We start from the raw sequence: 61,765 nt of genomic DNA on the forward strand, positions 1-61,765 counted from the left end.
GGCCAGGTGGGACACTTTGACTGGCCAGGTGTGTAGTCAGGACATATTTACCTGTGACACCGGGCAGCAGTAAAACCTTTCCCCTCGCAGCCCGCCGAGACGCCAGGTGTTTCTTCTCATGACGATGTGAGTAACTTTCCTCTGAAAAACTTGGTTTCAATCATATACGTTGTCATGGTTACTGGCTCGCAGCACAGTACAACTGTCTTCAGGACGCTGTTGTGGGCGGGGTTGTAATCAGTATGCACGAGCCAGCGTTGAGCAGGTATTGTTTTATTATTGACATCGTGATTCATTTTGATTGAACAGTATGAGAGCAGTAACCAGGCAACCAGACTCAGGCCTGTGTGTGAAGTGTTTGTGATCAGAGCACCGTACCCAGGGGAGTGTGTATTTATGTAAATGTGTTTCATCTCTTTTTTATTTGTTAGAATAATTAAGTGGATCATTTAAGTTATATTCATTCCTGTTAGAAAACTTGTCATGTGGGTCTTTGTTTGTAGTTGGTTCATTTTGAACTTAGTTGCTTTGTGACGTCACTGTGCTTATTTATTCTGAACAAAGCATTACTGCACTTCATAGCTCTGGTACCAAAGTGTGTGTCAGCTGAATATCCAGTTTGTCTCCTTTTGTGATTTCTATTCTTGTGTTGTATAGAACAACTAATAAAATATTATTTTTATATATAACTTTACAGGCTGACTGCTTGTTATTTCAGGTAGGTTACATTATTATTATTGTTGTTATTTTATATGACTTTAATTAATTTTACTTTAAACAATTATGCTATTTATATACACTATAGTAGACCACTCAACTATATATTAATATTTCTTGTTGTAATTTACGTTATTTAGCAGGGGCTTTGAACACACTCTCATCAGGCCTGTGCTGACTAGTAACTTAGGTATGTAATTGATTCCTAAGAGTTGGTCTAGTTTTGATTAGTGTGCTTATCAGATTGATACCATCTATGTGGTAGATTATAAACTTTATTTTATGTGTTCAGCATCAAACTGCTGCTCCAGGAGTCAAAAAGTTGATTAGTCATTACCTTTGATCCTAAATTTCTATGGGGGTCCTTTTGGGAATCAGTAGCTGTTTCACTAAATGAATAAATGAATGTGTGTGTGTGTGTGTGTGTGTGTGTGTGTGTGTGTGTGTGTGTGTGTGTGTGTGTGTGTGTGTGTGAGCTGGTGGTGATGCGCGGTCAGATCTCCGGTCAGGTGAACGTGCAGGTCGACGCCGCTCCAGCAGAAGACCTCACCAGGGTCATGGCTGAAATCAGAGAACACTACGAGTCCATCACAGCCAAGAAACAGAGAGAACTGGAGGCCTGGTTCACCACCAAGGAATAGACTCTTGAACCTTATGATGTTGCTCATTATGACTGAGGTGAAGAAAAGAAGGAGACCAGTCAGTGCCTGCTAGTCTACACACTGTCCAGTAGATGGCAGCAATGCACCTACCTGTTCCCAGACCAGCAGAGACATGTAATCCCTCCAGTGTGTTCTGGGTCTCCTCTCAGCTGGACCTACCTGGAACCAGGGTTATTATAGTTTTACCATTTTCTTTAGTTTTTATTTTTATTTAGATTTTCAGTTTGCTTTTTTATTTCAGTTTAGTTTTAGTGAGTTTAACAAGTGATGACGTAGTTTTAGTTGAGTTTTTATGTAGTTTGAGTGTTTCAGGTATTAGAAAAAGCCTTGATCAGTAGAAGCCAGCTGTGTGCACAGATAGACACTAGGTGGTGCTATAGCACCTGCCCTTTGCCCTCTGGACCAGGCAAGTCAACTTTTGAAAGTTCGTTTTTTGTTTTTTGTTTAGTTTTTGATTTTTTTAACAGTGTACTGTATGTGGCCCATCTGTATGTGGCCCGTGTCCGGTGACATCACTTCTCGGCGTGAGAAACGTCAGGTGTGACGTGTGAGCGTGAGAGCAGCTTGTAATGTATGTGTCTTACAGCCAAAGCCTGAGACTTGAGAGGTCTGAAATGTATTTGGTATCCATGACGACAACAACAGACTTGTCTGTAACAATTTGATTGTCAAAGGAGGTTAAAGGTTGTACATTCAGATATTTTTTGGGTTGTATGCATTTACTTAATACAGATATGAAAATGCAGATTTCCTCTGAAGACATCATCATATAACTGCTGCTGCTGCAAAGACTCGAACCCTTGTCTCCTGCATTGACTGACACGCTGCACATTACATCACCGCTTCTGTCCTACATAGAGATGTGACAGCTCAATATGTTTGTTAATATGGAAGATAGACTGGCGACAAATAATTTCTAACTGACAAACTGATGCTAGTATGCATTAACTGAGGAAAGATTATGAAAATATAATAACTTTCTAATACGTTACCCCCCCCCCCCCCCCCCCCCATAGCCTATATTTTGCATTGTTTATTCAAATTAGGCTACTAAACTGTCTGTTGATCAATAACAGACTTCCAGATGTGTTAGAAGTGGATCAGGATCAGAGTTGATTTATTGTCCAGATGGAAATAAAGATCTCTCATTAAGACTTTTTAAAGTGAAGCAACTAAAGCAGCATAAAGCTGCTGCTGTGTTTCACATTCAGAGGTTTGAGGCTGAGCTGCAGGTTGAGTGGAGGTGTGTGGGGAAGTTTATTAGTGCTGTTGAACGTAACCGCTGTGAAACTATCAGGAAATAACGTTTTATTGACCTGATTCACCGACTCTCTTACTGTCAGTGCTCCCTCTCTTCATTCACTCTCTAGCTCGCTCGACCGCAGCGTCACTTGATCCGGTGTTTCGGTTTAACTGGTGACCGTGTTAACTGGTGACTGTCTCACATTACAAGATACGTTACGAGACGTGAATGAGTCATCTGAACACAATTTAACTTTAGTGTAACTTAGATAGTAAACACAGATGAGTATCTATTTAAAGAGGATTAAACTACTAAAAGCTTTTAAGAGAACACCTAGAAAGTCACCATTTAACACGGTAACCAATGAAAGCGAAACACCGGCTCTGTGACTACCTCTGTATCGCTTAGTGACGGAGCAGCTCTGTCCCTGTTCAGTGTCCAGACCTTTAACACAGAACAGTGAGGATGAATAAAGTAATAACTGAGGTTAAATAGAAAATAGAAATGACAACATACAATAACAGAGGTTAACATTAGCCTCTGCTCTGTGTCAGCGGGGAGGAGCTGATCCTCCATCAGACGCAGGTGGATTACAGACTGTGAGCCGCCTCAGTTTATATAATTAATGCGAAACACTAATTATTTATTTTTAGGGGTGCTGAGATCAAATTTAGGGTCAAATAGCGCTTTTCCACTACAAAGTTCCAGCACTACTCGGCTCGCCTCGGCTCGGTACCAGGAACCTTTTCCATTACAAAGAAGTATCTAGGCTACTAAACATGGGCGGGGTTGTCATAACAATGCTGCGTTAAACTGCCCTGACTTCGTTTTCTAGGCGACACAAACACACAAACAATGGAGGACATGGAGGTGACGGTGTACCTGCTGCTGTATGTCTCTTTCTGTCACACTTCCTTCCTTCCTACCTTCCTTCCTTCCTTCCTGCTGCTCTACGTGTCTTTCTGTCACACACAAAGCAAGAAAATTGAGCCGTATGGCTGTAACGCTGTTGCCGGTATTTAAAAATGGCGGGTTTGATTCTTGTGTGGGACGGCTCATGACTCTTCAAGTCACACACACACACACACACACACACACACACACACACACACCATCCATCCAATTGTATTCACATTACTGATTTATTGTATTGTATTTGGGTTTTTTTTTTCAAACAAACATTTCTGTTATTCTTCCTATAGCTTTGGCAATACGGTATTCAAACTGTCATGCTAATAAAGTACTTTGAATTTGAAGGGGGGTGGCAGAGAGAGAGAGAGAGCGAGAGAGAGGGAGGGAGACAGAGAGAGAGAGGCAGAGAGAGAGAGAGCGAGAGACAGAGAGAGAGAGACAGAGAGAGAGAGATAGGGAAGTGGTTATAAACTGGACATGCTGCAGCTGCTGCAGTTTGAATACGTTACCTGTTAACTGGTTAGTGATTTTCCTAGGAAGGAAAGGTGTGCTTGAAGACGAGGAGGGGGAGGTGGTGTGTGTGTGTGTGTGTGTGTGTGTGTGGGTGGGTGGGTGTGTGTGTGTAAACATGCATGTAGGTGTTTGTGCAGCTGATTTACTGTGTTTTACTTTTCAAAGATTCTTTGTGATGATGATAAAGTTCATTCAGTAAATTACTGCCATCAGTCCACAATGTCAAACAGCACTCCCCCAAAATATGATGTCATTACTGTTACCCACAATTCCTGAATATGATGGTCTGACTGGGTTTCACCATATTCATCATAGTTCATATGTTTATAGTCTTTGTGAAACTCCTGATGAGTTTTAACTGTTTTTATTTCTTTTTATTTCTAAGTCTAACTCTTCTCAGCAGTTCTAGTAGCTGTAGTAAGATAAGGACAGTAGTAGTATTCTAAGGAACTCATTTACATGTGACTTTATGATGAGCTCTGAACGTCTCTGTGAGAAACTTATCTTGTTGAAATGTCAGTTCAGTCATTGTTCATGCTGGACTCCTTCAACTGTTTATTTAAATATGGTCATAAGGTTTTATTACTGAACAGAGGGACTGTGCAGAACAGAGAAGGCTAAAGAGGACAGAGAGACTGTTCTTCATCTTATTCATATTAAAGATTCCCTCCAGACATTTTTTCACACATAAAAACACTTAAATACTCCTCGTCCTTCATGTAAAAAGCAGAATGCTGTTATTAGTCTTTGTTTCAGCTTCTAAACAAACGAACGTGACTGAACTCTTCATGAAGAAGGATCATGTGACCCGGTGCAGCTCTGTGACTCACTGACATCTTTTAATCAAATATATCAGCTGTGATACTCACACACTACTTGTTAGTAGATCAGTTCATTGTTGGTTTGGATCCAAACATGACAAAGTGTTTATGGAGCTTTATAGTTTCAGTTCATTGTTTAGCTGTAACTTTACTGTTGTGGTTCATGCTCATCGTTCTCATAGCGTCGTTTTCTGAGAGAAAGCTGTAAAAAGTCACTGTTCTCTACCTGCTCAGCACCAAACACTCAGATATCTGGAGACTAGCTGCTGAACATAGTGCAGCATTTAGATATGTCCCTCAGGAGCTGGTAGAGAGTAAATACAGAGCTAACAGAGAATATTAGACTTTATATTCAGCAGATGAACAGAAACATGATGAACTAATGAATGATGATGGTGGTCAGTAACTGCTGGATGTGGAAATAAAACAGCTGATTGATCACAAGTTCAACTTAAAGCTGATGATGAGTCAGAGTTGAGCAGCTTAACATCTGTTACTTACAGGTTAAACAATAATTGGGTGTTATTTTATTTCCCTTTATAATGTTTACTGTCTACAGTACATACCAGTGTTACTGCAGGATGTGTAATGGAGCCTTTAGAGTGTCTCAATACATCTTTAATAAAACTCTTTGTGATGATGATGATGAAGTTCATTCAGTAAATTACTGCCATCAGTCCACAATGTCAAACAGCACTCCCCCAAAATATGATGTCATCACTGTTACCCACAATTCCTGAATATGATGGTCTGACTGGGTTTCACCATATTCATCATAGTTCATATGTTTATACTCTTTGTGAAACTCCTGATGAGTTTTAACTGTTTTTTATTTCTTTTTATTTCTAAGTCTAACTCTTCTCAGCAGTTCTAGTAGCTGTAGTAAGATAAGGACAGTAGTAGTATTCTAAGGAACTCATTTACATGTGACTTTATGATGAGCTCTGAACGTCTCTGTGAGAAACTTATCTTCATCATGAAATGTCAGTTAAGTCATTGTTCATGCTGGACTCCTTCAACTGTTTATTTAAATATGGTCATAAGGTTTTATTACTGAACAGATGGACTGTGCAGAACAGAGAAGGCTAAAGAGGACAGAGAGACTGTTCTTCATCTTATTCATATTAAAGATTCCCTCCAGACATTTTTTCACACATAAAAACACTTAAATACTCCTTGTCCTTCATGTAAAAAGCAGAATGCTGTTATTAGTCTTTGTTTCAGCTTCTAAACAAACGAACGTGACTGAACTCTTCATAAAGAAGGATCATGTGACCCGGTGCACCTCTGTGACTCACTGACATCTTTTAATCAAATATATCAGCTGTGATACTCACACACTACTTGTTAGTAGATCAGTTCATTGTTGGTTTGGATCCAAACATGACAAAGTGTTTATGGAGCTTTATAGTTTCAGTTCATTGTTTAGCTGTAACTTTACTGTTCTGGTTCATGCTCATTGTTCTCATAGCGTCGTTTTCTGAGAGAAAGCTGTAAAAAGTCACTGTTCTCTACCTGCTCAGCACCAAACACTCAGATATCTGGAGACTACCTGCTGAACATAGTGCAGCATTTAGATATGTCCCTCAGGAGCTGGTAGAGAGTAAATACAGAGCTAACAGAGAATATTAGACTTGATATTCAGCAGATGAACAGAAACACGATGAACTAATGAATGATGATGGTGGTCAGTAACTGCTGGATGTGGAAATAAAACAGCTGATTGATCACAAGTTCAACAGATCAACTTAAAGCTGATGATGAGTCAGAGTTGAGCAGCTTAACATCTGTTACTTACAGGTTTAAACAATAATTGGGTGTTATTTTATTTCCCTTTATAATGTTTACTGTGTACAGTACATAACAGTGTTACTGCAGGATGTGTAATGGAGCCTTTAGAGTGTCTCAATACATCTTTAATAAAACTCTTTGTTTCTGGATTCAAAGCGAGTGAACAGGCAGGATGTTATCAGCTCGTCCTTTTCTTACTTGACCATAAAAGGCAGAGACCTTTCTCCCCAGTTCAGCCTTCCTAAAGAGAACATCATTTGACTATGGAGGAGGTGTGGCCAATCAGCTTCTAATAAAAGTCACCTGTAGCTCGCTCTGAAAACCATCCTGCAGGCTGACTTCAGTGACCCACCAACAACCAGCCCGTCCTCCAACAACCAGCCCATCCTCCAACCGGAGCAGACCACCAGCCCGTCCTCCAACAACCAGCCCATCCTCCAACAACCAGCCCATCCTCCAACAACCAGCCCGTCCACCAACCGGAGCAGACCACCAGCCCGTCCACCAACCGGAGCAGACCACCAGCCCGTCCACCAACCGTAGCAGACCACCAGCCCGTCCACCAACCGGAGCAGACCACCAACCCGTCCACCAACCACCAGCCCGTCCTCCAACCACCAGCCCGTCCACCAACCGGAGCAGACCACCAGCCCGTCCACCAACCGGAGCAGACCACCAGCCCGTCCACCAACCGGAGCAGACCACCAGCCCGTCCACCAACCGGAGCAGACAGACCCTCTCCAGGCCGGTCTCCAGCTCTCAGCATCTCTCCAGGTCAGCAGCCTCCACCTGCTTTATTCAATCATTTTTACCAACTGAATGTGAAGTGTTAGTCAAACTGAGGCCAGAGACATGGAGCCCATTACTGTGGTACCATGTTTTAATACTGACTGTTAACAATGAACTGTCTTCTCTCAGTGTGTTACACATCATTTCTTCTTCTTCTATATTTATTATGTAGAACTACTAACATATGACTCACATATGAGCGGCTCTGACACTGTTTCATGTGTTTCATCATTTCTTTAATAAATGATTAGAAACACTTTAGTCTGAACTTGTGCAACAGTTCATTGTTAATGTCACTATTAAAAAGGACACTTGTGTTACTGCTCCTCACTTTTATAATTCATATCAGAGCTAATTAGTTTGATTTTAACAAATGATTTGCAGCACACAGTAAATAATAATGAAACTGAACAGCAGATTATATTCAGACTGAGAACTTCCAGTTTGTCTCATTAACTCAGAAACACTGGTGTATAAGCTGCAGTCTGTTCTGGGAGGTGTCATACTGAGAAAAACACTTTTCTATTAAAGACTGGTTTATATGAATGCACCAATAATTATTCATTTATAAACACATATGTGCAAAAACATCTCAATTTACTTTAATTTAAAACACAATAAAACATATAATATCTGAACCAGTGAGTCTACAGTAACTTTATATATTTAATATAATAACTTTATATATGTAATATAATAACTTTATATATTTAATATAATAACTTTATATATTTAATACAGTAACTTTATATATTTAATATAATAACTTTATATATCACAGCAACTAGTGTCTGAAACACTTCTGATCAACACACTGAATCATTTTTCTCTTTTTGTCATCAATAGTCTATTTTCATTATCTGCAGAAACAGCTGTTTATAGGACGTTATAGTTCATAGTGTGGACGCTCACATGGTTATCTTTATAGTTATTGTTCTTAGTGCGGAGCCTTTTACAGACCTATGATCACATCCAGATCCAACCTCTGTCTGTATTTTACTGGTGAATAGGAAACACCGACACTTTTAAATGAAAACATATTATGTTAAAGTTGTGTCTTATACAGCAGTTATTATGGTATGGCAGGTGATACTTTATCCTGTTCAAACTAATTATTAATATAATATGTTTGCACAAAATCATTTACTATAAATTCATGTGCTTCTCTAACATGCAGCCTGCCAGCTGCCTGAGCTAAATGATGTCATCATCTGAAATGATGTAGTGATGTCATCATCTGAAATGATGTAGTGATGTCATCTCATCTGAAATGATGTAGTGATGTCATCTCATCTGAAGTGATGTAGTGATGTCATCTCATCTGAAATGATGTAGTGATGTCATCTCATCTGAAATGATGTAGTGATGTCATCTCATCTGAAATGATGTAGTGATGTCATCTCATCTGAAATGATGTAGTGATGTCATCTCATCTGAAATGATGTAGTGATATAGTTAAGGTCATGTTTGTGTTGCAGTCATGGCGTCTCCTGGCCTGCTGTTCCTGCTCATGGTGTCGTCCACCCTTCTTCTCTCCGGCCTGAGCGCTCCTTCATCCTCCAAGCAGCTGCAGACCCACGCTCTACACAAGAGAGCCAATGAAAAAAGAGGTTTTATGCCTGCTGCAAAGTACTCAGCAAAGATCTTATCTGTTATTGCTCCTTTCATGAGCATCATACCAGTTCATGGGACGCTGATAAGGGCCATTGTAAGTTTAGGTTCAACAGCATTGGCAGAGATAGGTGGAATGGGACCAGATGCAACACAAGCTCTCATCAAGAGTGAATTTGAAAATCTAAATATTAAGATTGACCAATATCACAAGGAGCAGAAATGGAACACCTGGGCAAGTAAATATGCAAAATATGAAATTAATATTGAGACAAAGTGGAAACATTTTATAAAGCTAGTTAAAGTTTTAGGAAAAGGAGAAAAAACTGAGGTGGCCAAGAAAAAAATGTATCAATTTAGAGACGAATACAAACCAAATGATATTCAAAATTTGGAAACTGTACTGACTAAAGAAAACGCTGTTTTCATCACTGATTTTCCAAAACTAATCTCTGAACATGTTAACTGTCATGAAAAAGATGTCAAAGTCCTCACTAAGGCAATTAATACTCTCATCTATCAGGGCGTGACCATGAGTCATTTCTATTACAAACTCAAGGAAATGAACGAAATAGATAAACTAGCTGACATAGCATATAAAGTTTCATCATCTATGTTCCAAATCCACAAGAAATGCATTATTAACAGTATGAAGTTTGTTCAAGAGGAAGTGAGGAACCTTATTAATGAATCTGACAAGCAAAAGTCCCAACAAGCAAAGAAGATCAGGGCTTTCTTAGAAAAGGAGTATGACAGGTATGACTGGACAGTTGTTGTGTTTAACACTAAAAAGCCAGTAGGATCATCTGGCAGTCACTTCTTTTTAGAATTCGCTGAGGTGCCAAGAGGGAAACTTACTGCAGCTGTAGCCAGACAGCTGAAAGGGAAACACACCAAGGTACGCAGCGTTACAGAGGACATTAAAAACTGTGTCAAAGACTCAGATCAGTGTAAAGATGTAATAAAGAAACTTAAGGAATGTAAAGCTATAACTAATCATTACTCAGCAATTCATGTCTTTAAAGATAAAAGTAACAGACATGATAGCTTAGGTGATACTCCTAACTTTTATGAAGGAAAGTGTGGTCGAACACCGAAAGGAGGGTTCATAGTTTTTATTAAAAGTGATGATGAGATAGACAAGAAAGATCCCTGCAGCACAATGAAATGTGGTGATAAGACAAAAGGCAAATGTGTTGTTCTGAAAGACACTCTGATACCAGTGTGTGAGTGTAAGGAGTCTTACTATGGAGAGAACTGTGAGGAGAGCTTAGATGAGTACAAGAAAAAAATGAATGCAGAACTGCCAAAAAGTCAGAGCCCGAAGATTCAAGTTAAGGACTCTCGTCGGAGAGGCCGTAAAATGAATCTGTAGTATTAAAAGCAGACATTTTATGAATGGTCTGAACTCTGACAGCTCAGGTCCATTGTTCTACAGATTGTTAGATAACTGCAAGTTCTCCCCCTGCTGGAGCCCATCTGACTAAACACTTTGCTCCTAATTGTCCAAACATACAATCCAGTTTAGTTATTATACACAGAAAATATACATGAACGGCTGGAGCACGTAGACTCCGCCCCAACCTGACCTTAAAAAGCAGCGTGAGCTCCTCGTTTAATGATGGAGGAACCTCGTCTGATTATTCCCACAAACAACTAAACCCACTGTCAGAGTTCACATTCATTTCATTTTGGCTGCTGTTGCTTCTTCTGACTGTTCACAATGCAACCAATGATGTATAAAGAGCAGCTCCTCCATGCATCATACACAGCTGGATTTACAAGCTTTACACAAACTAGAAAATTGGTTTAATCTTGGAAAATGTTTCATTTTATAAAATAACCATAACCAGCCATAATTATATCTAAAATATCACTAAGCTGGTTATTGCAGTTTGTAGCTGTTGTACTAAGATAAAGAGCTAACATTTAACACATCTTAAATGTTTAGAGACATGATGACAGTCTGATGTTATGATCTGTCAGTTTATGCATCATCGGTTGCTAGGCAACGAGTTCAGCTGTAACGCAAACTGCAAAGTAAAGAGCGCCTCTGTCCACAGACAGGAGACATCCGACTGGATTCAGATGAATTGATCTCTGTTAGAAGAAGATACAGTCACTGGAAATACTCATGCTAAATATCAGCCTCCATTTATACATTCACATACACTTTATTACCATTATTACTGTGTGAACAATGTACAATTGTCATCAGTTTGATCTTTAGTGATGTCATCACTTCCTGTATGACCTGTCGTGATGTGATAACCAATCATTACCTCCTGCCTGTCCATGTGATCAGATTGGATGGAGTTTAAACCAATGAGATGCTTTTCTTGCTTCCAGCTTCTATCCTCACTTTGTTGAAATCAATAAAAATATAACATTTAAGTCATTGTTGCACGTGAGTTTTATTTAAAATAAATATTAAGAGTTAGATCAATGTTATAGTCTACTAGCCAGCAATGTGAACCTGAAATGTTGAGTAGCCCAAAGTGTCATGCTAGAAATGTACAGTAGGGGTCACCAGCATTTAGAAACTACTGGATGATAACTTACATCAATAACTTGCAATAATTAATTAACTGGTGCTAATCATGCTAACTACACTAATTGCCCAACATATGCAAGTTAGCATCCAAGTTTCTAAATTGTGGGAACCCATACTGAACATTTGTGGGTTCATACTACGAGTCTGACTGTGAAACTGTGACAATAAAACGATGTCACACATACAGTCATTTGATTCAGTGTTTATATGAAGCTTTATATTCACATAAACAAGTATAAGTAGTAAAATAAAGGACAAAACACCACGAGTGAGTGATGTAGTATGCAGTATTATAGTAAAATATATAAAACTAGCTAGTTTAGTCCCCCAACCTAGGGGTGGGGGTGGGGCCCTCTTGTCTTGATGATCAGTAGTTTATATGAGTGTATATGAGACGATGAGACTGAGATTTACAGCTTCATCTATCTGCTCTGCCTCAGGCCACCTGTCAAACCTCCTGCTGTTACGTAACTCTGTCAGCTACCAACTGTAAATCTGATCCACAGTTCGCCTTCAGCAAATTCTCCACTGACATTAGAGTAGAACTTATTTAATGTCACCGCACATCGTCTTATAGAAGATTCATTCACAGAGTCAGTACACAGTAACTGATCTGTTTTATTGTTCATGTTATTTCATGCACCTAATGTATAATTCACAAATGAAATGACTTTGTAATGCATATTATTTTCCACATAGAGCAAGTCGAGGCCGTGTTCTGTCCTGATGCTCCCTTCATAGTCTTTAAACCACACAGATAACGCTGTAGCTGAGCCATGGGCAGATCTAACACATCTACAGCATACAGAGTTTATTCTACTGGTCTACAGATGAGAACAGTATCTAAACGCAGCTCAGCACCTTCGTAGAATACAACAGAATAGGAAGCTTTACTGTCATATCTAACATATAATGAGATTACAGCTGCCACTAAAAAACAAGACAACCTGATAAAAACAAGACAACCTGATAATAACAAGACACGCAGCTTAAAAAGATGACATAGTAGGAAGTTATTGCACTTAATAAGATTAAAAGAATCAGAATCAGAATCAAATGTATTATCATTATACAGGTAGTACAATGAAATTAGAGGCAATGCCTTAAAGTGCACATGAACATACATATAACCGCATTCAGTCCATTCACACATAAAAAGAATTAAATAGAATAAATAAAAGAATAAATAGAAGCAAGCAGCGGTCAAGATCATTGTTTGTTTCTAGTTCTTATTGTCCAGGGAAAGAAACTGGTGGTGAGTCTGGAGGTGCTTTCATTAAGCTGCAGCTCCTCCTAGTGGCCACCAGGTGGAACAGCTGATGTGCTGCTGGGATCTGGACCTTCTGAAGCAGCGGTCTTCGTCCTCCATCCTTCACATGATCCAACCTCTGACTACACTACCTACTACACTACCTCTACTCTGTTCAGAGAGACGCATCTCTGTCCTTGGCTGCTATAGCAACAATATCAGCGTGCCTCCTGTTTTCTCACAGGGAAGATTTGGTGCAGCCTTGCGATGACCAGCCTAGTTTAACTCTGTGCTTTAACCATGTGTGTGCTGCTGATGTCCTCTGGGAGGCGCTACAGGTCGGCCAAGACTCACACCTCCACATTCAAAGACAGTTTTCCACCCCAAAGCAATTATTTATATGTCTTTTACGATATGATGGAAAAATAAAAATAAATTAGCTTATTACTGTGGCCAGGTGGGACACTTTGACTGGCCAGGTGTGTAGTCAGGACATATTTACCTGTGACACCGGGCAGCAGTAAAACCTTTCCCCTCGCAGCCCGCCGAGACGCCAGGTGTTTCTTCTCATGACGATGTGAGTAACTTTCCTCTGAAAAACTTGGTTTCAATCATATACGTTGTCATGGTTACTGGCTCGCAGCACAGTACAACTGTCTTCAGGACGCTGTTGTGGGCGGGGTTGTAATCAGTATGCACGAGCCAGCGTTGAGCAGGTATTGTTTTATTATTGACATCGTGATTCATTTTGATTGAACAGTATGAGAGCAGTAACCAGGCAACCAGACTCAGGCCTGTGTGTGAAGTGTTTGTGATCAGAGCACCGTACCCAGGGGAGTGTGTATTTATGTAAATGTGTTTCATCTCTTTTTTATTTGTTAGAATAATTAAGTGGATCATTTAAGTTATATTCATTCCTGTTAGAAAACTTGTCATGTGGGTCTTTGTTTGTAGTTGGTTCATTTTGAACTTAGTTGCTTTGTGACGTCACTGTGCTTATTTATTCTGAACAAAGCATTACTGCACTTCATAGCTCTGGTACCAAAGTGTGTGTCAGCTGAATATCCAGTTTGTCTCCTTTTGTGATTTCTATTCTTGTGTTGTATAGAACAACTAATAAAATATTATTTTTATATATAACTTTACAGGCTGACTGCTTGTTATTTCAGGTAGGTTACATTATTATTATTGTTGTTATTTTATATGACTTTAATTAATTTTACTTTAAACAATTATGCTATTTATATACACTATAGTAGACCACTCAACTATATATTAATATTTCTTGTTGTAATTTACGTTATTTAGCAGGGGCTTTGAACACACTCTCATCAGGCCTGTGCTGACTAGTAACTTAGGTATGTAATTGATTCCTAAGAGTTGGTCTAGTTTTGATTAGTGTGCTTATCAGATTGATACCATCTATGTGGTAGATTATAAACTTTATTTTATGTGTTCAGCATCAAACTGCTGCTCCAGGAGTCAAAAAGTTGATTAGTCATTACCTTTGATCCTAAATTTCTATGGGGGTCCTTTTGGGAATCAGTAGCTGTTTCACTAAATGAATAAATGAATGTGTGTGTGTGTGTGTGTGTGTGTGTGTGTGTGTGTGTGTGTGTGTGTGTGTGTGTGTGTGTGTGTGAGCTGGTGGTGATGCGCGGTCAGATCTCCGGTCAGGTGAACGTGCAGGTCGACGCCGCTCCAGCAGAAGACCTCACCAGGGTCATGGCTGAAATCAGAGAACACTACGAGTCCATCACAGCCAAGAAACAGAGAGAACTGGAGGCCTGGTTCACCACCAAGGAATAGACTCTTGAACCTTATGATGTTGCTCATTATGACTGAGGTGAAGAAAAGAAGGAGACCAGTCAGTGCCTGCTAGTCTACACACTGTCCAGTAGATGGCAGCAATGCACCTACCTGTTCCCAGACCAGCAGAGACATGTAATCCCTCCAGTGTGTTCTGGGTCTCCTCTCAGCTGGACCTACCTGGAACCAGGGTTATTATAGTTTTACCATTTTCTTTAGTTTTTATTTTTATTTAGATTTTCAGTTTGCTTTTTTATTTCAGTTTAGTTTTAGTGAGTTTAACAAGTGATGACGTAGTTTTAGTTGAGTTTTTATGTAGTTTGAGTGTTTCAGGTATTAGAAAAAGCCTTGATCAGTAGAAGCCAGCTGTGTGCACAGATAGACACTAGGTGGTGCTATAGCACCTGCCCTTTGCCCTCTGGACCAGGCAAGTCAACTTTTGAAAGTTCGTTTTTTGTTTTTTGTTTAGTTTTTGATTTTTTTAACAGTGTACTGTATGTGGCCCATCTGTATGTGGCCCGTGTCCGGTGACATCACTTCTCGGCGTGAGAAACGTCAGGTGTGACGTGTGAGCGTGAGAGCAGCTTGTAATGTATGTGTCTTACAGCCAAAGCCTGAGACTTGAGAGGTCTGAAATGTATTTGGTATCCATGACGACAACAACAGACTTGTCTGTAACAATTTGATTGTCAAAGGAGGTTAAAGGTTGTACATTCAGATATTTTTTGGGTTGTATGCATTTACTTAATACAGATATGAAAATGCAGATTTCCTCTGAAGACATCATCATATAACTGCTGCTGCTGCAAAGACTCGAACCCTTGTCTCCTGCAGTGACTGACACGCTGCACATTACATCACCGCTTCTGTCCTACATAGAGATGTGACAGCTCAATATGTTTGTTAATATGGAAGATAGACTGGCGACAAATAATTTCTAACTGACAAACTGATGCTAGTATGCATTAACTGAGGAAAGATTATGAAAATATAATAACTTTCTAATACGTTACCCCCCCCCCCCCCCCCCCCCCCCCATAGCCTATATTTTGCATTGTTTATTCAAATTAGGCTACTAAACTGTCTGTTGATCAATAACAGACTTCCAGATGTGTTAGAAGTGGATCAGGATCAGAGTTGATTTATTGTCCAGATGGAAATAAAGAAGATCTCTCATTAAGACTTTTTAAAGTGAAGCAACTAAAGCAGCATAAAGCTGCTGCTGTGTTTCACATTCAGAGGTTTGAGGCTGAGCTGCAGGTTGAGTGGAGGTGTGTGGGGAAGTTTATTAGTGCTGTTGAACGTAACCGCTGTGAAACTATCAGAAAATAATGTTTTATTGACCTGATTCACCGACTATCTTACTGTCAGCGCTCCCTCTCTTCATTCACTCTCTAGCTCGCTCGACCGCAGCGTCACTTGATCCGGTGTTTCGGTTTAACTGGTGACCGTGTTAACTGGTGACTGTCTCACATTACAAGATACGTTACGAGACGTGAATGAGTCATCTGAACACAATTTAACTTTAGTGTAACTTAGATAGTAAACACAGATGAGTATCTATTTAAAGAGGATTAAACTACTAAAAGCTTTTAAGAGAACACCTAGAAAGTCACCATTTAACACGGTAACCAATGAAAGCGAAACACCGGCTCTGTGACTACCTCTGTATCGCTTAGTGACGGAGCAGCTCTGTCCCTGTTCAGTGTCCAGACCTTTAACACAGAACAGTGAGGATGAATAAAGTAATAACTGAGGTTAAATAGAAAATAGAAATGACAACATACAATAACAGAGGTTAACATTAGCCTCTGCTCTGTGTCAGCGGGGAGGAGCTGATCCTCCATCAGACGCAGGTGGATTACAGACTGTGAGCCGCCTCAGTTTATATAATTAATGCGAAACACTAATTATTTATTTTTAGGGGTGCTGAGATCAAATTTAGGGTCAAATAGCGCTTTTCCACTACAAAGTTCCAGCACTACTCGGCTCGCCTCGGCTCGGTACCAGGAACCTTTTCCATTACAAAGAAGTATCTAGGCTACTAAACATGGGCGGGGTTGTCATAACAATGCTGCGTTAAACTGCCGTGACTTCGTTTTCTAGGCGACACAAACACACAAACAATGGAGGACATGGAGGTGACGGTGTACCTGCTGCTGTATGTCTCTTTCTGTCACACTTCCTTCCTTCCTACCTTCCTTCCTTCCTGCTGCTCTACGTGTCTTTCTGTCACACACAAAGCAAGAAAATTGAGCCGTATGGCTGTAACGCTGTTGCCGGTATTTAAAAATGGCGGGTTTGATTCTTGTGTGGGACGGCTCATGACTCTTCAAGTCACACACACACACACACACACACACACACACACACACACACACACACACACACACCATCCATCCAATTGTATTCACATTACTGATTTATTGTATTGTATTTGGGTTTTTTTTTTCAAACAAACATTTCTGTTATTCTTCCTATAGCTTTGGCAATACGGTATTCAAACTGTCATGCTAATAAAGTACTTTGAATTTGAAGGGGGGTGGCAGAGAGAGAGAGAGAGCGAGAGAGAGGGAGGGAGACAGAGAGAGAGAGGCAGAGAGAGAGAGAGAGAGAGAGAGCGAGAGACAGAGAGACAGAGAGAGAGAGACAGAGAGAGAGAGATAGGGAAGTGGTTATAAACTGGACATGCTGCAGCTGCTGCAGTTTGAATACGTTACCTGTTAACTGGTTAGTGATTTTCCTAGGAAGGAAAGGTGTGCTTGAAGACGAGGAGGGGGAGGTGGTGTGTGTGTGTGTGTGTGTGTGTGTGTGTGTGTGTGTGTGTGTGGGTGGGTGGGTGTGTGTGTGTAAACATGCATGTAGGTGTTTGTGCAGCTGATTTACTGTGTTTTACTTTTCAAAGATTCTTTGTGATGATGATAAAGTTCATTCAGTAAATTACTGCCATCAGTCCACAATGTCAAACAGCACTCCCCCAAAATATGATGTCATTACTGTTACCCACAATTCCTGAATATGATGGTCTGACTGGGTTTCACCATATTCATCATAGTTCATATGTTTATACTCTTTGTGAAACTCCTGATGAGTTTTAACTGTTTTTATTTCTTTTTATTTCTAAGTCTAACTCTTCTCAGCAGTTCTAGTAGCTGTAGTAAGATAAGGACAGTAGTAGTATTCTAAGGAACTCATTTACATGTGACTTTATGATGAGCTCTGAACGTCTCTGTGAGAAACTTATCTTGTTGAAATGTCAGTTCAGTCATTGTTCATGCTGGACTCCTTCAACTGTTTATTTAAATATGGTCATAAGGTTTTATTACTGAACAGAGGGACTGTGCAGAACAGAGAAGGCTAAAGAGGACAGAGAGACTGTTCTTCATCTTATTCATATTAAAGATTCCCTCCAGACATTTTTTCACACATAAAAACACTTAAATACTCCTCGTCCTTCATGTAAAAAGCAGAATGCTGTTATTAGTCTTTGTTTCAGCTTCTAAACAAACGAACGTGACTGAACTCTTCATGAAGAAGGATCATGTGACCCGGTGCAGCTCTGTGACTCACTGACATCTTTTAATCAAATATATCAGCTGTGATACTCACACACTACTTGTTAGTAGATCAGTTCATTGTTGGTTTGGATCCAAACATGACAAAGTGTTTATGGAGCTTTATAGTTTCAGTTCATTGTTTAGCTGTAACTTTACTGTTGTGGTTCATGCTCATCGTTCTCATAGCGTCGTTTTCTGAGAGAAAGCTGTAAAAAGTCACTGTTCTCTACCTGCTCAGCACCAAACACTCAGATATCTGGAGACTAGCTGCTGAACATAGTGCAGCATTTAGATATGTCCCTCAGGAGCTGGTAGAGAGTAAATACAGAGCTAAGAGAGAATATTAGACTTTATATTCAGCAGATGAACAGAAACATGATGAACTAATGAATGATGATGGTGGTCAGTAACTGCTGGATGTGGAAATAAAACAGCTGATTGATCACAAGTTCAACAGATCAACTTAAAGCTGATGATGAGTCAGAGTTGAGCAGCTTAACATCTGTTACTTACAGGTTTAAACAATAATTGGGTGTTATTTTATTTCCCTTTATAATGTTTACTGTCTACAGTACATAACAGTGTTACTGCAGGATGTGTAATGGAGCCTTTAGAGTGTCTCAATACATCTTTAATAAAACTCTTTGTGATGATGATAAAGTTCATTCAGTAAATTACTGCCATCAGTCCACAATGTCAAACAGCACTCCCCCAAAATATGATGTCATCACTGTTACCCACAATTCCTGAATATGATGGTCTGACTGGGTTTCACCATATTCATCATAGTTCATATGTTTATACTCTTTGTGAAACTCCTGATGAGTTTTAACTGTTTTTATTTCTTTTTATTTCTAAGTCTAACTCTTCTCAGCAGTTCTAGTAGCTGTAGTAAGATAAGGACAGTAGTAGTATTCTAAGGAACTCATTTACATGTGACTTTATGATGAGCTCTGAACGTCTCTGTGAGAAACTTATCTTCATCATGAAATGTCAGTTAAGTCATTGTTCATGCTGGACTCCTTCAACTGTTTATTTAAATATGGTCATAAGGTTTTATTACTGAACAGATGGACTGTGCAGAACAGAGAAGGCTAAAGAGGACAGAGAGACTGTTCTTCATCTTATTCATATTAAAGATTCCCTCCAGACATTTTTTCACACATAAAAACACTTAAATACTCCTCGTCCTTCATGTAAAAAGCAGAATGCTGTTATTAGTCTTTGTTTCAGCTTCTAAACAAACGAACGTGACTGAACTCTTCATGAAGAAGGATCATGTGACCCGGTGCAGCTCTGTGACTCACTGACATCTTTTAATCAAATATATCAGCTGTGATACTCACACACTACTTGTTAGTAGATCAGTTCATTGTTGGTTTGGATCCAAACATGACAAAGTGTTTATGGAGCTTTATAGTTTCAGTTCATTGTTTAGCTGTAACTTTACTGTTGTGGTTCATGCTCATCGTTCTCATAGCGTCGTTTTCTGAGAGAAAGCTGTAAAAAGTCACTATTCTCTACCTGCTCAGCACCAAACACTCAGATATCTGGAGACTAGCTGCTGAACATAGTGCAGCATTTAGATATGTCCCTCAGGAGCTGGTAGAGAGTAAATACAGAGCTAACAGAGAATATTAGACTTTATATTCAGCAGATGAACAGAAACATGATGAACTAATGAATGATGATGTTGGTCAGTAACTGCTGGATGTGGAAATAAAACAGCTGATTGATCACAAGTTCAACAGATCAACTTAAAGCTGATGATGAGTCAGAGTTGAGCAGCTTAACATCTGTTACTTACAGGTTTAAACAATAATTGGATGTTATTTTATTTCCCTTTATAATGTTTACTGTCTACAGTACATAACAGTGTTACTGCAGGATGTGTAATGGAGCCTTTAGAGTGTCTCAATACATCTTTAATAAAACTCTTTGTTTCTGGATTCAAAGCGAGTGAACAGGCAGGATGTTATCAGCTCGTCCTTTTCTTACTTGACCATAAAAGGCAGAGACCTTTCTCCCCAGTTCAGCCTTCCTAAAGAGGACATCATTTAACTATGGAGGAGGTGTGGCCAATCAGCTTCTAATAAAAGTCACCTGTAACTCGCTCTGAAAACCATCCTGCAGGCTGACTTCAGTGACCCACCAACAACCAGCCCGTCCTCCAACAACCAGCCCGTCCTCCAACCGGAGCAGACCACCAGCCCGTCCACCAACCGGAGCAGACCACCAGCCCGTCCACCAACCGGAGCAGACCACCAGCCCGTCCACCAACCGGAGCAGACCACCAGCCCGTCCACCAACCGGAGCAGACCACCAGCCCGTCCTCCAACAACCAGCCCGTCCTCCAACAACCAGCCCGTCCTCCAACAACCAGCCCATCCTCCAACCGGAGCAGACAGACCCTCTCCAGGCCGGTCTCCAGCTCTCAGCATCTCTCCAGGTCAGCAGCCTCCACCTGCTTTATTCAATCATTTTTACCAACTGAATGTGAAGTGTTAGTCAAACTGAGGCCAGAGACATGGAGCCCATTACTGTGGTACCATGTTTTAATACTGACTGTTAACAATGAACTGTCTTCTCTCAGTGTGTTACACATCATTTCTTCTTCTTCTATATTTATTATGTAGAACTACTAACATATGACTCACATATGAGCGGCTCTGACACTGTTTCATGTGTTTCATCATTTCTTTAATAAATGATTAGAAACACTTTAGTCTGAACTTGTGCAACAGTTCATTGTTAATGTCACTATTAAAAAGGACACTTGTGTTACTGCTCCTCACTTTTATAATTCATATCAGAGCTAATTAGTTTGATTTTAACAAATGATTTGCAGCACACAGTAAATAATAATGAAGCTGAACAGCAGATTATATTCAGACTGAGAACTTCCAGTTTGTCTCATTAACTCAGAAACACTGGTGTATAAGCTGCAGTCTGTTCTGGGAGGTGTCATACTGAGAAAAACACTTTTCTATTAAAGACTGGTTTATATGAATGCACCAATAATTATTCATTTATAAACACATATGTGCAAAAACATCTCAATTTACTTTTATTTAAAACACAATAAAACATATTATATCTGAACCAGTGAGTCTACAGTAACTTTATATATTTAATATAATAACTTTATATATTTAATATAATAACTTTATATATTTAATATAATAACTTTATATATTTAATACAGTAACTTTATATATTTAATACAGTAACTTTATATATTTAATATAATAACTTGATATATTTAATATAATAACTTTATATATTTAATACAGTAACTTTATATATTTAATATAATAACTTTATATATTTAATAACTTTATATATTTAATACAGTAACTTTATATATTTAATATAATAACTTTATATATTTAATATAATAACTTTATATATTTAATACAGTAACTTTATATATTTAATATAATAACTTTATATATTTAATATAATAACTTTATATATTTAATAACTTTATATATTTAATACAGTAACTTTATATATTTAATATAATAACTTTATATATTTAATACAGTAACTTTATATATTTAATATAATAACTTTATATATCACAGCAACTAGTGTCTGAAACACTTCTGATTAACACACTGAATCATTTTTCTCTTTTTGTCATCAATAGTCTATTTTCATTATCTGCAGAAACAGCTGTTTATAGGACGTTATAGTTCATAGTGTGGACGCTCACATGGTTATCTTTATAGTTATTGTTCTTAGTGCGGAGCCTTTTACAGACCTATGATCACATCCAGATCCAACCTCTGTCTGTATTTTACTGGTGAATAGGAAACACCGACACTTTTAAATGAAAACATATTATGTTAAAGTTGCGTCTCATACAGCAGTTATTATGGTATGTGATACTTTATCCTGTTCAAACTCATTATTTTAATGTTTGCACAAAATCATTTACTATAAATTCATGTGCTTCTCTAACATGCAGCCTGCCAGCTGCCTGAGCTAAATGATGTCATCTCATCTGAAATGATGTAGTGATGTCATCATCTGAAATGATGTAGTGATGTCATCTCATCTGAAATGATGTAGTGATGTCATCTCATCTGAAGTGATGTAGTGATGTCATCTCATCTGAAGTGATGTAGTGATGTCATCTCATCTGAAATGATGTAGTGATGTCATCTCATCTGAAATGATGTAGTGATGTCATCTCATCTGAAATGATGTAGTGATGTCATCTCATCTGAAATGATGTAGTGATGTCATCTCATCTGAAATGATGTAGTGATATAGTTAAGGTCATGTTTGTGTTGCAGTCATGGCGTCTCCTGGCCTGCTGTTCCTGCTCATGGTGTCGTCCTCCCTTCTTCTCTCCGGCCTGAGCGCTCCTTCATCCTCCAAGCAGCTGCAGACCCACGCTCTACACAAGAGAGCCAATGAAAAAAGAGGTTTTATGCCTGCTGCAAAGTACTCAGCAAAGATCTTATCTGTTATTGCTCCTTTCATGAGCATCATACCAGTTCATGGGACGCTGATAAGGGCCATTGTAAGTTTAGGTTCAACAGCATTGGCAGAGATAGGTGGAATGGGACCAGATGCAACACAAGCTCTCATCAAGAGTGAATTTGAAAATCTAAATATTAAGATTGACCAATATCACAAGGAGCAGAAATGGAACACCTGGGCAAGTAAATATGCAAAATATGAAATTAATATTGAGACAAAGTGGAAACATTTTATAAAGCTAGTTAAAGTTTTAGGAAAAGGAGAAAAAACTGAGGTGGCCAAGAAAAAAATGTATCAATTTAGAGACGAATACAAACCAAATGATATTCAAAATTTGGAAACTGTACTGACTAAAGAAAACGCTGTTTTCATCACTGATTTTCCAAAACTAATCTCTGAACATGTTAACTGTCATGAAAAAGATGTCAAAGTCCTCACTAAGGCAATTAATACTCTCATCTATCAGGGCGTGACCATGAGTCATTTCTATTACAAACTCAAGGAAATGAACGAAATAGATAAACTAGCTGACATAGCATATAAAGTTTCATCATCTATGTTCCAAATCCACAAGAAATGCATTATTAACAGTATGAAGTTTGTTCAAGAGGAAGTGAGGAACCTTATTAATGAATCTGACAAGCAAAAGTCCCAACAAGCAAAGAAGATCAGGGCTTTCTTAGAAAAGGTGTATGACAGGTATGACTGGACAGTTGTTGTGTTTAACACTAAAAAGCCAGTAGGATCATCTGGCAGTCACTTCTTTTTAGAATTCGCTGAGGTGCCAAGAGGGAAACTTACTGCAGCTGTAGCCAGACAGCTGAAAGGGAAACACACCAAGGTACGCAGCGTTACAGAGGACATTAAAAACTGTGTCAAAGACTCAGATCAGTGTAAAGATGTAATAAAGAAACTTAAGGAATGTAAAGCTATAACTAATCATTACTCAGCAATTCATGTCTTTAAAGATAAAAGTAACAGACATGATAGCTTAGGTGATACTCCTAACTTTTATGAAGGAAAGTGTGGTCGAACACCGAAAGGAGGGTTCATAGTTTTTATTAAAAGTGATGATGAGATAGACAAGAAAGATCCCTGCAGCACAATGAAATGTGGTGATAAGACAAAAGGCAAATGTGTTGTTCTGAAAGACACTCTGATACCAGTGTGTGAGTGTAAGGAGTCTTACTATGGAGAGAACTGTGAGGAGAGCTTAGATGAGTACAAGAAAAAAATGAATGCAGAACTGCCAAAAAGTCAGAGCCCGAAGATTCAAGTTAAGGACTCTCGTCGGAGAGGCCGTAAAATGAATCTGTAGTATTAAAAGCAGACATTTTATGAATGGTCTGAACTCTGACAGCTCAGGTCCATTGTTCTACAGATTGTTAGATAACTGCAAGTTCTCCCCCTGCTGGAGCCCATCTGACTAAACACTTTGCTCCTAATTGTCCAAACATACAATCCAGTTTAGTTATTATACACAGAAAATATACATGAACGGCTGGAGCACGTAGACTCCGCCCCAACCTGACCTTAAAAAGCAGCGTGAGCTCCTCGTTTAATGATGGAGGAACCTCGTCTGATTATTCCCACAAACAACTAAACCCACTGTCAGAGTTCACATTCATTTCATTTTGGCTGCTGTTGCTTCTTCTGACTGTTCACAATGCAACCAATGATGTATAAAGAGCAGCTCCTCCATGCATCATACACAGCTGGATTTACAAGCTTTACACAAACTAGAAAATTGGTTTAATCTTGGAAAATGTTTCATTTAATAAAATAACCATAACCGGCCATAATTATATCTAAAATATCACTAAGCTGGTTATTGCAGTTTGTAGCTGTTGTACTAAGATAAAGAGCTAACATTTAACACATCTTAAATGTTTAGAGACATGATGACAGTCTGATGTTATGATCTGTCAGTTTATGCATCATCGGTTGCTAGGCAACGAGTTCAGCTGTAACGCAAACTGCAAAGTAAAGAGCGCCTCTGTCCACAGACAGGAGACATCCGACTGGATTCAGATGAATTGATCTCTGTTAGAAGAAGATACAGTCACTGGAAATACTCATGCTAAATATCAGCCTCCATTTATACATTCACATACACTTTATTACCATTATTACTGTGTGAACAATGTACAATTGTCATCAGTTTGATCTTTAGTGATGTCATAACTTCCTGTATGACCTGTCGTGATGTGATAACCAATCATTACCTCCTGCCTGTCCATGTGATCAGATTGGATGGAGTTTAAACCAATGAGATGCTTTTCTTGCTTCCAGCTTCTATCCTCACTTTGTTGAAATCAATAAAAATATAACATTTAAGTCATTGTTGCAAATGTGTTTATTTTTAAATAAATATTAAGAGTTAGATCAATGTTATAGTCTACTAGCCAGCAATGTGAACCTGCAATGTTGAGTAGCCCAAAGTGTCATGCTAGAAATGTACAGTAGGGGTCACCAGCATTTAGAAACTACTGGATGATAACTTACATCAATAACTTGCAATAATTAATTAACTGGTGCTAATCATGCTAACTACACTAATTGCCCAACATATGCAAGTTAGCATCCAAGTTTCTAAATTGTGGGAACCCATACTGGACATTTGTGGGTTCATACTACGAGTCTGACTGTGAAACTGTGACAATAAAACGATGTCACACATACAGTCATTTGATTCAGTGTTTATATGAAGCTTTATATTCACATAAACAAGTATAAGTAGTAAAATAAAGGACAAAACACCACGAGTGAGTGATGTAGTATGCAGTATTATAGTAAAATATATAAAACTAGCTAGTTTAGTCCCCCAACCTAGGGGTGGGGGTGGGGCCCTCTTGTCTTGATGATCAGTAGTTTATATGAGTGTATATGAGACGATGAGACTGAGATTTACAGCTTCATCTATCTGCTCTGCCTCAGGCCACCTGTCAAACCTCCTGCTGTTACGTAACTCTGTCAGCTACCTACTGTAAATCTGATCCACAGTTCGCCTTCAGCAAATTCTCCACTGACATTAGAGTAGAAATTATTTAATGTCACCGCACATCGTCTTATAGAAGATTCATTCACAGAGTCAGTACACAGTAACTGATCTGTTTTATTGTTCATGTTATTTTATGTACCTAATGTATAATTCACAAATGAAATGACTTTGTAATGCATATTATTTTCCACATAGAGCAAGTCGAGGCCGTGTTCTGTCCTGATGCTCCCTTCATAGTCTTTAAACCACACAGGTAACGCTGTAGCTGAGCCATGGGCAGATCTAACACATCTACAGCATATAGAGTTTATTCTACTGGTCTACAGATGAGAACAGTATCTAAACGCAGCTCAGCACCTTCGTAGAATACAACAGAATAGGAAGCTTTACTGTCATATTTAACATATAATGAGATTAAAGCAGACACTAAAAAACAAGACAACCTGATAAAAACAAGACAACCTGATAAAAACAAGACACACATAGCTTAAAAAGATGACATAGTAGGAAGTTATAGCACTTAATAAGATCAAAAGAATCAGAATCATTGTCATTATACAGGTAGTACAATGAAATTAGAGGCAGTGCCTTAAAGTGCACATGAACATACATATAACCGCATTCAGTCCATTCACACATAAAAAGAATTAAATAGAATAAATAAAAGAATAAATAGAAGCAAGCAGCAGTCAAGATCACTGTTTGTTTATAGTTCTTATTGTCCAGGGAAAGAAACTGGTGGTGAGTCTGGAGGTGCTTTCATTGAGCTGCAGCTCCACCTACTGGCCACCAGGTGGAACAGCTGATGTGCTGCTGGGATCTGGACCTTCTGAAGCAGCGGCCTTCGTCCTCCATCCTTCACATGATCCAACCTCTGACTACACTTTACCTCTACTCTGTTCAGACAGACGCATCTCTGTCCTTGGCTGCTATAGCAACAATATCAGCGTGCCTCCTGTTTTCTCACAGGGAAGATTTGGTGCAGCCTCGCGATGACCAGCCTAGTTTAACCCCGTGCTTTAACCATGTGTTTGCTGCTGAGGTCCTCTGGGAGGCGCTACAGGTCGGCCAAGACTCACACCTCCACATTCAAAGACAGTTTTCCACCCCAAAGCAATTATTTATATGTATTTTACGATATGATGAAAAATAAAAATAAATTAGCCTATTATTGTGGCCAGGTGGGACACTTTGACTGGCCAGCTGTGTAGTCAGGACATATTTACCTGTGACACCGGGCAGCAGTAAAACCTTTCCCCTCGCAGCCCGCCGAGACGCCAGGCGTTTCTTCTCATGACGACGTGAGTAACTTTCCTCTGAAAAACTTGGTTTCAATCATATACGTTGTCATGGTTACTGGCTCGCAGCACAGTACAACTGTCTTCAGGACGCTGTTGTGGGCGGGGTTGTAACAAGTATGCACGAGCCAGCGTTGAGCAGGTATTGTGTTATTATTGACATCGTGATTCATTTTAATTGAACAGTATGAGAGCAGTAACCAGGCAACCAGACTCAGGCCCGTGTGTGAAGTGATCAGAGCACCGTACCCAGGGGAGTGTGTATTATTTATGTAAATGTGTTTCATCTCTTTTTTATTTGTTAGAATAATTAAGTGGATCATTTAAGTTATATTCATTCCTGTTAGAAAACTTGTCATGTGGGTCTTTGTTTGTAGTTGGTTCATTTTGAACTTAGTTGCTTTGTGACGTCACTGTGCTTATTTATTCTGAACAAAGCATTACTGCACTTCATAGCTCTGGTACAAAAGTGTGTTTGTCAGCTGAATATCCAGTTTGTCTCCTTTTGTGATTTCTATTCTTGTGTTGTATAGAACAACTAATAAGATATTATTTTTATATATAACTTTACAGGCTGACTGCTTGTTATTTCAAGTAGGTTACATTATTATTATTGTTGTTATTTTATATGACTTTAATTAATTTAACTTTAAACAATTATGCTATTTATATACACTATAGTAGACCACTCAACTATATATTAATATTTCTTGTTGTAATTTACGTTATTTAGCAGGGGCTTTGAACACACTCTCATCAGGCCTCTAAAGGTCTGACCCTACAGTCACCACTGATATTATTTATTCTGTTTTATGTTTTATTCATAGATAGATTTATTTGACATAAGCAATACATAAGATTTAAAAAGCAAATACATATGTCAGCACTTGTCAGGGATATTTTTATTTCCATGGTTGTTTCTGTTGTAGCAGCTGAGTGGTGACTGGTGCTTTGACAGATTACAAGTAGTCTACAAACTAGGAACTATAATAAATACTAAAACAGCAGTTTAAGATACATAGCTTATAAAAGTAGATCACTGAACAGCAATTTTTAAATGTTTGTTTTGAAGAATACTACACTTTATATGTCTATTATGGAGAGTGGTAGATGTCTCAGTCTCTAACCCACAGCTCCAGCACAGATAAACTCCTCCTGTCTTTGTGTGAAGTGAGCTATATTTCCCCGGCTAGCTCTTGTATTGCGTCCGTGTGCTATTCTCTGTATGTTTTTATGTTCACACCATACAGTAGCAGTTTCTAATTCGGTTGTTGTCCATACTTACTATCTAAGATTAAAGATTCAACTCAATGTGTGAAGTGAACCGTGTGCAAGTCACTGAACTCAAAGTAACACAACTGAAGTTACACAACATCAAACAGATGCCTGAAGGCAGCAGAGAGCAGGTTTGTACCCGATCAAAACCTTTACATCAGCCTGAGGCGACATCGCAGCGCCTCATTCACGCGGCTTCATAGTGGAGCTGAATGCAGTCGGCTTTAAAGGTTCAGCTCGTGTGTTTTAAATTTAACTCCACAAACAAAACAAACCAAAAAACAAGAACAATGACATCAACGGTCGGTTTGTGTTGTGACTTGATGATAAGAGGAAACGTTGATCCGCGTCGTTGGAGATTGACAGATGGTTTATAGAGTGAGCTGAGGCGTGTCATTGGACGAGAGCCAATCAGCACCTGCCAGCGTCCCCATGAGCAAGGCAGTAGCACACACTCGTACTAAATTTAGCCTTTGGAATAAAGCTCTCAGAGTTAAAATCAACCAAATTTGAGTGTACATGCATGACCATCGAATAGACTCCAAAGCAAAGTTAATGTAAGTGTAGACTGCAGACTGGACAATCAGCACTGCTCCCAGTAAACCCCCCCCACCCACACACACACACACACACACACACACACACACACACACTGCACTTTTATGCCCAATGCAATAACAATATCATCTCTGGTACATTACTACTCAATAAATAATGTCTCAATCATTACTATATTTATTATATACTCTACTTCTCTTCTATATTGTCCACTTGCTGCTGTACTAATGCAAACTGTGTGACTAATAAAGGAATATCTTATCTTAACTATTTACTGGGAGTTGATGTTTTAAGTCTTTTCAGGAGTTAAAACATGAATCCCTTTTTAGAGTAAAAGCATCTCATACTCAGAGTTTATGGTCATGTGATGTTACTCGTGGGAGTTAAGACACTACTCTCATTTAGAGTTAATTCATGGTAATGTTCACTCTTATATAGTTTTAATGGTCAACACATTCCAGTTCACATTTTTTAACTTAATATTTACATTACTGCAAAAAACTCAATAGTGATAACTTTAAATGAGTTTCTTTTATTTTTAGAACCACACGGTGCAAACGTTTAAAACAAGCGGCTAAAGACTCAAGCTGAGTTGTCTAATCAAAATGAACTCTCTGAAATATGATACAGTGCATAAACTCCTCAGAGAAAAGTGAATTATATACAAACGGTAAATATGTGTGCAGTGTTTCAAGGTCTGAAATGACACACATGAAGAATACGGCTGAAATATGGCTTTACTTTACTTTACAGGCCTGTTTTAATGTGGCAAAGGTTTGAACACACAAACTCATTCAAGGGTTTTCTACAAACATAGATGAAATATGTAAAAAAAAACTAAATCTCTTTCACACAGAGTCCTCGGAGTGGCCACCAATGATTTCCGGTAAGAGCACAATGGCCGTGTTCGACACTAAGCTGTCTACATTTGTGCACTACACACGTAAGTACATAGTGTACTCACTGAAGTATGTGATTATGGAACAAATTACATTTTGACCAGATGGTGGCGCTAGATGAAAAGTAAGGAAATCAAAGTTATTGTAATTCATCCTGAGAGGAGCATGAATGTGAACAGTCAGTATAAAGTGAGTTTGATTGACAGCTAAACCTAACCAGAGTCTAACCACAGTGCTTCCACATCCTAAAACATAATTATTGTTTAATATGTGACACTATCAAACCACAGATCTTTAACATGTGGGATTTACAATCCACAGAGTCATGCTGCTAACAACAGGATGCATAAACAGGACATCAGTGCTTTCTACAGAGGAAACCCTGAACCTCTTTCTGCTGATGTGTCAGTTGGAGCTTTGAGCTAAAAAAACAGCAACAAAAATTATACCTGAGTCGACATGTAATGAGTATGACCTTATATAATGTTATATACGTTGGTACCTACATACCTGCACACACATGCATGCAGACACATGCAGCCACATATCATTCCCATTACTCAGGCTTAAGGGCTTCATTGGCTGCATGGTTGGCAGATCAGTGCTCATCAATCAGCTTCTTATCTTTCATTCCACGGATCAGAAGTCTCTCTGCTGCCAGAACAGATCAACCCTTAACACGCCACCCAACCTGTTAGCATCAACAAGCACACAGTTAAGACTCAGCCTGACTTACACTGGGACTCTCTGTATGCCAATAGTTATGTAAACACTCTGTCATAAATAAAGTTTCTCATGATGGATGACCTCATTAGGAATTATTTGGCGATGAAAGGAAGAACGGGTGGATTTCAGCCAGGAAACGTGATGCTATCACTATGATAACAGGTTAAATGTCAGCAGATTGCTTTGTCACCTCACTGCTCAGAATCAAACATGAGGGTTTAACTCAGATTTGTAAGTCAGGAAGTCAAGTTTGTGCTTTACGTTATATATTCAAGGTAAAACTTTCAAGGGATCATTTTGACCCAAACCTCAATCGTTCCCCAACTCTAACCAGACTTTAGCCTCGGTGCTGTCTGCTGTCATCATAAAACACCACACTCATCGTTATGGGAGTCATCAGAAATAGATCTGTTCTGTCGTTTCGGTACGAGGACGTGTTGGAAATATCAGGTTCTTTAGCTGCTAAATACTCTACTATGTTCAGCAGCTAGTCTACAGATAGCTGTGTGTGTTTGCTGTTTGGTGCTGAGCAGGAAGTGAACAGTGGAAACGACGCTATGAGAGCAGCTGAGAGTGAAGCAGAACAGTAAAGCTGCAGCTAAACAATGAGCTGAAACTCAACTAGAAAGCTCTGTAAAGCTGAGAGGAAGCTGCAGAGTCTCTGATCATTCTCTGTCAGTTCATTACCACGTTTATAGGTATTTAAGCATATACATTACAGCTGCTTTAAAGATAAGTTAGGTAGAGAATGATGTTGACTGTCTGATAACCTCCGTCGGTCAAAACATCATTTAACATGAGTTCTGAGCTTCCAGAGCAATGCTGACCCAATCTGACCACATTTGATTGTATGTTGATAACTGTGTGAACAAACAGTTATATAGTGTAACTCACTTGCAGGTTGAAAATATCAATATGTGCCTGACTGGCTGAGACTTGTAGTGACTCTTAGAGAAGCCTGTAAATGATGCAGGTCACCATGACGATACAATAAACCAACTGTATCTGCCAGCTGGAGGCGTCTTCCCACAGCGCACACCTGAAGAAGAACGCTGTCAGGCAGGTGAGCGCTGAGTGACAGGAGGCGTTTCAGCTTCTATGGACTCTTTGTGCTGAGAGGAAAAGTGCACTGACAGCAGTAAGTAGATATAGTGTGCAAGGATTTACTGGGGGTTATATCACACAGCCTGCAGCGGTGTGCAGTGTGCAGGTGTGGAAGAAATACTTACATTAGTTACTTAAATCAAAGTAAAATTACAAAAATGTAAAAGGTTCATGAGATGATTAATGGCAGAGGAAAGAAGAAAAAAAAAACTACTCAGATTTAAACTAAAAGGTTGGAAACTCTGCTTTAATCTTTAACAATGTTTTAATGTAAAATCCAATTCAAACTGTAACTTTCTCCAATTGTGATGCAGCAAATATGAAATGTTTTATAATAGATGTATTAAGTGTCATTAATATGGAAATACACATATGTCAAGATTACACTGAAGGACTCGAGAAACTTGATTTACGTTCCACCTGAGGAGGTGTGGTGAACTGCCCCCCCACCCCTCCACCACCCCCGCCCCTCCCTGCCACCACCCCTCCACAAGCCCAACCAACCCCTCCCCAAGCCCAACCAACCCCTCCCCACCACCACCCCTCCCCAAGCCCAACCAACCCCTCCCCAAGCCCAACCAACCCCTCCCCACCACCACCCCTCCACAAGCCCAACCAACCCCTCCTGACCACCACCCCTCCCCAAGCCCAACCAACCCCTCCCCACCACCACCCCTCCACAAGCCCAACCAACCCCTCCCCACCACCACCCCTCCACAAGCCCAACCAACCCCTCCCCACCTGAGCGCCTTTAAAAGGAGCAAACAGAGCTGTGCCTCCTCACTTCTCTCCTCTCCAGCTCTCTCCAGTCAGAGAAGACAGACAAATACCTCCTCTTCACCATGGCCACCATGATGTACTCACGTAGCTCTATGACCGGCGGTGGTCTGGGGCGATCATCCTTCGGTGGAGGCATGAGCTCGTTCAGCATGGCGGGAGGAGCAGGAGGTGCTGGTGTGAGGGTCTCTCAGGCTAGCAGGAGCTTCTCTTCTGGAGCCAGCAGCGGCTTTGGCTTTGGCAGTGGAGCAGGTGCAGGTGCAGGTGCAGGTGCAGGTTTCGGCGCAGGATTCGGCGCAGGATTCGGAGCTGGCTTCGGTGGAGGAGCAGCGATGGAAGAAAGCGTCATCGGCAACGAGAAGTTCACCATGCAGAACCTGAACGACCGCCTGGCCTCCTACCTGGCCAAGGTGTCTGCGCTGGAGACGGCCAACGCAGAGCTGGAGATGAAGATCAGGCAGTTTGTGGAGAGCAGGGTCGGCCCCACCACCAGAGAGTACTCTGCCTCCCTGTCCACCATCACAGAGATGCAGGGAAAGGTGAGGAAGAGGGGCAGCATGGGAAATGATGTTCAGAGATGTTTGTAGTTTTATCTGTGGTCCAGAGTCTCTTATTCAACTTTTCCAAAATCTAACCACTAAAAAGATGCAATAAATAGGGAAAAACTGATGAGACAGTTAAAGGTTTCTATCTTTTGAATTTGTGATGAAGTCATCCTGTTTTGTGATGTGATGTTTGATGCTGTTTCAGATGCAGGACTGATGTCTTGTGTCTGATCTGGTTATAAAATCTTGATTGTTTCTGTTTTCAGATCCAGGACGTCATCGTCGCCAAAGGTACCATCATACTGAGCATCGACAACGCCAGGCTGGCTCAGGACGACTTCAGAATGAAGTCAGTAACTCTTTATTTCTTTCTTCTTTTCTTTTAAGTGAGATGTAAAAAGTATGATTATAAAATGAACGCCAAGTAGACTCTATTGTCTGCTCTTTTATTTTTGTTGTTGAAACAGTAGTAAAACATGAAACTGAAATTAATTAATAAAGCACTTTTATACTTTAACTACTGCATGTATACAGAATGCACAAACTTATACTCCAAACCTCTCATCCCTCTTTCCAAAATAAGAGAAACATTTAAATGTTCCTTTACATCTGTGTTTAAAAAGCTTAATAAATGGATCTTAAAGCTCTCTTTAAGATCTTTTAAGATAAAACATGGACATGTATTTTTCTTTCTGCTAAAGAAAAGCAGAGTTGACCTTTAACCCCACAGCAGCAGGAGAGTCAGGCTTTCAATCAGCAGCTCCCCCTGCTGGCAGCTGACGGGACTGCAGGAAAAAAACACCTCAAGCAGAAACATGATTACATAATTAGACTGATGTCAAATAAATACGGGCTCAGAGTAGGTTCTAAATGAGTTTCATTTTGTTAAATTATATTCAGAAATTATTTCAAATATTTCAGTTGTACGTGTGAAAAGTTAAATTTCATACAAGGACAACACAGAATTAATATTTGTGAATATCTATCAAACATCTGTAGTCCTGCTTCAGTCATTCTTACCAATAAAACAAACATAACTGATTAAAGTAAAGTAATATTACACTTCCTGCCAGAATATTGGACGTTCAACATAAAACCAACAGGAGTACTGCACATTTACATACACACATATTATAAAGTCCACTGTGAAACTCTAATTCCGTCCTGTGACTTCCATGCAGGTATGAGAACGAGCTGTCCATGCGTCAGGGTGTGGAGGCCGACATCGCCGGCCTGAAGACGCTGCTGGGAGACCTCGGCATGGCCAAGACTGACCTGAACATGCAGATGGAGAGCCTGAAGGAGGAGCTGGTGTCCACGAAGGCGAACCACGAGGAGGTACGCTGACGTTCTCATTACAGGAACACTGATCTCTGAGTTTATCTTGATGGTCTAGTTTGGTGACCGAGTGCTGCCTCCCTCCTCCTGCAGGACCTGGTTGCCATGAGAAGTCAGATGACCGGCCAGGTGAACGTGGAGGTGGACGCTGCTCCTCAGAGCGACCTCACCGTGGTCATGGAGAACATCAGAGAACACTACCAGGCCGTCGCTGCCAAGAACAGCAGAGAGCTGGAGTCTTGGTTCCAGGCAAAGGTGAGAAACGAAACCGTCTGCGTCCACAGATCAGTTTGTCTTTCGTGAGCTTTGGTGACTCCTCTTCCTCCTCTTCCTCCTCTCAGTCAGAGGTGCTCAACAAGGAAGTGGTGACCACAGAGATGACACTGAAGTCGTCAACCTTGGAGGTGAAGGAGGTGAAGTCACAGTTTCAGGCTATGGAGATCGAGCTCCAGTCACAGCTCAGTATGGTAAGAACACCAACAGTCATTTTTTAATAGTTATATTTATAAAAACACACAAACATTGTGTTCATATGTAAATCAGGTATGTTTTATTTTGGTTTTAAATCACTAACATACATTAAACTGCAGGTAAATACAGTAGAGTCCACATGGAGACCATAACAGACTCCTTGGTGTGTACATAGACATGATAAACACGTAGAAACACGAAACGTCTCCCAGGTACTCCCATAGACACAGTAATGACTCCTCACTGTCCATGTAGAGACAATGACAATGATATGGACTCCTTGGGGTCCAGATAGAGACACCAAAGGGAGTCCCAGCTGTCCACCTCCAGATGATAAGACTCCCAGGTGTCTACGTAGAGACAATGACGATGATAATGTCTCCCAAAGAAACCTGAATGACCATATGGAGACGATAAAAGACTCCCAGGTGTCCAGACCCTCAGGTGGTCACGTAGAAACAATAATGGACTCCCTCTCTGCATTAGTACATCCATCCAGTTGTTCAGCGGTCCAGTTTCTGTCCTCCGTCTCTAACTTGTCTGTCTCCTGCAGAAAGCGTCTCTTGAATCCAGCCTGGCTGAAATCCAGAGCCGCTACGCCGGGCAGATGAGCAGCTTCCAGAGTCAGGTGGTGATGCTGGAGGATCAGCTGGCCCAGCTGAGAGCCGACCTGGAGCGTCAGGGACACGAGTACCAGATGCTGCTGGACATGAAGACCAGGCTGGAGATGGAGATCACTGAGTACAGGAGGCTGATGGACGGAGAGGCATCTGTGTAAGTTCAATAAATGTGATGAGATGATCCAATATTTCAGCAAAAATCAAAGATTCGAGGAAAAAGTCCAAAAACTGAAAACATGTGTGTATCAGAACTTATGAGTGAAAATAATCAATAGAATAATCATTAAAGCAGCTTTACTAACGTGTCCCTCTTTCCTTCCTCTCCTAGATCTGCAATGTCCTCCTCTTTAAAGTCCTCTGCAATGTCCTCCTCCGAAATGTCCTCCTCTGCAATGTCCTCCTCCGCCTCCACCACCACCACCACCACAGTCATCACCAAGGTGGTTGAAGAGACCGAAACCATCTGAGACCAGTCACCTGTCTGTTGTCACGGAAACCATGATCAATGCAAACGTCATGAATCTGTGAGGAGAAAACTTTCCCTCCCTACAGCTGTAACGAGCTTCTGTCTGTTCCTTCACACAATAAAAACCTCTAAAGTCAACTAAAAGTCTCAAAATGTTTCTCAAAGTAGTAAAATACTGCAGTACTGTTAGAGGTACTAGTACTTTACTGTAGTACAGTTAGAGGTACTAGTACTATACTGTAGTACTGTTAGAGGTACTAGTACTTTACTGTAGTACAGTTAGAGGTACTAGTACTATACTGCAGTACTGTTAGAGGTACTAGTACTATACTGTAGTACTGTTAGAGGTACTAGTACTTTACTGTAGTACAGTTTGAGGTACTAGTACTATACTGTAGTACTGTTAGAGGTACTAGTACTATACTGTAGTACTGTTAGAGGTACTAGTACAATACTGTAGTACAGTTTGAGGTACTAGTACTTTACTGTAGTACAGTTAGAGGTACTAGTACTATACTGTAGTACTGTTAGAGGTACTAGTACTTTACTGTAGTACAGTTAGAGGTACTAGTACTATACTGTAGTACAGTTAGAGGTACTTGTACTTTACTGTAGTACAGTTAGAGGTATTAGTACTTTACTGTAGTACAGTTAGAGGTACTTGTACTTTACTGTAGTACAGTTAGAGGTACTTGTACTTTACTGTAGTACAGTTTGAGGTACTAGTACTTTACTGTAGTACAGTTAGAGGTACTTGTACTTTACTGTAGTACTGTTAGAGGTACTAGTACTTTACTGTAGTACAGTTAGAGGTACTAGTACTATACTGTAGTACAGTTAGAGGTACTTGTACTTTACTGTAGTACAGTTAGAGGTATTAGTACTTTACTGTAGTACAGTTAGAGGTACTTGTACTTTACTGTAGTACAGTTAGAGGTACTAGTACTTTACTGTAGTACAGTTTGAGGTACTAGTACTTTACTGTAGTACAGTTAGAGGTACTTGTACTTTACTGTAGTACTGTTAGAGGTACTAGTACTATACTGTAGTACTGTTAGAGGTACTAGTACTATACTGTAGTACAGTTTGAGGTACTAGTACTTTACTGTAGTACAGTTAGAGGTACTAGTACTATACTGTAGTACTGTTAGAGGTACTAGTACTATACTGTAGTACAGTTTGAGGTACTAGTACTTTACTGTAGTACAGTTAGAGGTACTTGTACTTTACTGTAGTACTGTTAGAGGTACTAGTACTTTACTGTAGTACTGTTAGAGGTACTAGTACTATACTGTAGTACTGTTAGAGGTACTAGTACTTTACTGTAGTACAGTTTGAGGTACTAGTACTTTACTGTAGTACAGTTAGAGGTACTTGTACTTTACTGTAGTACTGTTAGAGGTACTAGTACTATACTGTAGTACAGTTTGAGGTACTAGTACTTTACTGTAGTACAGTTAGAGGTACTAGTACTATACTGTAGTACTGTTAGAGGTACTAGTACTATACTGTAGTACAGTTTGAGGTACTAGTACTTTACTGTAGTACAGTTAGAGGTACTTGTACTTTACTGTAGTACTGTTAGAGGTACTTGTACTTTACTGTAGTACTGTTAGAGGTACTAGTACTATACTGTAGTACTGTTAGAGGTACTAGTACTTTACTGTAGTACAGTTAGAGGTACTTGTACTTTACTGTAGTACTGTTAGAGGTACTTGTACTTTACTGTAGTACTGTTAGAGGTACTAGTACTTTACTGTAGTACTGTTAGAGGTACTAGTACTTTACTGTAGTACAGTTAGAGGTACTAGTACTATACTGTAGTACTGTTAGAGGTACTAGTACTTTACTGTAGTACTGTTAGAGGTACTAGTACTATACTGTAGTACTGTTAGAGGTACTAGTACTTTACTGTAGTACAGTTTGAGGTACTAGTACTTTACTGTAGTACTGTTAGAGGTACTAGTACTTTACTGTAGTACAGTTAGAGGTACTAGTACTATACTGTAGTACTGTTAGAGGTACTAGTACTTTACTGTAGTACTGTTAGAGGTACTAGTACTATACTGTAGTACTGTTAGAGGTACTAGTACTTTACTGTAGTACAGTTTGAGGTACTAGTACTATACTGTAGTACTGTTAGAGGTACTAGTACTATACTGTAGTACTGTTAGAGGTACTAGTACAATACTGTAGTACAGTTTGAGGTACTAGTACTTTACTGTAGTACAGTTAGAGGTACTAGTACTATACTGTAGTACTGTTAGAGGTACTAGTACTTTACTGTAGTACAGTTTGAGGTACTAGTACTTTACTGTAGTACAGTTAGAGGTACTTGTACTTTACTGTAGTACTGTTAGAGGTACTAGTACTTTACTGTAGTACAGTTAGAGGTACTAGTACTATACTGTAGTACAGTTAGAGGTACTTGTACTTTACTGTAGTACAGTTAGAGGTATTAGTACTTTACTGTAGTACAGTTAGAGGTACTAGTACTTTACTGTAGTACAGTTAGAGGTACTAGTACTATACTGTAGTACAGTTAGAGGTACTAGTACTTTACTGTAGTACAGTTTGAGGTACTAGTACTTTACTGTAGTACTGTTAGAGGTACTTGTACTTTACTGTAGTACTGTTAGAGGTACTAGTACTCTACTGTAGTACAGTTTGAGGTACTAGTACTTTACTGTAGTACAGTTAGAGGTACTAGTACTATACTGTAGTACTGTTAGAGGTACTAGTACTATACTGTAGTACAGTTTGAGGTACTAGTACTTTACTGTAGTACAGTTAGAGGTACTTGTACTTTACTGTAGTACTGTTAGAGGTACTAGTACTTTACTGTAGTACTGTTAGAGGTACTTGTACTTTACTGTAGTACTGTTAGAGGTACTAGTACTTTACTGTAGTACTGTTAGAGGTACTAGTACTTTACTGTAGTACAGTTAGAGGTACTTGTACTTTACTGTAGTACTGTTAGAGGTACTAGTACTTTACTGTAGTACTGTTAGAGGTACTAGTACTATACTGCAGTACTGTTAGAGGTACTAGTACTTTACTGTAGTACTGTTAGAGGTACTAGTACTGTACTGTAGTACAGTTAGAGGTACTAGTACTTTACTGTAGTACTGTTAGAGGTACTAGTACTTTACTGTAGTACAGTTAGAGGTACTAGTACTATACTGTAGTACAGTTAGAGGTACTTGTACTTTACTGTAGTACAGTTAGAGGTACTAGTACTATACTGTAGTACTGTTAGAGGTACTAGTACTTTACTGTAGTACAGTTTGAGGTACTAGTACTTTACTGTAGTACAGTTTGAGGTACTAGTACTTTATTGTAGTACTGTTAGAGGTACTAGTACTATACTGTAGTACTGTTAGAGGTACTAGTACTTTACTGTAGTACAGTTAGAGGTACTAGTACTATACTGTAGTACAGTTAGAGGTACTAGTACTCTACTGTAGTACTGTTAGAGGTACTAGTACTTTACTGTAGTACAGTTAGAGGTACTAGTACTCTACTGTAGTACTGTTAGAGGTACTAGTACTTTACTGTAGTACAGTTAGAGGTACTAGTACTATACTGTAGTACTGTTAGAGGTACTAGTACTTTACTGTAGTACAGTTTGAGGTACTAGTACTCTACTGTAGTACTGTTAGAGGTACTAGTACTTTACTGTAGTACAGTTAGAGGTACTAGTACTCTACTGTAGTACTGTTAGAGGTACTAGTACTTTACTGTAGTACAGTTAGAGGTACTAGTACTCTACTGTAGTACTGTTAGAGGTACTAGTACTTTACTGTAGTACAGTTTGAGGTACTAGTACTCTACTGTAGTACTGTTAGAGGTACTAGTACTTTACTGTAGTACAGTTAGAGGTACTAGTACTATACTGTAGTACAGTTAGAGGTACTAGTACTTTACTGTAGTACAGTTAGAGGTACTTGTACTTTACTGTAGTACAGTTAGAGGTACTAGTACTATACTGTAGTACAGTTAGAGGTACTAGTACTTTACTGTAGTACAGTTAGAGGTACTTGTACTTTACTGTAGTACAGTTAGAGGTACTAGTACTATACTGCAGTACTGTTAGAGGTACTAGTACTTTGTTGTTAACAGCTCCACCAAATACTGATTCTTCCCTCTAAACTTCTCACATGCTTTCATTTCAATAAATGTTCAAATGATCCAATATTTCAGCAAAAATCAAACATTAGAGAAAAAGTCCAAAAACTGAAACACATTTGTGAATCAGAGCTTTGAGATAGATTTAGATTATTATTCAGCTGTAATATCAAACATGGATTTATTTCCATTTCTGATATTAGAAAATATTACAAAGTAAAAAACCTGATAAGCTCACACAGTAAACATCTGAACCATGTGATCTGAGAGCAGAGCAGCTTCTCTCTGGTTACAGCCAGGTGACTGCTGCCCCCTACTGGAAGCAGGACGCAGTAAAATACAAACTGCTGTTCAGTTTAGTTTGAGTTAGTTTTGCTTTGTTCATTCTAGTTTTTATCATTTTAATTTGTTTTTTATTTCTTTCCTTTCCCCCTTCCTCCCTCCCTCCTTTCTTTCCTTCCTCCCTCCCTCCCTCCCTCCCATCCCCCTTCCTCCCTCCCTCCTTTCCTTCCTTCCTCCCTCCCTCCCTCCCTCCCTCCCATCCTCCTTCCTCCCTTCCGCCCATCCTCCTTCCTCCCTCCTTTCCTTCCTTCTCCCTCCCTTCCTCCCATCCTCCTTCCTTCCTCCCTCCTTTCCTTCCTTCTTCCTTCCTTTCCTTCCTTCCTCCCTCCTTTCCCCCTACCTTCCTTCCTTTCCTTCCTTCCTCCCTCCTTTCCTTTCTTCTTCCTCCCTTCCTTCCTTTCTCCTTCCTTTCCTTCCTTCTTACCCCCTTCCTTCCTCCTTTCCTTCCTCCCTCCCTCCTTTCCTTCCTTCTTCCCCCCTTCCTTCCTCCTTTCCTTCCTCCCTCCCTCCTTTCCTTCCTTCTTCCCCCCTTCCTTCCTTCCTCCCTCCCTTGCTTTGTTCATTGTAGTTTTTATTTAGTTTTAACTTTATTTAATTTAAGTAAATTAATTTCATTGCTAGTTTTAGTCTTGTTTTCCTGTTATGAGCATTTCAAGAGTTAAATGATCTATTCAAACTATTCAAACTAGCCAAACTGATAGCTTAGCGTCATACGTCATACACCGTTGGAAACCTCAGTCTATTGGCTAAAACGTTATCAACGTCATTTCACCGAGTATTTCCATTGGCTGGAACAGCTGTCAATCAAACCCACGTTGTCGTTGTCGTCGGTCACATGTCCTCATTGGCTTTGGAGGCACGTGTTGCCTCATCCTAAGCACTGATTGGCTGGTGGGTGGTGTCGTCAGAAGCAGGAGAGGCTAACGGTCATACGCTAACGGTCGTAAACATCTAGTCACGTGCAGGTCAGGAAATGATGTAACGGGCCGTATATGGTTTGTTATTTGTGTGTTACGTTACGTGTTGGAGTAAATACATGTTGACATATTGAGGAAAGTATTTCGGTTTTATGGAAACGGATTTCATATTTCAGCAGAATGGATACTTGGCGAGCTGCACAGAAAGTGCTGAGTCATAAGATGATCGTTGTGGATAAAGGGAAGACTTTGAAGGTATGTAGCATTATAGCTGTTAGCTTACTTTAGCTGAGTGGCTAGCCGAGCTAACCGCTAATACTATTACGGCTGTGAGCAACCATATAAGTCGTGGGTGGTCTTGAATGAATCAGGACAATCTAAGCTTTCGAACAATGTACATGAATATATATGTTTAAGGGTTGCTGTTTAAAACATTCAGAAGGACTTGTCGCTACCTGCTAACTTCCGGTCCGTCCCGTAGACGGAACAGCGAGTTTTAAAGAGTTTAACATGTGATGACGTAGTTTGAGTTTCAGGAGGAAAGCTTTGATGAGGATGAACTGACTGATGAAGGTTTGCTGAGTCAGAGTTTAAATATTCCCATATTGGCTTCTTCTTCTTGTCCGCTCTGCTGCCCCCTACTGGAAGCAGGACGCAGTAAAATACAAACTGATTTTATCTGCTGTTCAGTTTAGTTTGAGTTAGTTTTGCTTTGTTCATTCTAGTTTTTATCATTTTAATTCGTTTTTAATTTCTTTCCCCCTTCCTTCCTCCTACCCTTCCTTCTTTCCTTTCCCCTCCCTTCCTCCCTCCTTTCCTTCCTTCTTTCCTTTCCCCTACCTTCCTCCCTTCCTTCCTCCTTTCCTTCCTCCCTCCCTCTTTTCCTCCTTCCTCCATCCCTTCCTCCCTCCCTCCTTTCCTTTCCTTATTTCTTCCTCCATCCCTCCCTCCCTCCTTTCCTTTCCTTCTTTCTTCCCCCCTTCCTTCCTCCTTTCCTTCCTTCCTCCCTCCCTTGCTTTGTTCATTGTAGTTTTTATTTAGTTTTAACTTTATTTAATTTAAGTAAATTAATTTCATTGCTAGTTTTAGTCTTGTTTTCCTGTTATGAGCATTTCAAGAGTTAAATGATCTATTCAAACTATTCAAACTATATATATATATATATATATATATATATACATTATTATAGTTCACTAAACCTAAGCAGTGAAAAAATAATTTAGTTAACTGAAAGAAAAATATCAAAGTTTTATAAAATAAAATATAAACTATAATGAAGCAAAACTGCAGATAATAATATATAGAAATATGAACATTTAGAACAATTTAGCAAAGAAAGAATAGTTTGCTTTCCATAATATAATAAATACATAAATAGAAATAGGAAAACGTTTATATAAATAAAAACGTATATTAAAAAAACATGCATATACACACACACACACACACACACATATATATAATATATATATATGTGTGTGTGTGTGTGTATATGCATGTTTTTTTAATTACTATTTTTTTCATCCAATTCTTTTTTATTTTTATATATTCTCTATTTTTATTCTTCATATATATATATAATACTATTTTAATACTGTATATTTCATATTAAGATATATACAGATAACCCTCCTGTTGTCCTCGAGTCAAGAAAGAAAGGGATGAAGAAGGAAGGGAAGGAGGGAGGAAGGAAAGTAGGGGGAGGAAAGAAAGAGAAGGAGGGAAGGAGGGAGGCAGTAAGGAAGGAAAGGAAGGAGGGAGGGAGCGAGGAAGGACAGAAGCTAGGAAGAAAGGGGGATGGAGGAAGGAAGGAGGGATGGAGGGAGGAAGGAAAGAAGGAAGGAAGAAAGGGGGATGGAGGAAGGAAGGAGGGATGGAGGGAGGAAGGAAGGAAAGAAGGACGGAGGGAGGGAGGGAGGGAGGGAGGAAGGAAGGAAGGAAGGACAGAAGCTAGGAAGAAAGGGGGTGGAGGAAGGAAGGAAGGAAGGAAGAAAGGAAGGAAGGAACAGTCAAAACAGACAGGGTCATGACTCTGAAAATAAAATAAAATAAAATAAACTAAAATAAATAGGAAAGACGTAAAAGTTTAATTAGTATTTTTGAATAAAAACACACAACACAAAGAGAGACAGGAAGAAGCAGGAGTTGCCATTAGTTTCTTTAATAAGTCATTTCCAGTACAAGATGCTGCATCACTTCTCTTTTTTGCTGCTGTTCATTTTATTTTATTTTCCTTTCCTTCCCCCCTTCCTTCCTCCTTTCCTTCTTTCTTCCTCCTTCCCTCCTTTCCTTCCTTCTTCCCCCTTCCTTCCTCCCTCCTTTCCTCCCTTCTTCCCCCCTTTCCTTCCTTCTTCCTCCCTCCTTCTTCCCCCTTCCTTCTTCCTCCCTCCTTTCCTTCCTGCCTCCCTTCCTTCCTTCTTCCCCCCTTCCTTCCTCCCTCCTTTCCTTCCTTATTCCCCCCTTCCTTCCTCCTTCCCCCCTTCCTTCCTCCTTCCCTCCTTTCCTTCCTTCTTCCCCCTTCCTTCCTTCCTCCCTCCTTTCCTTCCTTATTCCCCCCTTCCTTCCTCCTTCCCCCCTTCCTTCTTCCTTTCCTTCCTTCTTCCCCCTTGCTTCCTCCCTCCTTTCCTTCCTTCTTCCTTGCCTCCTTTCCTTCTTCCCCCTTCCTTCCTTCCTCCTTCCCTCCTTTCCTTCTTCCCCCTTCCCTCCTTTCCTTCCTCCCATCCTCCTTCCTCCATCCCCCCTCCTTTCCTTCCTTCCTCCCTCCCTCTTTTCCTTCCTCCCTCACTCCCTCCTTTCCTTCCTTCTTTCCTGAAGTCTGAAAACACAAAAATAAAAACACACAACACAAAGAGAGACAGGAAGAAGCAGGAGTTGCCATTAGTTTCTTTAATAAGTCATTTCCAGTACAAGATGCTGCATCACTTCTCTTTTTTGCTGCTGTTCATTTTATTTTATTTTTTTTATTAAAGTTTTTTTTGTTGTTTTTTTTGTTGTTTTTTTTTAAGAATGACATTATCAATAGAAGATTTGTACACAGTGAGCGATCTGGACGGGGGGGGAGAGGGAAGGGGGGGGGGGGGCACTGAGGGAGGTGGGGGGGGGGGTTAAATTGTGCTGATGCGTTTTGGTCCTGATACTGAAAAAACTGAGTCGGCGGGTTGTGAACCGAAGGAATGTCATCTCAGCTGATTATCATCTCAAAAAAAAAAGAAATAAAAAAAAATCACTGTGGTGTAACCTGATCACTGTGGTGTAACCTGATCACTGTGGTGTAACCTGATCACTGTAAGAGCCAGGATGTCCCGAGCTGAGTCACAACAAGGTCCCAGTCTGATCCTGATATGTTCCTACATTCAGCTTCTACCACGCTAACCTCCTGAGACTCTGACCTTTGACCTGCTTCCCTCCTGCTGCCACCTAGTGGTAGAAAAAGCACATTACAGTGTAAAATCGAGATGGCAGGCCTCATTGTGGAGCTTTTCCTCTAAACAGTTCCAGCTCTACTCGACTCGACTCGACTCGACTCCGTCAGGGATACTTCCTGGTTCCTGCTGCTTTTTACTAAATGTGACATCATCAGACTGCCGGCCTCTGATTGGTCAGAGAGTCACAGGAAGAGTCATGAGCCGTCCCACACAAGAATCAAAGCCGGCATTTTTAACCCTTCCTGTTAGGCCTGCACGATTAATCGAATTTTCATCGTCATTGCGATGTGAACGTTCGCGATGAACCCATCGCAAAAGCTGGTCTGTAATGCGATAAATTGGCCACGCACACTTTTTTTTTTTTTCGTGGCGTCCAAAACATTTTGCCTTGTAACAGTAGACCAATAAAATTGATGAGTAGTTCACAGAGGTCCAATGAAATTGTGTGATAAATCAAGCACGCTTTATTATTGTAAATCAGTCATTTGTACTGACTCTCATCAACATGGAAAATACTCGAAGAAAATCATATGATGCGGCTGTTACGTACTTTATTATTTTTTCACTGTGCTTCATGGTTGATACACGTTGTCGTCCGACTCGTTCATAGGAGAGAACGGGAGAGTTCGCTCAGTAGGTTTTAATTCAAAGCAAGACGTACAATGACAGAACGAGGTAGATTACTCCAGTAAAAGTAAGACTTAGTTTAATGACTTAGAAGTCGCCAAATGACTTACTTTAACGAATTTCGTTAGTTTATATAATGCAGATTTGTAAAATATTACTTTTATGAGGGTCACAGTCACAGACTGTAGAAACTTAGCATTTGATAATTGTGATAGCAGCGGTGCAGCAGATGTATTGAAGTCCACGCAGCACGCTGGATGTAAACTAATATTAAGCATATATCCTATTCATTACAATGTCCATGGACATAAATTGAGTTCTTTTGCCTTAATAATGATAAAATAATACACAATAAATGCGTGATGGCTGTCAGGCATCGCCAGACCAACCATAGCTAATATCTCATATTACAACGTGGGACACCTGAGGCTTAAAATCCGGTGCGGCTTGTACAAGTACAAAATTGATTTTCTTTCTAAAATTAGAGCATGCGGCTTTTAATCAGGTGCGCTCTGTAGTCCGGAATTTGCGGTAATTACAATCAGCTATTCAGTGTTTTAGAGTACCTAAAAGCAGGGAATCTTTTAAAGCTGAAAATCTGAAAGAGACAGGAACTGTATGCAAACTTTAAATATTTTCTTATTTATCGCAAGTCATATCGTCATCGCAATATTGAACAGTGTGATCGCACATCGCACATTTTGCTGATATCGTGCAGGCCTACTTCCTGTTGTCCTCGAGTCAAGGAAGGAAGGAAAGGAGGGAGGAAGGAATGAGGGAAAGGAGGAAAGGAGGGAGGAATGAAGGAAGAAGGAAGGAAAGGAGGGAAGGAAAGAAGGAAGGATGGAAAGAAGGAACAGTCAGAACAGACAACAGGAAGCTTAAATAGCAACAGCGTTCCAGTGATTGGTTTCTCTTCTCTTGCTTTGTGTGAGACAGAAAGACATACAGCAGCAGGAAGGAAGGAAGGAAGGGAGGTAGGAAGGAAGGAAGTGTGACAGAAAGACACATACAGCAGCAGGAAGGAAGGAAGGAAGGAAGTGTGTGTGACAGAAACACATACAGCAGCAGGAAGGAAGGAAGGAAGGAAGTGTGTGTGACAGAAACACACATACAGCAGCAGGAAGGAAGGAAGGAAGGAAGTGTGTGAGACAGAAACACATACAGCAGCAGGAAGGAAGGAAGTAAGTGTGTGTGAAAGACACATACAGCAGCAGGAAGGAAGGAAGGAAGGAAGGAAGTAAGTGTGTGTGAAAGACACATACAGCAGCAGGAAGGTAGGAAGGAAGGTTGGAAGGAAGGAAGTGTGACAGAAAGACACATACAGCAGCAGGAAGGAAGGAAGGAAGGAAGGAAGGAAGTGTGTGAGACAGAAAGACACATACAGCAGCAGGAAGGAAGGAAGGGAGGGAGGAAAAGAGCAAGAACACCATCGCCTCCATGTCCTCCATTGGTTATGTGTTTGCGTTGCTATGACGACCCCGCTCACGTTGAGGAGGAACTATAGTAATGGAAAAGGTTCCTGGTACCAAACCGAGTCGAGCTGAGCTAGAACTGTAGAGAGGAAAAGCTTCTTTATCAAGTTTTATGGTTGAAACCTGTTTATTTTATAATTAATAAGATTTAGGAGGAGTGAAAGCAGCTCAGGTCTCAGGAGGTTGAAGGTTGCTGAAGCTGAATATCTGTGTGTGAAGCAGTAAGACAGTAAACTTCCTGCTCAGTGAGGAGAGAGCAGAGCGGTACGTCGCTGCCTCCAGGAAACTTCTCTCTTTATAAAAGTTACCTGAGTGTTTCTTTTTTAACCCTTTGTAGGACACACTGAGGAAACACTTCACTCCTTTGCTTCCTCTTCGGGAGCCATGACATCATCACACATGGAGATTTTTTATTATTGAGCCCAAATTTTGTGTTTTTGTACAGACCTCTGCCAATAAACCCTCAGAGAGTTTACAAGATGACATTAACCCTTTACATACTGTTCATACTCTGACTCATATTATATATATATATATATATAATTCACATTCATAAATTCCCCGTCAGTCATTAATAAAAGATTATGGATTAACAGTCACTACCTTTTTGAAGGCTGATTTGTCTCTCTAAATAAAAACAGGTATAAAGTTCTATATTTGCAAATATAAAAATGTTTATAAGCTGCACAAACATTTTAAAAAGATGCATTTTATTCCCATTTGTGTAAACTGTGGGTCACATTAAGAAAAGTTTCCAGTTACAGCTCAGCAATATGAAGAAGAGGGTCGAATCTGAACATGAACAGTATGAAAGGGTTTAACTCCAGCAGGATCATCATCATCATGTCAGCAGTGAAGGTCTGTTTCTAGCAACCATGTCGCCATCTGATGGCCGGTCTGTGCATTACATGCCTCATACACGTGGTAAATCTTCCCTGAACATTTGGGATTAAAGGATTTTGGACCAGATTTCATGACACAAAGTGACTTTTACCAACAGCTGAGTAGACCTACGAAGGGTTAAGTGCTGCCTCACGTTGGTAGTACTGAACCTTGCCTTGCATGTTGGACTGCAGATACGGCAGCGGTTTAAAACACCTCTGTGACAGCTGAGTAAAACTAAACATCAGCTTCAGGCTCTCGCTCAAAGCTCAAAGCCATCGGTCAGAAAAAGCCTCGATCAGCCCGGCATTGATCTTTGAGATCAGATCGGGACATCCCTCCAAAATAAAACCAGATTGTTAACAGTACAGTAACAGATGTGTAAGCAGCCACAGCTGGAAGTAAAACACTAGTAAACTGGCTCAAAGTAAAGTCCTCACACTGGTTGGCAAAAGACTGAAAAGTTGTCTTTACTGCAGAGTGAACCAGGACCCCGCGTCCTGAGAAGCATCTTAAGGCAAACATGATCATCAACTCTGTTTCCCAGAAGCATCGTAACTTCAGACGCTCGCAGAAAAGAAAAAGAAAAGTAGATTAACGAGCTTCCAGGTTCTGAAGCTGCAGGAAGTAAAACATGTTTCATCGAGTTACAATCTTTATACCTCACACCCTGTTTCTGATTTAACATTTACTGTTACTGTCATGATCCATTCATCTGTCAGCCGATCGGTTGCTTGGTCCGTAAAATGCTGTCTGCAAATGTCTGATGCAGATAAAGCTGCAACGATTAGTCGACTAATTAGTCCATTTGTTGATTGACAGAAATTAATTTACTATTATTTTGATAATTGAATAAATTTAAGCAAAAATGCCCAAAATGTGTTGCTTCAAGCTTTTGTGTCCAAAATGAGGATAAACATCAGAATGTATGTTTCTAAAGGTTTAACCTGCTGTTGCCAAGGTAACCACAGACTGAAATCTTCAGGATTGTAACTTTAATTGATTGTTTTTCTTTTTTCTAATGTCTAAAAATGTTTGTGTCATTCTTAACGTGTTTTAACACATCGTGTATGAAGGGCTAAACGTGTTCGTCTCGCTGCTTTGGGAAACTCGTGTTTAGATTTAGGAGCGTTTAAAAAACTCGTATGATGGATTGTTGTCAGGAGGCGGGGCCCCGAGAGGCTCCGAGAGGCTCCGAGAGGCCCCGAGGGTCCCCGAGAGGCCCCGAGAGGCTCCGAGAGGCTCCGAGAGGCTCCCCGAGGGTCTCCGAGAGGCCCGAGAAGCCCCGAGAGGCTCCGAGAGGCTCCCCGAGGGTCTCCGAGAGGCCCGAGAAGCCCCGAGAGGCTCCGAGAGGCTCCGAGAGGCTCCCCGAGGGTCTCCGAGAGGCCCGAGAAGCCCCGAGAGGCTCCGAGAGGCTCCCCGAGGGTCTCCGAGAGGCCCCGAGAGGCCCCGAGAGGCTCCCCGAGGGTCTCCGAGAGGCCCCGAGAGGCCCCGAGAGGCTCCCCGAGGGTCTCCGAGAGGCCCCGAGAGGCTCCCCGAGGGTCTCCGAGAGGCCCCCCGAGGGTCTCCGAGAGGCCCGAGAGGCTTCGAGAGGCTCCGAGCTGCTGGTCTGATTCTTTACAAAAATATGAAGTACTCAAACTTGGTCCTGAAGTACTTGTGCTCTGTATCAGAATGTGTTCACCTCAGATGAAGCTCAACACTCACAACAGTACAGACAGATTATCTACAAGCCCCCCCAACACACACACACACACACACACACACACACACACACACACACACACACATAGACATAGACACACACACACATACATAGACATAGACAGACACACACACACACACACACACATACACAGACAGACACTTGCATAAGAGCAAATCAGTCAGAGTCCCATATATATATACATAAACATATATGTATATATATATATATATGCAAAAGAGCACAAAAGGTATGAAAATGTAAGAAAATTCATAAGGAAAAAAATTCATATATAGTATTTATAGAAAAGAGGAATAATACTTTGTTGTTCCGGGAGGTTAAAGGGTGAGGAGTCTGTTTTAGCTACTGTCACTTCCCACGCTGCTGCTGCCGCCGCCGTTGCTGCTGCTGCTCGCCGTGTCCGCTCGCTCTCGCTTGTGGATCTGCTCGTGTGCTTTGAGGTGACCCGACTGGCTGAAAGACTTCCCGCAGTGGGGGCAGGCGAACGGCCGCTCCCCCGTGTGGATCTGCTGGTGAGCCTTCAGGTGGCCCAGGCGGCCGAAGCTCTTGCCGCACTGCGTGCAGCCGAACGGCCGCTCGCCCGAGTGGATCTTCTCGTGGGTTTTTAAAACGCCGGAGTTGCTGAAAGTCTTGCCGCACTGCGAGCAGGTGAAGGGCTTCTCTCCTGTGTGGATCTGCACGTGGTTGTGGTAGCTCGTCTCCTTGGTGAAACTCTTGCCGCAGTGCTGGCAGCAGAACGGCCGCTCGCCCGTGTGGCTCAGCTGGTGAGCTTTCAGCTCCTTCGATTGGCTGAAGCTCTTCCCGCAGGTGAGGCAGATGAAGGGCCGCTCGCCCGTGTGCAGCCGCTGGTGAGATCGCAGGTCGTCGGCCTTGGTGAAGCCTTTGGGGCAGTGAGCGCACACGTAGGGTTTCTGGCCCGTGTGGATCAGCTGGTGGCGTTTGAGGTTTCCGGCCTGGCCGAAGCTCTTGCCGCACTGCGAGCAGGTGTACGGCCGCTCGCCCGTGTGGATGCGTTGGTGTGTTTTCAGGTTTCCCAGCGTGCTGAAGTTCTTGCCGCACTGCGTGCAGGAGAACGGTTTCTCTCCCTGCATGTTTCGAGGCTTCCTCGCCGTCGGGTTTTGTGATTTGGTCGTGACGGCCAGACTCCCGCCTCCCTGCCCGCTCGCGTCGGCCATCTTGCCCAGCTCGGCCGGCTGCAGCTCGTACAACGCCCCGCCTTCAAACTCAGGGTCCAGTTTGCCGACGCCGTCCATCAGCAGAGCGTCGGGCCGCAGCTTGTTGAGCTCGGTGCGAAGCTCGGCCATGTGGATGGACTCCAGGCCGTTGTGCTGCAGGTGGCCCGACATGGCGTGGCATTCTGGGTACTCGGACTTCAGGGAGCCCAGCTGTGTGTAGTAGCACTGCAGGTCCACGTGGTGGTCAGACTTAATGTACTCCAGCGTGTCCGTCACCTGCAACAGACAAACAGCTGAGATCACAGAGGAAGCTCCAGCAGATAAAAACACTAAATACATGAAAGGCGTCACTGAGCCGCTAACAGCAACATGAAGGTAGATTCATCTTGGACGGCTCCTACGTGCTGTAGACTGACGTTTAACTAAGTTACAGTCATAGAGGTAGAGAAATGGAGTCTATCAGCTGATATCATCACGCCTCCCTACTTTGGACACACACACAATAATTGTTGGTTTGGATCCAAATAATATTAATCATCCTATTAAATCATTCTGTGTGTAAGGGTTTTGGGTTTTGGGTTTTGGGGATGACCCCTCACACTGTAACCTCCTCAGACTGGATCCAGACAGGCTGACAGACTTCATACTGAACTGTTACAGGTGTGAGCGGTCTGGTTTTACCTGAGAGATGTAGTCAAACACCGAGCTGGGCTCATAGTGTGACTTGTAGTCCAGCTCTGTGGCGTCGCCGTGGTGGAACGGGCCCAGGTGGTGGTTGCCGTGGTGACCGTGATGCTCCGATTTGATGTAGTCCAGGCCGCTGATCTCCATCTTGATCTGGTCCTGGCCCAGCTCGGCGGTGGACAGCGGCTGGATCTCGGACAGGTCGACGGTCCGGATGGGCTCCAGGTCTACGTCCTCCGGCTCGCTCTTCACGCACGGCAGCATCACGAGCGGCTCGGCGATCTCCGCCGCCAGCGAGCTGAGCGTCGGCGTGGGGCAGTCGGAGGACAGGAGCGCCAGCGCCGGGGCCGAAGAGGCGGGCCCCGGGCCGCAGTCCACCTGCAGCGAGGCCTCCAGAGGCGGGGGGGCAGGGGTGCATTCGGGGGGCAACCCCAGACTCAAACACTCAGTCTCTAAGTCTGTCATGGTGAGGGGCTGAGCTACTCCTCCTCACCTCACTCTCATTCAACACTAGTATTGCTGAGGTTATCCACTCCTCCTCCTCCTCCTCCTCCTCACCTTCCTCCCACTCCCCCCTCTGCTGCTGAGGCTGGACTCTACCTGTCCTGACAGAGGAGGGGCCAGCAGGTAGGGGGCAAGTCCCTGAGGGTCTCCTCTGGAAATCCAACAATGACTCGTTCTGTTTTCAGCACCCACAGCTGACTGGGAGCAACCTGCAGAGACAAAACTCATCATCAAGCATCATCTCTACAATATTGTCAAAATATCAATATCAAGGTATTTGGTCAGAAACATGGTGATATTTGGTTCTGCCCATATCTCTCAGTCCTAATCACATTCACAGGTAAAACCCTGTGTGATACTGTTATTCTCTCCAAATGTTTTATTTCTTCGGCTCTAGTTTGTCAGTAATGAAGACTGAATGTTAAGTTTGTAATGTATTACAGTAATAAACTCAATGTCAAGGTTCTGAACTGATACGTTTCCTGGTCTTTTATAAAATATATCTACTTAAAGGATTGACTTCTGTTCATTTATAATGTAAAATCAATGTCTACTTTAACCAAGGAACTGTATCAGATTACATCATATTGAACTGATATCAATATAAGACGATCTGATAAGCATCTAGATACATGAGGTATGATACGATTCAGAGACCATGCTTTATAAAATGTAATGATTTAATATCGGTATCATGACGTCTAGGACGGTTTCTGAGCTGTAGAGACTTTGTGCTTCCTCTCTGAGCTGTAGAGACTTTGTGCTTCCTGTCTGACCTGTAGAGACTCTGCTTCCTGTCTGAGCTGTAGACTCTGTGCTTCCTGTAGAGACTCTGTGCTTCCTCTCTGACCTGTAGAGACTCTGTGCTTCCTGTAGAGACTCTGTGCTTCCCCTCTGACCTGTAGAGACTCTGTGCTTCCCCTCTGAGCTGTAGAGACTCTGTGCTTCCCCTCTGAGCTGTAGAGACTCTGTGCTTCCCCTCTGAGCTGTAGAGACTCTGTGCTTCCTCTCTGACCTGTAGAGACTCTGTGCTTCCTGTCTGACCTGTAGAGACTCTGTGCTTCCCCTCTGACCTGTAGAGACTCTGTGCTTCCTGTCTGAGCTGTAGAGACTCTGTGCTTCCTCTCTGACCTGTAGAGACTCTGTGCTTCCTCTCTGACCTGTAGAGACTCTGTGCTTCCTCTCTGAGCTGTAGAGACTCTGTGCTTCCTCTCTGACCTGTAGAGACTCTGTGCTTCCTGTCTGACCTGTAGAGACTCTGTGCTTCCTCTCTGACCTGTAGAGACTCTGTGCTTCCTGTCTGACCTGTAGAGACTCTGTGCTTCCTGTCTGACCTGGAGACTCTGTGCTTCCTGTCTGACCTGTAGAGACTCTGTGCTTACTGTCTGACCTGTAGAGACTCTGTGCTTCCTGTCTGACCTGTAGAGACTCTGTGCTTCCTCTCTGACCTGTAGAGACTCTGTGCTTCCTGTAGAGACTCTGTGCTTCCTGTCTAACCTCTAGAGACTCTGTGCTTCCTCTCTGACCTGTAGAGACTCTGTGCTTCCTCTCTGACCTGTAGAGACTCTGTGCTTCCTCTCTGACCTGTAGAGACTCTGTGCTTCCTGTAGAGACTCTGTGCTTCCTCTCTGACCTGTAGAGACTCTGTGCTTCCTGTAGAGACTCTGTGCTTCCTCTCTGACCTGTAGAGACTCTGTGCTTCCTGTGGAGACTCTGTGCTTCCTGTGGAGACTCTGTGCTTCCTGTGGAGACTCTGTGCTTCCTGTAGAGACTCTGTGCTTCCTGTAGAGACTCTGTGCTTCCTCTCTGACCTGTAGAGACTCTGTGCTTCCTCTCTGAGCTGTAGAGACTCTGTGCTTCCTCTCTGACCTGTGGAGACTCTGTGCTTCCTGTAGAGACTCTGTGCTTCCTGTGGAGACTCTGTGCTTCCTCTGTGAGCTGCTCTCAGTGTGTTCGTTGATGATGGTGGAGAGTAGAGCTGGGCCATTACGGCAAAAATCTAAATCACCATTAATTGAATTTGTAATGAACTATTATCTCCACTCTTGATGAACAGTTATGTATTTTCACAGTTTCTTTTAGGCTTTCCGCCGGTCTGATCGGTCATATCTGATCGGCTGATATTTAGCATTTTATGTAATTAGTGAGATTGGCTGTAATGTCTTAATTCGCTGATCCGATCGATGTCGTCATGTTGAAACTTTTTGCAGATGCTCCTGTTGCAGAGATTACAGATGGCTTGTGTTTTATCTCATTTACTCTGAAGAAGTTCCACAGACCCGACACGTTTGTTTGAATCACGATGTGACGGACAATAAAGTTTTGTGAATCTTGAATCATGAGCCGTGGGTGTTGTGGGCAGACAGATAAAACACAAACAATCTGAGCAACACTAAAGAACCTCGTTGGGAAGCATCTGCAAAATGTTTCAACACCACAAAGAAGACGTGATCGGATCAGTGATCGGTTTATTTAAACTCACTGATCGGTTTATTTAAGCTCACTGATCGGTGACCGGCCCCAAAAGTCCTGATGGTGTAAATGATGATGCCGAGTTTGTTTAGTTTAGTATTTTCCACTGCTGCCCTCACACATGAGTAAAGATGTTTAAGGTGTGACGCTGTGGTTAACGTCTAGTTTACTTGGTTAGAACTATGTAAAGATCATGTTTGATCTGGAGACAAGTTTTATATTCCTTAAAGATATGAAACCTTTGCTGCCATGGCAACAGTGAACACCACCATTAACTGACATGAGCAAGATTAAGATTAGAGTTTCTAAATGTGGGTTTAGGTTATTGCTCAGCGCTAGTGGAGAGCGATGGGAACGTAAAGAAGCATCTAGCTTTTCATTGGGCTAATTTAAAGCATGAAGTAAACCAATGAACAGCACCGATCACGTGTTTAGTATCATGAACTCCCCTTTCAGAGCAGCTAGACTACAGGTACAGGGTTACCCTCTGGTCCCTCTAGGGGGCGCTGCATCCTACACACTGGCCCTTTAAATGTGACGACTGCAACTACAAACCCTTCAACTAACTAGAGGTACTAGTACTATACTGTAGTACAGTTAGAGGTACTAGTACTATACTGTAGTACAGTTAGAGGTACTAGTACTTTACTGTAGTACAGTTAGAGGTACTTGTACTTTACTGTAGTACAGTTAGAGGTACTAGTACTTTACTGTAGTACAGTTAGAGGTACTTGTACTTTACTGTAGTACAGTTAGAGGTACTTGTACTATACTGTAGTACAGTTAGAGGTACTAGTACTTTACTGTAGTACAGTTAGAGGTACTAGTACTGTACTGTAGTATAGTTAGAGGTACTAGTACTGTACTGTAGTACAGTTAGAGGTACTAGTACTATACTGTAGTACAGTTAGAGGTACTAGTACTTTACTGTAGTACAGTTAGAGGTACTAGTTAGAGATGCACCGATCAATCGGCCGGTCACTGTCATAATTTCCGTTTTCCGACCGATCAAACTGACCCGCATGCACGGTGCGTAGCAGCTCAACGCGCCCAGAGCAAAACAGCTAAAAACTAGCAAGACTCAGGAAGAAAACTGATTTGGACTTATTTCACTTTGTGCCAGGACGACCCAAATCCCCGGTCAGTTTCACAACGGGGTACGGGATCATCTCTATGTTCCCCGCTTTGTATGTGACCGGGGAACATAGGGATGATCCCGTCTACAGGTAACTGAGTTAGCCGCCGAGTTAGCAGCCGAGTTAGCAGATGAGTTAGCCGCCGAATTAGCTGCGATCGGGGAACATAGGTACGCTCCCCAGGGTACTAGGGGTAGAGAGGTACTGGAGGGGTAGTCAATACATTACATTGTACCAGACAACTGCTGGGACGTTTTTGAATGTTGTTGTTTGAATGTAAGTTAGTTATTGACGTGTAAACCGGACTGAATGTTTTGGTCAGTGTTGAAACTCACTCTATTCCTTATTTGTGATGTTTTATTCTTGAAAAGGGGGGTTATGATAGCATATAGCCTACCACTAGTTGTGGTTTTAATTGCAGTTATATAAGCAGAATATTGCCTGGCAGAAGGGAATTCAAGCCAAACAAATATAGTGTCTATTATATGATTATAATTATTTCTTAGATAGAAAATCGGTATCGGAAAAAACGGTTTTGGCAGGTTAGGGTCAGACCTCCTTAAAAACCGGAAATCGGTATCGGCCAAGAATTTTGCAATCGGTGCATCTCTAGTACTAGTACTTTACTGTAGTACAGTTAGAGGTACTAGTACTTTACTGTAGTACAGTTAGAGGTACTAGTACTTTACTGTAGTACAGTTAGAGGTACTAGTACTTTACTGTAGTACAGTTAGAGGTACTAGTACTTTACTGTAGTACAGTTAGAGGTACTTGTACTTTACTGTAGTACAGTTAGAGGTACTAGTACTTTACTGTAGTACAGTTAGAGGTACTTGTACTTTACTGTAGTACAGTTAGAGGTACTAGTACTTTACTGTAGTATAGTTAGAGGTACTTGTACTTTACTGTAGTACAGTTAGAGGTACTTGTACTTCACTGTAGTACAGTTAGAGGTTCAAGTACTTTACTGTAGTACAGTTAGAGGTACTTGTATTTTACTGTAGTACAGTTTAAGGTACTAGTACTTTACTGTAGTATTTCCATGTTATGCTACTTTCTACTCCACTACATTTATTTACATTTGTGTATCAGAACTTTGTTTTTTCTTCTTTCCCATTAATCATCTCAGCAGCCCTCACATTTATCTGCTGACCCTTTGGAGGGGCCCCACCCCTAGGTTGGGAACCACTGGACTAAACTAGCTAACTGTATATAAAGTAGTATAAACTAGCTAACCGTATATAAAGTAGTATAAACTAGCTAACTGTATATAAAGTAGTATAAACTAGCTAACTGTATATAAAGTAGTATAAACTAGCTAACTGTATATAAAGTAGTATAAACTAGCTAACCGTATATAAAGTAGTATAAACTAGCTAACTGTATATAAAGTAGTATAAACTAGCTAACTGTATATAAAGTAGTATAAACTAGCTAACTGTATATAAAGTAGTATAAACTAGCTAACTGTATATAAAGTAGTATAAACTAGCTAACTGTATATAAAGTAGTGTAAACTAGCTAACTGTATATAAAGTAGTATAAACTAGCTAACTGTATATAAAGTAGTGTAACACTAATGCTTCACTATTAATAATCTAATGATGTCATATATAATATATCAGTACTTTTACTGTAATACTGCATACTACATCACTATAATACTGTAGTACTTTTACTGTAATACTGCATACTACATCACTATAATACTGCAGTACTTTTACTGTAATACTGCAGTACTACATCACTATAATACTGCAGTACTTTTACTGTAATACTGCATACTACATCACTATAATACTGCAGTACTTTTACTGTAATACTGCATACTACATCACTATAATACTGCAGTACTTTTACTGTAATACTGCATACTACATCACTATAATACTGCAGTACTTTTACTGTAATACTGCATACTACATCACTATAATACTGTAGTACTTTTACTGTAATACTGCATACTACATCACTATAATACTGCAGTACTTTTACTGTAATACTGCATACTACATCACTATAATACTGCAGTACTTTTACTATAATACTGCATACTACATCACTATAATACTGCAGTACTTTTACTGTAATACTGCATACTACATCACTATAATACTGCATACTACATCACTATAATACTGCAGTACTTTTACTGTAATACTGCATACTACATCACTATAATACTGCAGTACTTTTACTGTAATACTGCATACTACATCACTATAATACTGCATACTACATCACTATAATACTGCAGTACTTTTACTGTAATACTGCATACTACATTACTATAATACTGTAGTACTTTTACTGTAATACTGCATACTACATCACTATAATACTGCATACTACATCACTATAATACTGCATACTACATCACTATAATACTGCAGTACTTTTACTGTAACGGAGTATTTATACATGACTGTGTTGGGACTGGTACTCTGGCTCTTGCAGCGGCCTCCTCGGACACTCTCACCCAGAAAAGTTAAGAGTCAGGCCGGCTGCTATGATCTCTGTCAGCCGTCAAACTGAACCCAGTCTGGGCTAAAATCAGCCATCAGCAGGCTGAGCGGGAGCCGAGGAGCCGAGCTGCAGCCTCCTCTGCTCCCGCTCAGCCTGCAGCTCACTGACTCAAAGTGTCTCCAGCTGTGGTTTACCTGTCTCTCTAACACTCAGGTAGCCTTTCTCAACTCGCCACGCAACCTCTGCACAAACTGCCTGCAACAATCCGGCGCTGATTCTTCTTCTTCTCCTCTCTCATGTGATCTGATTCCTGCACAACAACTTCATGCTCCGGCGAGAGAAACCTCCGCCGTGCCACAGAGCAGAGCAGCGAGATGCATTTACAGCTTTTCGAGGCATACAAAGACAGGGCAAGGTGCCATGTCTAGTTAGCTTAGCAGTTAGCCAGTGGCCATCTTGTTTATCACAGTGAGCAGCGGGGGCTAGCTGGTGTTAGCATGGGGGAGAGAGAGAGAGAGGAGCGGAGGAGCAGCGCGTGCAGAGGTCGGCTCCTCCGCTGCACGCGCTGCTCCTCTGCTGCGGGGATCAGCTGACCCCTCGCAGCGGGGCAGAGGGGCTCAAACACGGGTCACGTTAGCAAATCTGTGCGGCCGACGGCGACACGGAGTCTGTCAGAGAGAGAGAGAGAGAGAGAGAGAGAAAGCAGGAAACCGAGCGCAGAGCCGGTGAAAGCAGCCGGGGATCGGTGTGTTACCTGCGGGAGGTCCGGTTCATGGTCCGGTTCATGGCTCCGCTGCCCGGTGCTCGTTGCTCACTCCGCCGGACCCGCCACGTCCTCCTCGGCAGAACAACCCGCCACCTCTCCGCCTCTCCTCCCCTCTACACCACTGCCTGATCCGCTCCCTTCCTCCTCCTCCTCCTCCTCCTCACCGTCCTTCCCTCCCTCCTTCCTTCCTTCCTCCTCCTCTCTCGGTCCTCCCCGTGTTCCCTCCCTCCTGCACACTGGCCGATAATGCACGGTTACTACGGCAACGGTGGTAGGTGGTACAGCTTAGTGTTTCTTCATCATCATCATCATCACCATCATCATCATCATCATTATTACCATCGTCATCATCACCATCACCTTCATCATCATCATCATCACCATCATCATCATCATCACCACCATCATCACCATCATCATCATCATTATTACCATCATCACCATCATCATCATCACCATCATAATGATTATTACCATCATCATCATCACCATCATCATCACCATCATCATCATGATTATTACCATCATCACCATCATCATCATCACCATCATCATCATCATCACCATCATCATCATCATCATCATAATGATTATTACCATCATCACCACCACCATCATCATCATCATCACTATCATCATCATCATCATTACCATCATCATCATCATCATCATCATCACCATCATCATCATCACCACCATCATCACCATCTTCATCATCATTATCACCATCATCATCATCATCACTATCATCATCATCATCACCATCTTCATCATCATTATTACCATCATCACCATCATCATCACCATCATCATCATCATCATCACTATCATCATCATCATCACCATCTTCATCATCATTATTACCATCATCACCATCATCATCATCACCACCATCTTCATCATCATTATTACCATCATCATCACCATCATCATCATCATCATCATCATCACCACCATCATCATCATCATCATCATCATCACCATCATCATGAGTATTACATCATCACCATCATCACCATCACCATCATCATCATCACCATCACCATCATCATCATCATCATCACCATCACCACCATCATCATCACCACCATCATCCTCATCATCATCACCACCACCATCACCATCGGATGTTGGACCCCCCGGCGGCCGTGTTCTGGCCCTCGGGCCTCATGTCGGACCCCCGGCGGCCCTGTTCTGACCCTCGGGCCTCATGTCGGACCCCCCGGCGGCCGTGTTCTGGCCCTCGGGCCTCATGTCGGACCCCCCGGCGGCCCTGTTCTGGCCCTCGGGCCTCATGTCGGACCCCCCGGCGGCCGTGTTCTGGCCCTCGGGCCTCATGTTGGACCCCCCGGTGGCCGTGTTCTGGCCCTCGGGCCTCATGTCGGACCCCCGGCGGCCCTGTTCTGGCCCTCGGGCCTCATGTCGGACCCCCCGGCGGCCGTTTTCTGGCCCTCGGGCCTCATGTCGGACCCCCGGCGGCCCTGTTCTGGCCCTCGGGCCTCATGTCGGACCCCCCGGCGGCCGTGTTCTGGCCCTCGGGCCTCATGTCGGACCCCCTGGCGGCCCTGTTCTGGCCCTCGGGCCTCATGTCGGACCCCCCGGCGGCCCTGTTCTGGCCCTCGGGCCTCATGTCGGACCTCCCGGCGGCCCTGTTCTGGCCCTCGGGCCTCATGTCGGACCTCCCGGCGGCCCTGTTCTGGCCCTCGGGCCTCATGTCGGACCCCCCGGCGGCCGTGTTCTGGCCCTCGGGCCTCATGTTGGACCCCCCGGTGGCCGTGTTCTGGCCCTCGGGCCTCATGTCGGACCCCCGGCGGCCCTGTTCTGACCCTCGGGCCTCATGTTGGACCCCCCGGCGGCCGTTTTCTGGCCCTCGGGCCTCATGTCGGACCCCCGGCGGCCCTGTTCTGGCCCTCGGGCCTCATGTCGGACCCCCCGGCGGCCGTGTTCTGGCCCTCGGGCCTCATGTCGGACCCCCTGGCGGCCCTGTTCTGGCCCTCGGGCCTCATGTCGGACCCCCCGGCGGCCCTGTTCTGGCCCTCGGGCCTCATGTCGGACCTCCCGGCGGCCCTGTTCTGGCCCTCGGGCCTCATGTCGGACCTCACGGCGGCCCTGTTCTGGCCCTCGGGCCTCATGTCGGACCCCCTGGCGGCCCTGTTCTGGCCCTCGGGCCTCATGTCGGACCCCCCGGCGGCCCTGTTCTGGCCCTCGGGCCTCATGTCGGACCTCCCGGCGGCCCTGTTCTGGCCCTCGGGCCTCATGTCGGACCTCACGGCGGCCCTGTTCTGGCCCTCGGGCCTCATGTCGGACCCCCCGGCGGCCGTGTTCTGGCCCTCGGGCCTCATGTTGGACCGGTTAAATAAAGAGTCGCAGGCTGTGATTGGTCGCTCTGAACATTTATTGTTTTTTTTTAAGTTTTTTTAAAGTTTTAACACTAAAAAGTTTTTAGTACCCGACTAAACAGGTCCTCAAATAAAACATAAAAAAACACACCATCACCTTCATCATCATCATCATCATCATCACCATCAGCATCATCATCGTCGTCATGGCAACTGTAACTTAATGACATTCAGACTGTGATCAACATTAACTCCCTCAAAGCCGACGTTGGTCACACACACAAAGAGCTCAAAGGTCAAAGGTCATCACATCAGTTTCTGAGTTTCATTCACGACATCACTTCCTGTTCGACTTCACTTCCTGTTCTCTAAAAAACTGATTCTGTTAAAATGAGAGAAACTGATTTTAATCTTCATGGTGAATATTTTAGGGTAATTTTTTTTTTTTTTGGTTCAAATAAGAAAAAAAAAACATTTAAAAGTGTTCAGTTGGTTTAGTTTGATTTTATATTTAACTTTAATTTATTATATTAGAGATTTATATTAACCCTCCTGTTCAAGTCAAGCAAGGGAGGGAGGGAGGAAGGGAGGAGGGGAGGAGGGAAGGAAAGCAGGAAGGAAGGGAGTAAAGGAAAGAAGGCAGGGAGGAAGGAAGGATGGAGGAAAGAAGGAAGGGAGGAAGGAAGGATGGAGGAAAGAAGTAAGGAAGGAAGGAAGGTAGGGGGGAGGAAGGTAGGGGGGAGGAAGGACAGAAGGAAGGAAGGAAGAAAGGGGGATGGAGGAAAGAAAGAGAAGGAGAGAGGAAGGACAGATGGAAGGAAGGAAGGAAGGAAGAAAGGGGGATGGAGGAAAGAAAGAGAGAAGGAGAGAGGAAGGACAGATGGAAGGAAGGAAGGAAGGA

At 41.8% G+C, this 61,765-nt stretch overlaps 2 protein-coding genes across 4 annotated transcripts; one reads left to right on the forward strand and one right to left on the reverse strand.

The window, feature by feature from the left end:
• The first annotated feature begins 32,425 nt into the window (after window positions 1-32,425).
• LOC128378397 (keratin, type I cytoskeletal 13-like) lies at window positions 32,426-35,875 on the forward strand. 2 transcript variants are annotated; one of them, XM_053337901.1, is made up of 7 exons: window positions 32,426-32,899; window positions 33,172-33,254; window positions 34,087-34,243; window positions 34,337-34,498; window positions 34,585-34,710; window positions 35,268-35,486; window positions 35,688-35,875. In XM_053337901.1, exons 1-7 carry the CDS (start codon window positions 32,426-32,428, stop codon window positions 35,799-35,801), a joined length of 1,335 nt encoding a protein of 444 aa, XP_053193876.1. In that variant the 3' UTR covers window positions 35,802-35,875. The 2 variants fall into 2 exon arrangements, with proteins under 2 accessions (XP_053193876.1, XP_053193877.1); XM_053337902.1 differs by having other exon boundaries at window positions 32,477-32,899; window positions 35,268-35,480.
• A 13,323-nt stretch (window positions 35,876-49,198) lies between these two features.
• Window positions 49,199-58,646, reverse strand: si:dkeyp-113d7.1 (uncharacterized protein LOC407709 homolog). 2 transcript variants are annotated; one of them, XM_053337899.1, is made up of 3 exons: window positions 58,514-58,646; window positions 51,179-51,894; window positions 49,199-50,773 (listed from the first exon to the last, which is right to left on the reverse strand). In XM_053337899.1, exons 2-3 carry the CDS (start codon window positions 51,644-51,646, stop codon window positions 49,661-49,663), a joined length of 1,581 nt encoding a protein of 526 aa, XP_053193874.1. In that variant the 5' UTR covers window positions 51,647-51,894; window positions 58,514-58,646; the 3' UTR covers window positions 49,199-49,660. The 2 variants fall into 2 exon arrangements, with proteins under 2 accessions (XP_053193874.1, XP_053193875.1); XM_053337900.1 differs by lacking the exon at window positions 58,514-58,646 and adding an exon at window positions 57,954-58,455.
• Between the last annotated feature and the right edge of the window lie 3,119 nt (window positions 58,647-61,765).

The sequence above is a fragment of the Scomber japonicus genome, chromosome 18 (genome assembly GCF_027409825.1).
Source record: "Scomber japonicus isolate fScoJap1 chromosome 18, fScoJap1.pri, whole genome shotgun sequence".
NCBI classification, from domain to species: Eukaryota; Metazoa; Chordata; class Actinopteri; order Scombriformes; family Scombridae; genus Scomber; species Scomber japonicus.

Bases quoted from the DNA above. Each gene is read 5' to 3' on its own strand.
- LOC128378397 (XM_053337901.1), top strand. From the start codon at position 32,426: ATGGCCACCATGATGTACTCACGTAGCTCTATGACCGGCGGTGGTCTG. The intron at 34,244-34,336 runs GTACGCTGACGT...CTCCTCCTGCAG, and splicing joins CGAAGGCGAACCACGAGGAG to GACCTGGTTGCCATGAGAAG. The intron at 35,487-35,687 runs GTGTAAGTTCAA...TCCTCTTTAAAG, and splicing joins TGATGGACGGAGAGGCATCT to TCCTCTGCAATGTCCTCCTC.
- si:dkeyp-113d7.1 (XM_053337899.1), bottom strand. From the start codon at position 51,646: ATGACAGACTTAGAGACTGAGTGTTTGAGTCTGGGGTTGCCCCCCGAA. The intron at 50,774-51,178 runs GTAAAACCAGAC...TGTCTGTTGCAG, and splicing joins TGTTTGACTACATCTCTCAG to GTGACGGACACGCTGGAGTA.